This window comes from Acomys minous, assembly GCF_964271855.1.
Source record: "Acomys minous genome assembly, chromosome: 10".
NCBI classification, from domain to species: domain Eukaryota; kingdom Metazoa; phylum Chordata; class Mammalia; order Rodentia; family Muridae; genus Acomys; species Acomys minous.
In genome coordinates this window covers 73,112,713-73,183,963 of record NC_140491.1, presented here as the reverse complement: position 1 = coordinate 73,183,963, position 71,251 = coordinate 73,112,713, and the positions used below count along the sequence as shown (strand labels likewise).

General features: G+C 45.8%; 2 protein-coding genes across 2 annotated transcripts in view; both read left to right on the top strand.

Annotated features, from left to right (window-relative positions):
* Positions 1 to 13,258: 13,258 nt before the first annotated feature.
* LOC311608010 (N-acetyllactosaminide alpha-1,3-galactosyltransferase-like 1) lies at positions 13,259 to 24,109 on the top strand. Its single transcript, XM_084800314.1, has 6 exons — positions 13,259 to 13,390; positions 15,647 to 15,726; positions 17,444 to 17,479; positions 19,612 to 19,659; positions 22,485 to 22,622; positions 23,047 to 24,109. Exons 1-6 carry the CDS (start codon positions 13,283 to 13,285, stop codon positions 23,702 to 23,704), a joined length of 1,068 nt encoding a protein of 355 aa, XP_084656440.1. The 5' UTR covers positions 13,259 to 13,282; the 3' UTR covers positions 23,705 to 24,109.
* Positions 24,110 to 50,047: 25,938 nt separating this feature from the next.
* Positions 50,048 to 71,251, top strand: part of STOM (stomatin) — a 21,603-nt gene continuing 399 nt past the window's right edge. Inside the window, exons 1-7 of the mRNA XM_084798155.1 lie at positions 50,048 to 50,206; positions 59,108 to 59,211; positions 60,228 to 60,300; positions 61,749 to 61,831; positions 63,820 to 64,023; positions 65,275 to 65,409; positions 69,554 to 71,251. The exon at positions 69,554 to 71,251 is cut by the window's right edge and continues 399 nt beyond it. Of these exons, the coding sequence (XP_084654281.1) occupies positions 50,116 to 50,206; positions 59,108 to 59,211; positions 60,228 to 60,300; positions 61,749 to 61,831; positions 63,820 to 64,023; positions 65,275 to 65,409; positions 69,554 to 69,748 (885 nt within the window). The 5' untranslated portion in view covers positions 50,048 to 50,115 and the 3' untranslated portion in view covers positions 69,749 to 71,251. The remainder of the gene's footprint in view (positions 50,207 to 59,107; positions 59,212 to 60,227; positions 60,301 to 61,748; positions 61,832 to 63,819; positions 64,024 to 65,274; positions 65,410 to 69,553) is intronic.

Sequence of the window (71,251 nt, the reverse complement as noted above, 5' to 3'; positions counted from 1 at the left end):
CATTTGTCCCTCGTGCCAGAGAGTCGCCCTTGACTTAGCATTTCAGCCTATAAAGTGGGAAGATGGGCGCTGTAGTCTCTTCTGTAGCTTCTTCAAGCTGACATTAGGATGTTGTTATCTAGGAAGACCCAGAAAGGCTGAAAAGCTAGTCAAAGGCTAGGCAATGGGGCGCTTATCAGAAGCATCTGCTTAGCCAATCTAGTTGAAGAGACAGGGAGCGGTCGTATCTGCAAGGCTGGTTAATATCAGCTTCTAGCAGGTCCAGATCCCAGCAGCTTGTAATCTACAGGTGATCTCTGGATGGAGTCTGTTAGCCAGGTAAAAATCTGCTGAGACAAATATAAACTTGGAACAGAATTAAAAATTTCTAGGAACTGGGGAAGGTGTAGAATCCCAAGACCAGGGAAAATGTCCGTTTTCAGAAAAAGGTACATATACTTATCTGGAGTTCATTTGATCTGTGGCAGGTGGTTTCAGTTCTTATGACTTTTTGATTTTCTTGAAGTTTATATGAATTTTAGCTTACAAAAGGAAGCACATTAATATTACAATTGTACAAGGACATATGCCCAATCATGTTCATAGCGGCCTTATTCATAATAGCCAGAACCTGGAAACAGCCTAAGTGTCCCTCAGTAGAAGAATGGATAAAGAAACTGTGGTACATTTACACTATGGAATACTACTCAGCTATTAAAAACAAGGAATTCCCGAAATTTGTGGACAAATGGATTGAACTAGAAATGATCATAATGAGTGAGTTAACCCAGAAGCAGAAAGAGTCAAACAGTATACACGCACTTATATCTGCATATTAGCCCAAGGGGCATGTCCCATGAAAGTCTTCACTTACCAGGAAAGTGGGATAGAGGTGAGAACATCCTATTGGGACTCTAGGTGAGAGAAGTAGGGGATAATGGGGAAATGGAAGGATCCAGAGGGTCCTAGAAACCTACAAGAAGAACACTATGATGGCTGGATCTAGGCCCAGGGTTTCTCCTCAAACTATGGCACCAGCCAAGGACAATAAGTGCAGTCAACATCAAATCCCTACCCAGATCTAGCCAATGGACAGGACATTCTCCACAGTTAAGTGGAGAGTGGGGACTGACTTTCACACAAACTCTGGTGCCCCATGTTTGACCTGGGTGGGGAGGCCCGGTGGCACTCAGAGGAAGGAGAGCAGGCTACCAAGAAGAGACGTGATACCCTATGAGCATATACAGGGAGAGGAGGTCCCCCTCAGTCACAGTCATAGGGGAGGGGAATAGGGTGAAAACAGGAGGGAGGGAGGAATGGGATGTTACACAGGATGGGATAACACTTGAGATGTAATATGAATTAATTAATAAAAAAATATAATGCAAAAAAATTACAAGTGCGAAAGACAGCAACAGTAGACTCATACATTTGAGACCCAGTAAAAGCATGAATAATTTTTTTCTCAGTTCCAATAGCCTTGATATACAGATTGGACAGACTTGTTTTTAGCACAATGACAAGCACCCTTAAGTCTATATTCAGAAGACAACCAAAGGGAAATTAGAATCTTGAGCTTGTGACTGATTAATAAGCTGTCAGTGCTTCATCGGCTTATCAGAACTCTTGATCTCATTTTTATATGCCGTAAGTTATCTTTGTAGCTCTACAACGTGTATTTATGAACCTTAAAACTTTTCTCAATGTCCTTTAATCTTTATCACTTGCACTTATCATTTAAACATTTTCTTAGACCCCCCAAAATTTTTTTATCAAGTTTTAAATATTTTCTTAGACCTTCTAGTATGTATAAAATACGTTTTGGTTCTTTTAATATTTTAGATCCTCCTAACTTAGATTTTTATATTCTCAGTCCTTATATAAACTTTACATTATTTTTTTCCAGTTACTCATTAAGAGACACACACAATTGATTACTAGGAGCAGTCATCCAAATGAAGGATTAGTAAAAAGTTACATTAGAATCCATTTACCTTTTAACATGAAGCATGTGAGCCTGGCAAGCTTGTCTGTCTTCTTTTTGTTGTTGTTGTTGTTGTTGTTGTTGTCTTTTTAAATAAGAAAAGACACCTAATATCTGGTAGTTTTAACTAGTTAACAGTGGCTCTAATTGTTCTCTAGTTGTCAAGCTACCATTAACTTAGCCATCGATGTGATCAGAGACTTGAGAAGGAAAAATTGTAACTTAAATGAATCTATATATCAATTAAAATGACACTGATGACTAGCCAGTCAACCACTAGACAGTTGCCTCACCCAGGCTGATGTGGTTTCCTGGTATCATGGGCAAAGGCAGTCTGGCCATCAGGCACAGAAGACGAGAGGCTGTTTCCATGGAAGAAGAACATGAGAGACTGACCTCACCTTGTTTTCAGCAACATGAGACAATAACTCTCCAGAGGTCCAGCTAGTTGTCCACAGTACATGCTGGGCCTAGCAGCAGGCGAAGCATTGGGGCAGTTTTGCCCAGTGGTTAGAATACTGTAATCCAGCGTTGTAGTCATCTGCCATGCCAAAAATCCTCTCAGAGACCTTAGGAAGGAACTGCTAGGGGAAATCTCTGTCCTAAATACTTTAAATACATTTAATGCCATATTCATCAGGTTTCTGACAATCTTGAGGGCCAGAGCTGAATCTTTGTCTGTCTTTAGCTGTCTGTTGTAAAATACATCCCATAAATATAAGACTGGATGTTATGACTTATAATCTGCAGATAAGTTTCTGCCTATAAGATAATCTATTTTTAGCATATCTGGATTGTTTACATTGACTGATTAATTTAGAAAACAACTACCACCTAATAAAACCATAAATTGTGATTATCCTAAACAGTTTGTGATAGTAGCTCTTAATTTTGCATACCTGTTGAGGTTAAAGTACCAGCACAGCTTAAGAATGTTAACTGTTAGGCCTATAATTATTATTACAGCTGTGCTTTTTAACCCCATAGCAAAAAATCAAGACACAGACACCCGTTATATTTTAAAATAGTCTTAGCTAACCTGGGACAGGGCAGCTATTAATCCTCTAAACTACTTTCCACAATGGGGCAGGTATGGGATCCCTGTCCCAACCCCATGCCATCTGTTTTTAATGATTTCTATCATCAAGCTACCTCCCATCCATAATCTCAAACACTTGCTGCTGTTCTTCATCTAGGCCAGCTCTCCATGCATGCCGGCCATGGGCTTCTCCTCCATCTCTTTGCCCAGAGCTGTGATTCCCAGTATCTGTCCCAATGCCCTGCTGGGTGGAGTTTCTCAGAGGACATCTATGTTGGCATGTTTACTTATAAGCGAATATATACCATTGTTTGCCAGAATACACATTTTCCTGTACTCCCAAATGCACCTGTTCTTTCTACTGGAGCGGCTTTAACCTTAATTTAAGGAAACCATACCAGCTGAGCAATTCTGTCCCCTGCATTAATTTGCATCTCCTGCTTTACACACATTATGATTCTGATTTCTTCCTTACAATCCCCACCTATAATACCGGGATGTACAATGAGACCTTGAGAAGGCATATACCATTTTTAAGAATTACATACACCATCTTAAAAGAGTTGATACATAGTATACTATAATCAAAATATAACCTTCCTTAACTGAAAATTGACCATCAATTTGTATCTCCCAGTCATATGTAATAATTTAGTTATTTACCTCTGTTTAATTTTGAAACAAACATAGGAGGCCAAATAAATCCCATCCTGGTAATCACTCACGACCATAAGCACACCAAGGCCAAACAGCCGCCGGCACCAAAACCCTGCAGTTCCAGTGTCATCTTGGTGCTTGCTCAGTGGTGGGACAACTTACAAGACAAGGAGAGAGTAGGCAGACCTTAGCAATCCTGTTTCCACGTCTTTCCTAGCACTACACGTTCAAGCCAGAGAGCACAAGCAGGTGGGGAGCAGGGCGTGCTGCTGCTGGCTGAGGGCTCAGGCATTTCCAGCCAGCAAGAATCCAGTAGCCCCCATGTTTGTGGGAGGGGGGTCCCCTGGAGGCCTTCCGTGCTTGGGACAGGCCTCTTTATCATGCTTGAGACCTGGCCCATTTCTAGAACTGAGACAGTTACAAGCAAACAGAAACACAAACTGAGTACACACAGAAATGTACTGGTACGGCAAAAGAAAAGAACCAAAATTTAGAAAGGTAAAATTTTATCTTTCATAAGTCTAGTACTGTTGGAGATGTTTCATTTCATTTGCTGTTTAGAATGGAGCCAGACTTAAATTACAAGCTTAATTATTTGTTGTAAATATTAAAGATTTTTAACCATATTCCATAACCAATAATTTATAACCTATATATAGAACATAATATTTTATACCTTTAAAGTCAATAAGAAACAAATATGTAGTAAAGTAGACAAAATTCTTAATTTTTTTCCTAGCTGTAGTTTCAAGGGAGGAGCATCTTGCTGCCTGCCTGGTTAGCACATTACAGTTCTTAATAATTTTATTACATAAAAAGATTTTACAGCTAAATATTAAATGCTAAAGGCAGAACCTGTGGAAGATAATAGGGAAACTAGGACTATCTGAGTTTGGCATCTTGCCCGGGATGTTTCTGCACACAAGCCCCTGTTGAAAATGCACAGCCCCCAATAGTGAAAGTTATTCAGAGCCCATTGCTAAGGAATCCAAGGAGTGATTAGGACTGAAAAGGACCTTACCAGTGGCTTCATCTGGTCGTTGCTTACCACCCAGTCCCCATAAAGACCCATTAGCTCCCACTGCCCAACCCCCTATTTCTCCCTGTTGTGGGTAGTGACCCTGCACTCACCATGGTAAGGCTTCTGAGCTTGCTGGAGTTCATTAGGAGTTCAGGCAGCCCTGGGCTTCCTGCCAGTTTGGTCTAAGCAAGAGACTCCCAGCCTGGCTCCAAGGACAGAGCTAGTCTATCAGTTTTTATTGCCTTTTTTTCTTGAGAATCTTTGAAACGAGTTAGACCTAACAGCAGATGAAGTTTGGCCCTTTTTCCTCCCACCAGAATATAAAATATAAAACAACATTTAAACACCAAAGACAAGAGTAACAGAAACTGCGCACCAAAGACCCAATCCGAAGCAAAACCAAAAATGGGACACAGACTGCATGCTGGCTGCGGGAGCGACCCGCCTAATTCCATGTCCAAAAATATCATCAGTCATGGTCCACGGGCAACGAAAAGAAAAACAATCAACAGACAGATAGTCCGCCACTGCCACTGGTCAGGGAGAAAACCAGACGGGTACCAAAATTCAGAACAGCAACTGTTTTGAGAGTCAGCGGGCTCTGTCAGGTTCTGCCAGAAACCAAACTCAAAGCAGCCTAGTCCATAACTAGCCTCTACCTGAAACAGAGAACCATACCTGATCTGGAATTCCTGCAAAAGATTCTTAGTCATAAGAGTCACACAAAGACAAAAAGGAAACAAACCACAAACCGAGTCCACACGCAAACAAAAAGAGACAAGAACTTGCCACTGCCAGTGGCGGAAAAACCCGGAGTGGTGACTGCCCGATCAACAGACAGACCCTGTCCGCAACCCCGGGAGTCAGTTGACCACTTACCTGGGAGAAATGGAATTCCTCCACGTTCCCTCCTGCTACCTGCCTCTGAAGCATCCTCCAGGTCCCTGACAGTCACAGCGTCCTGAGGATGACTATACACTTGGAACTCTAACCCAAGCAGCCCCATTGCTCGAGACTCTAACCCAAGCAGTTCTGTTGTTTGCGAAGAAACCAAAAGTAAGACAGGAGATGTTGGCCAACACAGACACTTAAAGACAGTGAAACACAAACACAGACAACCGCGGGACCTGACTGGTGAGCTTGAGCTTCCCCTCTGACCTTAGTCTTCCCCTCTCATAGGGCCTTCATTTCCCGGCCAATGCACCAAATGTAAGACTCGAGTCTGGTGAGTCTATTCTTGGAAGCCCCGGATGAGAGACAGAGACCGGATCAATACAAAAACAAGAGGCTTTATTGTTCCAATGGGTTGGGGTCGTCCTGTACCCTAAGGAGAAGCGACCTCGAATAGCAAAGTTGCACAGTTTTTATACTTTTACAGACAGACAGACTTAAGGAGCAGTGTGTAAGCAGCAGCGAGTCCTCAAGCTGCTATTGATAGGTCAGGCTGACTTTTAAATCTATTGGTGGCGGTGGCTGGGGTCAGTTATCAGCCTGTGGTTTTCCTTGGAATTGTTTTTAACATTCTAACTGGTGGGGAGGGGAAGTTGAAACAGCCTGCAGCAGTGGAAATTTACAGAGACCCTAATGGAGGTTCTTGAGGAGGGGAGCTGTTCCCTTCAGTGACTCACACTCTTATCATCCCAGAACTTGGGAGTTGGAATTGTTCAAGGCTAGCCTGAGCCACTTGGTGAGAGCTGGTCTCCATAGAACTCTCGGCTCCTTCTCCAGCACCATGTCGGCCTGCATGCTGCCATGTTTCCTGCCTCTGAAACCTTACCCCAATTAAATGCTTTATTTTATAAGAGTGGCCATGGTCATGGTGTCTCTTCACAGCAACAACACACTAAGCCAGAGGTTGACACCAGGGAGCAGGTTGCTGCTGTGACAGCTTGACCATGCTGTTGTTGGTGAAATGTGGACTTTAGGATTTTTTAGGTTAGGAAAGCAGTTGAACGTTTTAAGAAAAGCTTAATAAGCCATACCAGCAGGAGCATGGAAGACCATGCTGAGGGTAATTTGAACTGTTGAGGTCTAGCCAAGAAGTTTCAGAGGGGAAGACTAGAGGCTGATCTTGACAAAGAATGTGGCTGCTTTTTGCCCTTGTCTAAAAAGTCTGCCGGCTGGGCTTGGTAGTGCACACCTTTAATCCCAGTACTCGGGAGGCTGGCAGATAGTTATGAGTTTGAGGTCAGCCTGGACTACAGAGTGAGTCTAGGACAGCCAAGGCTACACAGAGAAACTCTCTTGAAAAACAAACAAAAAACAAAAAAGTCTGCCTGAGGCTAAATTAAAGAGCTTTAAATTAATGGTCTTGGCAGAGGAGACTTCAAGACAGCCTACCTTTGCCTGTGTCACCTGGTTACTAGCGGTCACTCTTATGCAGCTCTACAATGAAAAGAAGCAAATGGGACAAGGAGAAACACAGATTGAACAGTTTGAGGAGAAAAGGAGAAACAGGAAGAGCAATGGCGCTAAAGAGCTAAGTCCGGTGCTCAAGGAGATAAACTTTAAAGAAAAGCCTGATGCCAAATGGAATAAAGGGTGTGGTGGCCTTGGGGCAAGAGACTAACCAGCTAGGCTTCCGACTTGGCAAAGGAATTAAAGAAAAGGGGGAAAAAGGGTAAGCAGCAAATAAAACCATAGAAAACAGAAAGATGATGCCACAGCAGGCAGAAGAACTTAGAAGTTTCAGCCACATGGTTCCGGCTTTAGTCATGAATGGGAGAAAGGGAATATGGAATCTCCCTCCCCAGCAAAGAAGAGCTGCTGAGGTCAGGAATATGTCAAGGGGCTCAGAGAGAAACCATTGTGTGGAGCTGTGATGGAAAAGCCTAGATTTCACTGGAGACCCTAAGATGTTGGAGATGCCAGAGCTGTGGGATACCTGCCAAGGAGAGCTGCAAACCAGCTGTAGAACCAGCCTAAAAAAAAACCAAAAAAACAAAACAAAACAAAACAAAAAACCAGAAGTTTGTTGCAGTCAACAAAGCCAACAGGAGTTAGAGATCTGAAGAGCGCTTTGGCATCAGACTTGGAGATGCAGAATTTAAAATTTGCCCAGCTTTGGTCTAGTGTTTTTTCATTATGCTTCCTTTCCTCCCTTTTGGGATGGTAGTGTATATCCTATGCCATTGCGTGTTGGAAGGATGTGACCTGCTTCTTAATTTTGATTATATAGATTACATTTAAGAGATTTCTATGAAATTCCAGCACTCAGGAGGCAGAGGCAGAGGCAGGCAGTTCTCTGTGAGGCCAGTCTAGTCTACAAAGAGAGTTCCAGGACAGCCAAAGCTACACAGAGACACCCTGTCTTAGAAAGAGAGAGAGAGAGAGAGAGAGAGAGAGAGAGAGAGAGAGAGAGAGAGAGCGCCATGAGTTTCAGTAGTGTTGAGACTGATATAGACTATGGGGACTTTGAAATTGTACTAAAAGCATTATGGTATGACTCTAAGCCTATGGGGGAGGGCAGGGAGTGGAATGTAGGTGTTTGAATAAGATTGGCCTCCATGAGCTCATATATTTGAATGCTTACTCACCAGGGAGTGGCACTATTTGAAAGGATTAGGAGGTGTGGCCTTGTTGGAGGAAGTGAGTCACTGTTGGAGGAAGTGTGTCACTAAGGATGGGCTTTGAGGTTTCAACAATCCCATTCCAAGCCCAGAGCCTCTCTACCTGCTGCCTTCAGGTCCAGATGTGAAACTCTGAGCTTCTTCTTCAGCACCATGTCTGCCTGTGTGCGGCCATGCTTCCCACCATGTCTGCCTGTGTGCGGCCATGCTTCCCACCATGTCTGCCTGTGTGCGGCCATGCTTCCCACCATGTCTGCCTGTGTGCGGCCATGCTTCCCACCATGTCTGCCTGTGTGCGGCCATGCTTCCCACCATGTCTCCCTGTGTGCGGCCATGCTTCCCACCATGTCTGCCTGTGTGTGGCCATGCTTCCCACCATGTCTCCCTGTGTGCGGCCATGCTTCCCACCATGTCTGCCTGTGTGCTGCCATGCTTCCCACCATGTCTGCCTGTGTGCTGCCATGCTTCCCACCATGTCTGCCTGTGTGCGGCCATGCTTCCCACCATGTCTGCCTGTGTGCGGCCATGCTTCCCACCATGTCTGCCTGTGTGCGGCCATGTTTCCCACCATGTCTGCCTGTGTGCTGCCATGCTTCCCACCATGTCTGCCTGTGTGCGGCCATGCTTCCCACCATGTCTGCCTGTGTGCGGCCATGCTTCCCACCATGTCTGCCTGTGTGCGGCCATGCTTCCCACCATGTCTGCCTGTGTGCTGCCATGCTTCCCACCATGTCTGCCTGTGTGCTGCCATGCTTCCCACCATGTCTGCCTGTGTGCGGCCATGCTTCCCACCATGTCTGCCTGTGTGCGGCCATGCTTCCCACCATGTCTGCCTGTGTGCGGCCATGCTTCCCACCATGTCTGCCTGTGTGCGGCCATGCTTCCCACCATGTCTGCCTGTGTGCGGCCATGCTTCCCACCATGTCTGCCTGTGTGCGGCCATGCTTCCCACCATGTCTGCCTGTGTGCGGCCATGCTTCCCACCATGTCTGCCTGTGTGCGGCCATGCTTCCCACCATGTCTGCCTGTGTGCGGCCATGCTTCCCACCATGTCTCCCTGTGTGCGGCCATGCTTCCCACCATGTCTGACTGTGTGCGGCCATGTTTCCCACCATGTCTGCCTGTGTGCGGCCATGCTTCCCACCATGTCTGCCTGTGTGCGGCCATGTTTCCCACCATGTCTGCCTGTGTGCGGCCATGTTTCCCACCATGTCTGCCTGTGTGCGGCCATGCTTCCCACCATGTCTGCCTGTGTGCGGCCATGTTTCCCACCATGTCTGCCTGTGTGCTGCCATGCTTCCCACCATGTCTGCCTGTGTGCGGCCATGCTTCCCACCATGTCTGCCTGTGTGCGGCCATGCTTCCCACCATGTCTGCCTGTGTGCGGCCATGTTTCCCACCATGTCTGCCTGTGTGCGGCCATGCTTCCCACCATGTCTGCCTGTGTGCGGCCATGCTTCCCACCATGTCTGCCTGTGTGCGGCCATGTTTCCCACCATGTCTGCCTGTATGCTGCCATGTTTCCCACCGTGATCATAATGAACCTCTGAAACTGTAAGCCAGCCACAGCTAAATGCTTTCCTTTGAAAGTGTTCTTGTGGTCGTGGTGTTTCTTCACAGCAATAGAGCAGTGACTAAGACAGATGGAGTGCTTTAGTTTTAAGCAAGCAGAATCCCATTTTGGTAATGGTGGAACATCCACAGATCTATTCTGGCATCCAGAGGTGTGCGGGGTGGGGCAGCCGGTCCTAAAAGCAATGCCCTCTGGACACAGGAATTTTTATTTTGATTTGTTTTTCAGTGTGTTTGTGTGCTGTGTTTTGCTCCTTTTGAAGTGGCTGCCCAGATCCTTTGTACAAATTTTCACTGATTTTTCTCTCAATCCTCAGTTTCCTTCTCAACAGTGTCTTCCATCCTTCCTTCCTTTCTTTTTTTTCTTTCTTCTTTCCATCTTCCTTCCTTCTTTCCTTTCCTTTCTTTCTTGTGTTTTCTTGGTCTTGCAATGGTTTTAGACTTTTTACATTTAGGTTAATGAAATGTTCTGAATTAATTTTTGTATATGATGTGAAAGTACAGATCAGCCCTATTTACAGCTGGATATATAATCATTCCTGAGACACCTTTGAAAAGGATTTTTTTTCTCTAATGACTTTCATTACTTGTCAAAGTTGTTTATATGTGTGAGTCCATATTTAAGCTTCATTTTGCTCAAATAACCTGTTTGTCAATCTTCAAATCCATATGGTTTTGACAGATGAATCTTGTTAAGTATAAAGTTACAAAAATCTAATAGAAAAGAAAGAAATGCCAGAGTCCGTTTACATAGAACACAACAGCTCCAAAACATGAGATGATGCTTACCATCAGTATAATAAACACAAATTAACACAGTCACAATGAGTTGATTGCTATGATTAATATAAAGAACAATTCCATAATATTTGCTTGAGGTTTAACCTCTTGACCAAGAAATTCCATTTCTAGGAGTTTATCTTGCATATGAACTCAGGAAGGAGCCCGGTAGGTTGGTGCGACACCGTCATAGAGAACGTTTATCCCGGCGTGGCGCTTCCTAGAGCAGCAGAGGCACAGGCAGACTGTCTGGCAGTAGACAACCGATGCATAATTATGTTTGTGACTACAATACAGCTCATTTGTAGAAAGTAACGAGATGCTTCTGTATGAAGTGTTATGGACTGAACTTCAAAGTAGGTTGGGCGAAAAAGTAACAATGGATAACAATTGAGATGTAATATGAATAAATTAATAAAATATATAAAAAAATAAATTGATGTTCTAATGCAAAAAAAAAGAAAAAAAGTAAAAATGGTAAGAGTGGGTTTAATATGCTGATTTTTGTAGCCCCGTATTTTTAAGAAAGCCATATGTTCAAAATATATTTGCCGTGAAGCCCATAACAGCGTCTAATGATGGGGCTAAGGAGTAAAGAATGACAAGGGTCAGGTGCTGGCCAAAAGAAGACTCATTGTGCCTCGGATCTCCTTTTTTATATTAGAATTTTTTTTATCATGTGCACATACATATAAATATGCTTGCATCTCTTTCAAGAACAAAAACAAAATTAGTTTTAAAGGTCAGGGGAAAAAGGCATTTGTTATCTCAAATTATGTGTGGCTATCTCAGTGTGTTAGTGTAATTACATTTATCATCTTTTAGTTCCTGAAAATGCATTATTTCTATAGTCCTGAAAAATAAGCACCATGAAAACATTCTAAAAGGGAATAAGGGGAGACTAGTTCTGCCCGAGAAAACGATGTCTAAAAAGCATGGGAAAATGTTTGTAATTTGTCTCGGTCATCCATACACACACATCATCCAAAATATATTTTTATAAATAAATATCATAAAGAAATATAAAGAAACTGGAGCAAGATTAGAAGACCAACTCTGATGCCATCTGGGTCCAGATACAGTGCTTTGCGTCAGTCCACTACAGCCTCTGTCTAGGAGCTGTGGAACCAAATGTCATCACTAAATAGGGCTGTTCCTAAGTCCGCTGACTGGCCCCAGCTTAGACCTGCTCTGGCTGCAGACTTCACTGTTTGCCTTGCTGAGAGATGGGGGAGGGGGGCGAGCTGTGGTGCCGCCTGCAGGCTGTAAGAGCAAAGGTAGAATTCTGTGAGCCTCAGGGAGGCCAGTATCAAGGGCAGGGAGGTGTGATGCAGCCTAGAACTCACCCTGACATGCTGTCTACCTGGAAGCTCACCCTGACTCTGGACCACAGCAGGATATCCAAGGTGAGTCCCTGTAATGGTCCACAAACCAGAAACCCTGAACCAGACCAATGAGAGAGAGAGACAGACTAGAGTCTGGCAGTGACAAGTGTGAGTTAAAACCATATGTTACCACTGAGAGCCATGCGGTGTCTATGGTCTATGCTGCTACCACATGAAGCTTCTGTTGATGTCCATGGCTATGTTTCCACTGAGGGCCATGTTGATGTGAGTGGCCTGTTGCAGCCACATGAGGTCATGTTGATGTCCCAGGTCCGTGGTTCATGCTGCCAACAAGGGCTGTGTCTGGGTCCATGGTCCTACTGCAGCCAGGGACCGTGGTGATGATTTTGGCTCATGTCACTGACAAAGTAAGGCCATGTAGATGTCTGTGGTCTGTGCTGCTGAGGGAGGGGGTTGGAGGAGCACACACTATGTTGATGTCTGTGGCTTGGGACCATATTGGTGTCTTTGACCAGAATTGCTCCAGAGGCCATGCTGACGTCCTTGGCCTGTGCTGTCACTAAGAGCTATGATGGTGTCTGTGGCCTGAGCTCTACCAGAGGGCTGCGTTGATGTCTGTGGTCTGTATTGCCATGGGAGACCATGCTGAGGTAGGTGGCACGCACTGACACCAGAGATCATGTGGATGTCCGATATGTTTGCAGTGACATTGATGACTTCAGACTCACAGTTGAAAAAGAAGGTGGGGAAGGATTTAGTTTTCTTTAAGGGGCTGGTGACTGGGAGTTTGACCATTTTCCAGTGAGGTATAGGCAATACAAATTGGATTTGTGGGGTTTTTTGTTTTGTTTGGTTTTTGATGGGGAGGTCACAGGAATTGGGGGAAGGTGGACCTGGGAGGACTGGAGAGTGAGTGTGATGGGGTGCACAATGTGAAATTCCCAAATAACCAATAAAAATATGAAAAAAGGCAAGGAAAATAGCAAAGGAAACTCAAATCACATTTTAAAAATATTTTTATTTATTTATATATATATGAGAGCTCTAGCTGCATATACACCTGCAGGCCAGAAGAGGGCATCAGATCACATTATTAGATGGTTGTAAGCCACCATGTGGTTGCTGGGAATTGAACTCAGGACCTCTGGAAGAGCAGACAGTGCTCTTACCACTGAGCCATCTCTCCGACTCTCAAAATATAATAAAAAAAATTTTTTTTTGAAGTTTTCAGATGAGACAAAGTTCTATTTTATGGTAGCCACAAGAACAAGGTGTTACCTCAGGTGCCACTGTGGCAGCAGATTCTAATGCTTCCATCATCAAAAGAGTACAGTGATGTCATCAGGAGAGAAAACTCTGGCAACAGAAGGGTACCATGTAATTCCTGGCCTGTTTCTTTTTTTTTTTTTCCTATCATTTATGTTTACATCATCAAAACTAAAGGTAACATGACTCTTAGGAATATATAAGATTTTGGGTCATCATGGTAAAAGTCAGAGCTGGCTATCAATCCCAAATTTTGGCCTAAAAACACTATTATAGAGAGCGATGGGTGATTACATCAAAGTATTCTTGGCTTTTTAAGAATAATGTCATCAAGGGCACATGGACAGGAAATAACCTGGCTAAAGGAGCCACAGTCTCACTTCACCCAAACCTTCTCCCAAATGACCTTGAATGTAAACGGTGAACATTTTACATTGTTCTTGGGACATAGAGGTTGTGTCCACCTACACCTCGATATGGTACTTGCAGAACTTTACAATAGAAATGTAAGTCACATTTGTTGCCTTAAGTATCTGAGGGGATAGCTTAGAAAGAGGTAGAAATGAAACTTTAGTCAAATATTTTCTTTAACTCATGTTTCCAAATTTTCACTTCAACTTTGGTTAATACCGAAATCAAATATCTTAAAATTTCTCCTCCCACCCTCCAGGGCCTCTCTATAAAGTCCTGGCTGGTCACTACGTAGACCAGGCTGGCCCCAGACTCAGAGATCCTCCTGCACTGCTATATCCTGCACATTCTTTTTGTTTGTTTGGTTTTTCGAGACAGGGTTTCTCTGTGTAGACTAGGCTGTCCTTGACTCACTTTGTAGACCAGGCTGGCTTCGAACTCACAGAGATCTACCTGCCTCTGCCTCCCAAGTGCTGGGACTAAAGGCTTTTTTTCTTTTTCCTTTTCTTTTCTTTTTTCTTTTTTTTTCTTTCTTTCTTGATTTCTTTCTTTCTTTCTTTTTTTTCACACTCTGTTTTCAAACTTCACTTTTTGGAACATGAGTGGTTTCCGTACTACTCATGTGGCTGGTGGCCACTGTGTTAATAGATACACACCTGAAACTTCTTAATCATTAAATGTGGTTCCACACCTGGTAGCACCGGCCTGGATCTCCACAGGTTGGTGCAACCGCTGCTTGCTTCCAGACGGAAATGGGTGGGCCTCAGGATCAGAGGTCCTGTCTGTCTGTCTGTCTGTCTGTCTCTCTCTCTGGCAGTTAGAGCATTTTGGGGGTAGCCTTTTGACATGGGCACAGAGCTGGGTTCCTAGTTTCTCCAGGGGGCAGGTGGGAAGTGAATTCGCATGCCTGATGTCACTGTTAGCTCTTTGGTTCATCTACTGCACCTGGTTGGGCAGGGGAAGGGGGTGGATGCCTGAAATCCACTGGCAGACAGGGTGAAACAGGCTCAACGGATGCTTCCCCAGGGTGGAGCACCAAGCTACCTGCAGACCCCATTGATTGCTGCCTGATCACGGGGCATCCAACAGTGCTTACCCCAGAATAAATGGAGTCTCAGTTAGTTGTTGTGGGATGAGAAGTCAAGCCAACTTAACTTGTGAATTAAGGATTTATAAGCCCTGGGCAGTGGGAGTAACTGTGTCTGATGCCCTAGGGCTCAGGGTGTCAAGATACCTCATCTATATGCAGGGATACCATGCCTCAGTAACCCGGAGCCTTTATCACAGGATGAAAACAGTACTTATTTATCCTATGTGTGAGGGGATGGTGCCAAGGCATAGTTAAAGACATTTATTGGAGGCTAAGATCTCAGCATGGGGTGGGGTAATCCCAGGGAAATTCCCTGTGCTTGTTATCAGGAAAGGTCAGGCCTGTATTTTCGTTTAGGGCTATGTGACGCCCCTTACGAAAATCTGGAATGGCCACATCAGGTGGCCCCACTGACAAAGGGAGTCTGTTCTTCATAGTCCAAGCACAGAGCTGGCTACCTAAAGAGGGCCAGACTTCTACCTTAACCGGCATAGTCCTACACTTAAATAAGTGTCCAAAGCAATTAAACCTCTGTCTTCTTCCTTACCCAAAGGCAAGGCAAGTCTTACTTTCCAATGATGCCCCCCAAACCCCAGTTTTTGTGTAGGTGTTTAATATCGCCCATGTACACTCAATAGTGGGGGTTTATTGTCTTTCTATACCTGTGAGACAGTATATTTTGAGGTCATTAGGTAATCCTGAGGTCTTTAAGTAAATTTTGGCTTTATTATCTTTGTGACACATGTTGTTTGACAGTAGAGCGATCTGGAATCAGACACTGAATTCAGTTGGTGGCCAAATTCTGCAAATCCATTGTTGGAAGACACTGAAGAAAGTTTTATTTTCAACCTTTTAACTGAAATCTCCTTCCCTCTCTGCCTCCCTCCCTCTCCCTCCCCTCTTGTGCCCCCCCCTCATTCTTTATTTTTTAGGAGGGAATGAAATATACATGGAAAACGCTGTTGCTAATTTTGCTTGCTTTGTTGTTGGCATTAACTAAGCAGTACTCCAGGTAAATATGAAACACCGACGTATCACAGTTGTTAATAATTGGCCTAGCTGACCTAAAATGCACAAAGGCATTAAAGCCCTCTCCAACTTAATTTTAAAAGAAATCAGTTTTTCTTTGACAGACGTATACATTAATTTTTTTCTTTTCTTTTCTTTTTTTTTAAACTTTCAAGAAGTATTGACCAATTTCTTGGTTCCAGCTGGTGTAGAACAGCACAGTGACCTAAAGTCGCTTGTCTCGTGGAGCCTTGTGTTCTGGTGGGGAGGAAGGACATGTTTCCTGTGTCATCTGGGTGCTGTGTGCCCTCTAATAACGCTACTACGAAAAGATAAGGCAATGAGAGGGCCACTGGGAGCTCCTCTCTGATTTTTACTCTTCAACTTTTTACATTTGTTTCCTGTGTAGGTGTGAGTGCCTGCATACATGTCTATGCGCCATGTGCGTTCAGTGGCAGGGGAGGACAGGAGTCACAGAAGGTTGTGAGCCACCACGTGGTGGATGCTGGGAACCCAAACCCAGACCCTGGGCGAGAGCAGCACTGTTGTTGACTGCTGAGCCAGCTCCCCAGCTTCCTATTTTATCCTTAAAAAAAAAAAAAAGATTTATTTATTTATTATGTATACAATGTTCTGCCTGCATGTAAGGCTTGCATGCTAGAAGAGGGCACCAGATCTCATTACATATGGTTGAGAGTCACCACATGGTTGCTGAGAATTGAATTCAGGACCTTTGGAAGAGCACACGGTACTCTTAACCCCTGAGCCAGGCCCTATTTTACTCTTAAGGCACTCGTTTATTAAAACTTTTTCTGAGCTAGGCACGGTGGCACGCACCTTCAATCCCAGCACTCAGGACGCAGAGGCAGGAGGAGTCAGAGGCCAGCCTGGTCTACAGAGTGAGTTCCAGGACAGCCAGGACTACACAGAGGAACTCTGTCTCAAAAAACCAAAGCAAACATTTATATTAGCCTGAAATTCAGTTCAATCTGAATTTCTCTGCTGATTCTGCCCCCAGTGTATTACACACACATACACACACACACACACACACACACACACACACACAAATGTGTGCAGGATGGGCTGCTAGTTTAGGTTTTTTCTGTTTTTGTTTTTAGGAAAAACAACTTTGTAACACCAAAGTTCCAATCATTGTGGATGAGACTAAAAATACCAACCTGCCAGAGAAACAAAGCTGTGTGTGGGGTGGGGTGAGGGTACAGACAGGGACCATTAACATGCTAATGTTCCCCAAATACAGAAAAATTTAAATTCTCCCTTCCTCAGCGCTCTACCCTAATTGTCTTCTTTGTACCAATGGCACCAACCGCTGTTTAAAAAGCAGTTGTGAGTGGTAATGTCTTTAAAGTTAACCCCATCGCTTTGGTACCCGAGGCTATACTTATTTGCCCTCCAGAGTTATTTTATTTTAATGAAGGAGATTCACAGCTGGGCATTATAAATCTTAACACAGCCAACAAGCTACTAGCAGGCCTGCCTTTGGTACGTAGTTCATTGCTACAACCTTAAGCCAGGCATAGAGTGAGCGTTTAATGTGTCCAAATACATGAAAGGAGAGGCCTCAACTGTAGTGGAGCTTGTTGGTTTGTTTGGCTTTTTTTTTTTTTTTTTTTTTTTTTTTTTTGCTATTTTTATTATGTATAGGCTTTTTTTTTTTCAAATTTAAAGCTAAATTGACTTTTTTTTCCCCCTTAAAGAATAAAGGATCACCTACAGAAGATGTACGTCTGCTGGTAAGAGTCTGTCTCGTGAATATTCTAAGAACTGTGGAGGGAAGAGCGGGTGGAGCAAAGTGGGTTCCTGACAGAGATGCTGTGCAAAGAAGGGTGCTTTGAAGGAGGGGGTGGGGCCTGGACAGGGGTGGGGGCGGGGATGGGAACAGGAGGGATTAAGTTGGGGTAGGAGAAAGGGGAATTGTACTGGGCGGGACAACTGCAATGGGGTGGAGGCAGGCATCTCTGGGACGAGCTAGAAACCTAGGTCAATGAAGCACCCAGGAATCCGCGAGGGTGACCCTAGTTAAGACTCCTGGCAGTGGGGGACAGGCACCCTGAACCAGCCATCTCCTGTAACCAGGCAAGACTTCCAATGCAGGGATTGGGACACCAGCCCAGCTACAAAACCTTGGACCTACAGTTAGTCCTGCCTACAAAATGTGCAGGGGTAAAGCCGGAGCAGAAATTGAGGGGGTTATCAACTGGTCCAGCTTGAGGCCCATGCCAATGAGAGGGAGCCCACCCCTGACACCATTAATGATATTTGTAGGCTTTGAACTCTTTCAAACCTACTTTATTTGGGGTTATTTGATGCTTACACCTCCCTTCGAACCCACCTACCCTAGATAGGATAGAAAAGAGGTTAATGGGAGCAGGAGAAGTAGACCTTCTTAGACGTAGTTCCTGGGAGAGATTCAGCTCCTCCTCATCAGGATTCCAGCAAACCAGCAGTTCAGCAAAGGTGACTGCAACCGCAGCAACCGCAGCAGCCGGAACCCGGACCCTCGATGCAGCATTCTCGGGAGCGTGTCTTTCTATGAGTGTCTCGAAGCAGAGTGATGAACAGCCAGACAATGGGAAGCAATTCCAAAACTATACCTCTTGCTTGGGGTATATATATCCTCTCAGAGTCCATAGTAGGACGTTTATCAGTTGGCAAAGGCCATGCCTCTGCAAGACTTGTGGGAGAACAAACGCCAGGTGTTCTCCCACAAGTCTGTTTCCAGGAAACAATCACCGCACACCCTCGCACAAGTCTGTTTCACATCCTGCGCTTGGGATCAAAACAAAAACACAATTGCACCCACTACAGATATTTTGCTAAACTTGAAGACAGGGGTCTAGCATAACTGTCATCTGAGAGGCTTCACCCAGCAACCGATAGAAACAGATGCAGCGAGGCCCCCTCCCCCAACATTAGGTGGAGCTTGGGGAATGCTTTGGTAGAGGGAGAGGAAAGATTGTAGAACCAGAAGGGGCAAGAAAACTACAAGAAAACCTACAGAATCAGCTAATCTGGCCCATAGGGGCTCACAGAGACTGAACTGCCAATCGGAGAGCAGGCATGGGACGTCCCTCCGCCCTCAGCGCATATGTGACGGTTGTGCAGCTTGGTCAGCATGTGGGGCTCCTAACCACAGGAGCAGGGGCTGTCGGACTCTGATGCCTGCCTTTGGGACCCTTTCCTCTGGCTGTGCTGCCTCCTTTAGCCTCAATAGAAGAACGTGCACCTAGTCTTACCGCAACGTGATATGCTAAGGCCAGTTGATGTACGTGGGAGGCCTCCCCTTTTCTGAAGAGAAAGGGAGGAGGAGTGGATGGGGGGCGAGGGGGCGGTCAGAGGAGGGGAAGGGGAAGGACTGGGAGAGGTCGAAGAAAGGGGAAACTGCAGTCGGGGTCTAATAAATAATTATTTAAAAGGCATAATGCCCAAGTTTAGAATAATAACAATAGCTAATTATCCAGCACACACTTTTTTTTTTTTTTTTTTTTTTAAGCATCCCTCTCCTCGTATCCTTTTGAGGCTCCAGTTAGAAGCCTTTGTTACGGCCCACTGCATCTCTTCAAACTTCTTTTTTGTGTGTTTTTTGTTGTTGTTGTTTTTTGGTTTTTTTTTTTTTTTTTGTCTCTGTTGATCAAATTGAGTGGTTGTGTTACTTTATATTCCGGTTTGCTGAGTCCTCTCTTCAGCTCCCCCACCCTGCTGTTGGGCTCACCACTGAAGTATTTCTGTGCCATCTCCATTTGATACGATTGATAACATTTCCCATGTCTGTCTCTTTGCACCAAACCACGTCCTTTACCTCACAGACGGGGCGAATACTCACTGAGTGAACGCCCCCTGAGGTGAGTCTTCTCTTTGCACCTAGGAACGATCATTCGGAAGAACCTCAGCTCTCAGCCTGGTTTAATCCCAAGTAAGAACAAAATAGTAATGTAACTCAATTTGAAGAAACTGTTACTCTGTCATCAAAGTGTAGGTGCTCAAGATACACAGAATAGGCTTAGGTCTAAGACCTACTCAGAAGCCTTTTCATATGTGTATGGTCTACTTTTCAAAAATCATGCAGCTAAGAGGTCTGATAAGAGAGCTGACATATTCAATCTGATTTAATGTTCCTGGTATTATTAAAGCGAAGATGTCTTCAGGTGCAACCTAAAAATGCCAGTATTGGCTCCTCTGAATTTTAATTTACTATCTCTGTGATTAGCATATTAATTATACAAATGAATAGGTTTTACTGTGACATTTCCACATATGCATATATTATGTTTTGCTAGTGTCAATTCTTCTATTACGCTCATTTGGCATTAACACCCAGGGGAGATCATTATCTGCTTGTAATGGCTGTGTAATGTCTGACTTTATGTTTACATAGTACGTTTATAAAAGGTTAGTAATGCATTTATGCATTTCCTTGAGATTGTGTGATATTTGCAATCTCTCTCTCTCTCTCTCTCTCTCTCTCTCTCTCTCTCTCTCTCTGTGTGTGTGTGTGTGTGTGTATGTGTGTGAGTGATGTAAGAGTATGGATTTCTAACAAGGAGTCATTGGTTTGAAAGCTACAGGTTGTAAGCTTTGGGGTGGCTCTGTGTGGTAAAGTGGATGTAGCATACACGTGAAGACCGGATTTTCATCCCCAGCATCCGCATAAATGCTGGTACTCAGCTTATACTCCCTATGCTTAAGACGTGGAGACAGAGGATCCCTGGAGCAAACTGGCAGCTCACAGCCATCTGTAACTCCAGTTCTAGGGGGTCCCATGCTGTCTTCTGGCATCACTGGGTACCAGGCATGCGTGTGGCACACATGCGTATCTGCGGACAAATCACTCACGCTTAGAAAATGAAAGTAAATATGTTTTTAAAGATTAATAACTAAAGGATAAAAATTTAAAATTTTGACTTAGGCTATTCAATTACACTGGGTACCAGGCATGCGTGTGGCACACATGAGTATCTGCGGACAAAACACTCACGCTTAGAAAATGAAAATAAATATGTTTTTAAAGATTAACGACTAAAGGATAAAAATTTAAACTTTTGACTTAGGCTATTCAATTACACTTATTATACTATTTATTTTCCAATCTATAGTGGGTAAGTATTAGTAATGTTTTATTTATCTTACATATTTACCTGATGTTAGTTTTATAATATCGAATATTTCATTCTTGGCTGTGACTGCGCCTAGGTCTAGAGGAGCAAGGGGAGGTGGGATGGTTTTATAGGAGATCAGGGACTGGCAGAGCTGTGGATGCTGTAATCAGAGAGGGACACTGTTGTGCAACAAAATGGAAGAGGAAACACAACAAACAAACAGGTAGCCTGACCTCTCTCCCTTCGTGCCCTCTGAGTTCTCACTGGTACTTCTCATTTGTAGAACCTACTAGAAGCCATAGATCAAAGGACTTTGGGTGACAGTCTTTCCCCAGAGCAGAGAGGGGATGTGGGTGGATAAGAAGACAGACGGAAAGTGAGCAGCACAACAGCCTCTTACGGACTGCACTGTCTCCCAAGGCCTTCACTGACATGAGATCCTTCATGTCCCCAAACATGATAAACATGAGGTTCCATCAACTGTATCATCACAAGAGGATGACAGGACAGTCACATGATAACATTAGCCGCCCCCCCCCCCCCAATACTCATCCTACAAAGTCGAAGAGAAAGAGGGGGAAATAACTTACCCCATGCATAACTGTTACAGTCCTGTCACATCAGCTGTTAGGGAGATGGATAACAAGCGGAAGCAGGTAAGGACCAGACCCACGGTCTCCTCAGCCCCTGGTTGTGGTGTCTGCTGTGATCTCCTTCATTCCTGAAGACCCAAGTCCCTCAGCAGCACTGCTTGATTGAGGCACCACAATTTCCCGTTACTACTGGAGATGAGAGTGGTAAGGAGCATCCCAGAGAGCTCTTTGTGTTCTTTGGAAGGCAGTTCTCTGGGCTGCCATCAAGTCATCAGAAACAAGTCTACTAATTTTCTTTGTTCAAGTAGTCTTGTTTCCCCCTGTGTTGCATCCATGTGCCTCAAGTGCCTCAAGCATAAAGGAAAAGCTGAGAAGGGAATAACGAATAGTGTGTGTGTGTGTGTGTGTGCGCGCGCGCAGGTGCATGTGCAGGCCAGAGGTTGATACCAATTGTCCTTTTCAGTGTGCTTCTACTTTTATGAGACAGATTTTAACTGAACATGGAGGTCCCTGTGGGCTAGGCTGGGTGGCCAGTGAGTCGGAGGGATCCTGTCTCTAGGTGTGCACCATACCTCAGCTTTTGGCCATGGGGTCTTGGGAAGCAGACTCAGGTCCTCATGTTTTTGGCCATGGGGTCTTGGGAAGCAGACTCAGATCCTCATGTTTTTTGGCCATGGGGTCTTGGGAAGCAGACTCAGGTCCTCATGTTTTTGGACATGAGATCTTGGGAAGCAGACTCAGGTCCTCAGTTTTTGGACATGGAGTGTTGGGATGCAGACTCAGGTCCTCAGTTTTTGGACATGGGGTCTTGGGAAGCAGACTCGGGTCCTCATGTTTTCATGGCAAGCAGCTTTATTATCCTCCCAGCTCCACAAAAACAAATGCCCTAGGTATTCGGGGGTTGGGGAAGAAAGGAAAAATAGAGGTTAAAAACATAGTGAGCACTCTACAGCCATTAGCTATCATCACTTGTGTGACTTCACCATGTCACTTGTATTGCTGTCACAATAAGCTAATCTGCTGGGGTTTTGTTCTGTTTTGCTCAACAGGAAACGTCCTGATGTTAGAGCTACAACTAGTTGGCTCGCTCCAGTCATATGGGAAGGAACTTATGATAGAAAAGCTCTAGAACAATATTATAAGAGACTGAACATTACCATAGGCTTGGCTGTCTTTGCTACTGAAAAGTATGTATTACTGGTATTTGCCCTTTGTGTTTTGGAGACATAAGGATGAACAAACAGCATGGACTGTCTCAGTCCAGAGCACTGCCTGCTAAGGGACCTGTCATCACTTCCCACTGCCCCATGTACCTGTGGATAGTGGGGTGGTTTTCCCCCTCCAGCATTAGCCGAATGTTAAAACGTGTGCAAACCTCCTCATTACTGGCCACTTAAATCTCTTTCCTTTTCTTTGTACCAAACTTTATGTCTCTTCTCAGGGCCCCCAAGCTCACCCCACTTTCTTTCACCAACCAATACAGCTTGAAGGCACAAACACAAGACCACTATCTTCTTACCGCCAATGTCTTGCGTGTTAATTGGGATGCTAAATGGCACCTATCTCTTAGGGGATTTCAGTGAAGTAGGTGTCTTTTCGTGTTTTTCATAGCTTTACAAGTCAGTCCCTGAAACACTTCATAAAATCTGCCGATAAGCACTTCATGGTTGGCTACAGTGTTATCTTCTACATCTTGGCTGAGGAGAAGTACCATCTACCGTACTTAGAGTTGGGTCCTCTTCGGACACTTAAAGCATGGAAGTTATCTAATAAAGACAAGTGTCAAGACTGCAGCCTCAGAAACATGAACAGCATGAAAAGCAAAATCATGCAATACATACGATACGAAGTCAGTTTCCTCTTCGTGATGGCTGCGAGCCAGGTCTTCAAGAATGACGTTGGAGTAGAGACCGTGGGCAGATCTGTAGCTCAGCTTCACTCGTGGTGGTATTTCAGAAACCCCAGAGAGTTCCCTTACGAGAGAAGAGTTAAATCAGCGGCCTTCATCCCCTTTGAAGAGGGAGATTTCTACTACAACAGTGCCATTGTTGGTGGCACACCCAATGATGTTTTAGCCCTTATTAAACAATATATAAAGGGAATTACAGAGGACAGGGCCAATAAACTTGACAGCACATATGAGAACCACCTAAATAAACATTTTTTTATCAATAAACCCACCAGGGTGTTATCACCAGAGTACAACTGGAACCCGAAATATAAAACTCCTCCAGAAATAAAGCGCATTAAGGTAGCGTGGCAGCCATAAGTTACCTGATGGTTGAGCTATGAATTCACAAGTTCATAACAGGGATTCCTAAATATAAAACTTGTGAAACATATGTATAGTATTTCAGAATAAATTATCCTTGAAGTTATAACTCTCCTTAGTCTGAATATAAGTAAATAGATAAGCTATTTACTTACATGATGTAATATTTTATGAATGCACTATTAATACTGTTAGAATCGTTTTGTGGATATGGATGATTTTTTATGAAGCAATCATACATGTCAAATAGATACACAGAAGCTTAATATTCATCACTTTGCTCATTTTTTTTTCTTGGTTTTTCGAGACAGAGTTTCTCTGTGTAGCCTTGTCTCACTTTGTAGACCAGGCTGGCCTTGAACTCACAGAGCTCTGCCTGCCTCTGCCTTCCTGAGTGCTGGGATTCAAGGCAAGCACCACTTAGCTCATTTTTTTTTTTACTGTGATATATATTTCTTAGCGTCAGTCTCCTTGGTCAGTATTCAGCGTGCCTAGGATGTGATTGAACTTAGGTGACCTGAAAACACTCTAGGTAACTAATAAGGAACTTGCTTTCAGTGCTGGTGGTGCTAAGTTTATTTTTAATTTTCTAACTTTTTCTGTGTGTGTGGATGTTTTGCCTGAATGTGTCCCTATGCACTGTCCACATGCTTAATGCTCTCTGAGGCCAGAGGAGGCCATTGGATTCCCTGGAACTAGGAGTCACCACGTGGGTGCTTGGAACTGAACCTGCGTCCTCTGAAAGAGCAGTAAGCGTCTTTAACTGCCGAGCCATCTCTCTAGCTTTGAGTTCACGTTTTTAAAAAAGATACACGAGTATGAAGGAAAGAAATTATTTTGTCCTCAAGATGCCTATAGTCTAAAAAAGGATGCTTATAGTCTTAAAAAAATAAACTAACCATAAGTATTTATTTTACAAGTTCAAAAGTTAAAAAACAACAAACAAACTCTCGGTCCCCACCCCATCCAATACGCCAGGAGCTAGATGCTGGTAATGTGCTTTATTTTGGCGTTCAGTTATGTGCTGTGTGAGCTCTCTGAGAAGCTGGCTGTGGAAGTGAGTTGGTCCCTCCCTCCACTCCAGACTCAAGCATGTTTAAGCTGTGTCCTCTGAACCCACGTCTCTGAGGATGGCTCCCCATCCCCTGTGATAGTGTGGAAAAGACCAGCAAACAACCCAAACGTAAAACGTGCTGTTGAGGACAACTGTTACGTATCCTATGGTATGAAAACGCCTGCAGTGGCAAAGAGAAACCGGAAGTTCAGCCACCGGAAGCTCATCCACGGAGAAGAAGCACACTTGGGAGCTCCTACTTCGGCTTCCCCGGCCGATTTCTGCTGGGTATCTGTAAGCCCCCACTTTAAGTCTCTCTCTGCTGCTATTTGTACGTTTACTTGCAAGTCTCACCTAAGGCGGCCTTCAACTCTGCTAGAGCCTTTCTTGGGAACTCCATCTGGCTGCCTTAACAGGGTTTCCGGTGCATTTCTGCTGCGCGTCTTGAGACCCCAATATGATGATGTTTTGCTGTCTGTCCATCCACCCTTGAACGTTATTGTTTTACTCTGTGCTTTTTTCATATAATTTAATGAACTAACTCAGTCAAAACCAAAAGTATGACAAAGATAGATCATTTTCCAAATCATATAGAAGAATAAATATTAGCGAAAAGAATGGAAACACACACACACACACACACACACACACACACACACACACACCCGCCTCAGGGCAGATCTTCTTTACTCCATCGGCTGACTCAAGCAGTAGTCACTTTCATAAATATTCTCACAGACACACTCAGAACTAATGTTTTACCATCTGATCCCACTTAACTCGCTCAAGTTGAGGCACAGAATTGGCCATCCCAGGTTACTTCCTGCAGGAGACGTGAGGAAAGGCAAAGCTATGGATAGGATGAGCTTATGAGTGGGTGCCTGAAGGGAGGATGGTTATATAAGCAATAAGCGCCAGGTGTGGTGGCGCACGCCCTTAATCCAAGCACTCAGGAGGCAGAGGCAGGCGGATCTCTGTAAATTCGAGGCCAGGCTGGTTTACAAAGTGAGTCCAGGACAGCCAGGGCTGTTACACAGAGAAACCCTGTTTTGGAAAACCCCAAAATAAATAAATAAGCAGTAAGCACAGCACAGGACTTTCCAGCATGAGATTATTCCATAAGATACTGTGTCAGTGGCTATGTGCCATTATTTATGCATTAAACACAGAATTTTATAGCACAGAATTGGCTTGAGCAGCACTCGGCGCCTGCAGGTTTTTGTTTTTCACAGTCTCACAGGAGAGCACAGGTTAAAAGGTAGACTGCGAGAAGTGTATAGGATTACCTCACTGAAGAGATAGAGAAGAAAATACGCCAATATAACTTTGGGGTTTGGGGAAGGATTTCTAGAAAGGAAAAGATTGTGAGTCTAAAACTGAAAAACTGAACAGAAAGATTGGACTCTTGCTGATAAAATTGTTTCCGCTCTGGAAGCCTAAAACCGAAGCTTTCAATGGGACTATTTGAATAACAAGACAGTGCAAGTGTATTTTAACTCCGACCATAGGGTCTTGAAAAGTAGATCATTGGGTAGTAACTCCAAATAAACCACAGGGACACTCAGTTCTCAAGGAGGTGGAGAACACTCGCCACTCGTTAACAGCATTTGCCTAGTGACCTCCTTCCCCACCAAAAATGTTTACCTTGAAAAAGTAACTCTTCAGGGCTGGAGAGATGGCTCTGAGGTTAAGGGCACTGTCTGTTCTTCCAAAGGTCCTGAGTTCAAGTCCCAGCCACCACATGGTGATTCACAACCATCTATAATGAGATCTGGTGTCCTTTTCCTGCATCTGGGCAGTATACTGTATAAATAATAAATCTTTTAAAAAAGAATATAAAATAACTTTACAATGGAGAAAATTAAAACTATCACAGTCAAAATTGTCATCAACAGGCATAAGTTGTGTTAATATCACACATCCTTTATATGGCTGAATAACTCACTGTTATGAGTTGAAATAGATCCCTCCAAAAGATGCATAAAAATCTGAATTGTGGTCATGTGGAGAAAACTAAAAAAAGGGAGCCAAGTTTAACATCAAGACAGAGAAAACAGTCACGTGAAAACGGGGGGGGGGGGGGGGAGAAATTGAAATTAAAAGCACTTTTTGTTTTAAATTTTATTTACTCATTTGTTGTGCATGTGTGTTGATGTGTGTGGACGTGTGTGTGAGTGCACACGCACTTGTGCTACAGAGTGAATCTTTTATTAGCCACTCATCAGTTGAAGGACAGTTGGGTTGATTCCATTTCCCAGCTATTATGAATAAAGAAACAATGAACATGCTGAGCCAGTGTCTCTGCAGGAGGATGCCGGTGCCTTTGCAGATACGCCAAGGAGCGCCACAGCTGGGCCGTATGGAGGAGGCTCTACTTTTAGCTTTTCAAAAGTGTTCCCCACTGATTTGCAGAGTGGCTGCACCACTGTGCAATCCCACCAACAGCAAGAGAGTGCTTCCCTTTTATACTGTCCAGCATTTATGGTTGCTTGTTTTCTGTTGTTGTTGTTGTTTTTGTTGTTGTTTTTTTTTTGTGGTTTTTTTGGCTGACCAATGAGTTTATCTACTGAGTCAATTATAGAAATATGGATGACGTTTAAGGAGTGTATGGGTAACTGAAATGCATCTGCATTGCTGGGGGGAAAAATCACAGTTCTGTAGAGAGAATTTCCTGTGTATTTTTATGGGTGCAAAACCCTTTCAATAAAAAACTATGACCTACAGGAAAGGTTAGAATAGAAGGTGGGACATCTAACAGGAAGACATGATTCTGGGAGAGAGCCTGGCACGGGAGATTTGTACAGGAAGATGTAAGGAGGACAGACTATGGTACCTGAGCGTAGGTAACCAGCCACACGGCGGAGCCTAGGGTAGAATACCTGGGTTGGTTTAAGTTATGGGCTAAGTCACAGAAGAGCCCACCTAGATGTCCTAAGTATTTGTAAACATATTTTTGAATGTCGTGAGTCGTTATTTCTGAGCAGAAGGGCATGGATGGGGGAAAAAAAATCCACAGTACACACTTCAGGATGAGGTAATGACCTCATGCAAGCAGAGTCCTTGGCGTATTCCATTCCCGTCAACCTCCCACTCCCGTGTATTCTAATACTGCCTAAGACACGGTGGAGCGTAGTGACTCCCCACTCCCTCACGGGCCTATTACTATTACCGCACGCCTAGTCTTTTCTGTGGTATTTTGCTTATTCTATTACCACCATCACAGAGGTCGACATAGTCTCTAAGCCACCTTGACAGTGTCTATTCCGTGACGGACGGCAGTCACGTTACGGCAGTCACGTTACGGCAGAGGAAGCAGCTACATCACAAACTCCCTTTCAGAAAGAGGCATTGATAAATAAGCCTACTAAATGAGTCTCGAGGAAAACAATCATCTTAAAGAGCAAGAGGCACGAGGGTGGCGGGCCAGAAACACAGGCAAGAGGTAGTTTTAAAGGAAGCACAATACCATTTAATGAAACTATCCTCCAGGCCAGGCGAAGCCCAGAGAGCCACGGAGACCACAGCGATGGCTCAGCAGTTAAGAGCACAACACCTGGGTTTAACTCTGAGCATCCACACAGCAGCTGCTCACAGCAGCCTAAAACTCCAGTTCTAGGGGATCTAACAGCCTCTTCTCAGCTCTGCGGGCTCCTTTACACACTCAAGCACACGCACACACACATATACACACGTTAATTTAAAATAATACTTTTTAAAGGGATAATAATAAAATAAAAACCAAAAACTAACACATCAAAATTCGACAAAGCAAACAAATAGAAGAAAACGAGTCTAAGAGGAGGTATAAGAAACTGAGGCCCACTCGTTTTTCACACTCAGGAATCCCACAAAAACACTAAAACTGAAAGCCACAATATATATGCAATGGGGCCTGGTACAGGCCTGTGCACGCTGCCTCGGGTGTTGCGAGTTTTTCTGTTCATCTGTCATGTTGATTTAGGGAGCCTTGGCTTTTTCTTTTTTCTTTCTTTTTATTTATTTATTTATTTATTTATTTATTTATTTATTTATTTATTTTTGTGTGTGTGTGTCCTACATGCCCTCTGGCTCTTACACTATTTTTGCCTTCCTGAGCCCTCAGGGTAGGGATTGGATAGAGATATAACATTTAGGGCTGAGTGTGTCTAGGCCTGTCACTCTCTGTACAATGTCTGTCTATGGATTTTTGTATCTGCGCCCATCTGCTGCAGGAAGAAGCATCTCTGATGATGGCTGAGCAAGGCACTCATCTATGAGTACAGCAGAATGCCGTTAGGACTTCTCCTCCTCCTCCTCCTCCTCCTCCTTCTCCTCCTCCTCCTGAGACAGGGTTTCTTTGTGTGGCCTTGGCTGTTCTGGAATCGCTTTGTAGACCAGGCTGGCCTCAAACTCACAGCGCTCCACCTGCCTCTACCTCCCTGAGCCTTGGGATTAAAGGCGTGTGCTACCACGCCCATTCACCATTAGATACACATTGTACCACTACTTTTTTGGTTTTTCCTTTAGAAAAAACTTACTCTAGGTGCCTGGACTATCTAGTCTCAGGTTCTTGGTCACCCAAGCAGTCTTGGCTATGGGTTCCATCTCATGGAGTGGGAACAGATAATGACTGGTTACTCCCACAAGCTTTGTGTCACCGTTGTAATAACGTGTTTCAGACAGGACACCATTGTCAATACAAAGGCTTATGGCTGAGTTGGTGTTTACATTTCCCCTTTGGTAGTAAGTATTCAGAGCATCTTCCTGTACTGAAGATGTAGGCACCAGCTTGACTTCTCTATGTTCAATGAATTGTATAAGTGTTGTCTTCAGCAACGGGGTCTTGCCGTCAGTTTGTATAGAGAGCAACCTATAGTCTTGGCAGCAGCCTGGATGGATTCCCATGGAACCCCCCCAGGCCAACAGCTCAATTAAATGTAATCAAGTCTTAGAACTGGAAGCTTCATTGGTAATAAGAGATGGCCAATTGAAGCTCTGTCTCTATTATTTGGCAATTTCAGTTAGAATATATTCTATATATTCATGTATATATATATGTGCGCTAGGTTTCCATACTACCCTCAAATGGCCCTTAATTTTAGCTGTCTTTCCCCATATACCATCCCTTGTCCCCCCTCCCCTCCGCCTCCCCATTTGATCCTCTTGTTCTGGTCCCTTCCCCCATCCATAACTATCTATTCCATTTTCCTTTCTTAATAATATTTTCTGTCCTCCACCCCATCCCCATACTCTATACCTAACCTCCTTGCTTCTACAAATTGTAGCTTGGTTATCATCAACTTCACAGCTAATATTTATATTTAAGCAAAGAGATACTATATTTGTCTTTCCGGGTGTGGGATAACTCACTCAGGATGATTTCTTTTTTTTAAGTTCCATCCATTTACCTGTGAATTTCATGATTTCATTGTTTTTAACAGCTAAGTAATATTTCATTGTGTAAACATACCACATTTTTTGTTATTCATTCTTCTGTTGAGGGAAACCTAGGTTGTTTCCAATTCTGGCTATTATGACTAGAGCAATAATGAACATAGACAGGTACCTCTGTGGGAGGATGAAGCATCCTTTGGGTATATGTCCAAGAGTGGTAGAGTTGGATGTTGGGCTAGATAGATTCCATTCTTCCTGAGGAACTGCCACACCGAATTCCATAGTGACTATGAGTTTGCACTCCTACCAACAACGGAGGAGAGTTCTCCCCACTCCATATCCTCACCAGCATGAGCTGTCACACACACACACACACACACACACACACACACACACACACACACACATATATATATATATATAGTCTTTGCCATTCTGATGAGTGCAAGGTAAAATCTCAAAGTACTTTTGATTTGCATTTCCCTGATGGCTAAGAATTTTGAGCATTTCTTTAAGCATTTCTTAGCCATTTTGAGTTTGGACTTTTGAGAATTCTGTTTACATCCGTACTCAGTTTGTCCTAGAACTCACTCTGTAGACCAGGCTGGCCTTGAACTCAGATATCTGCCTGCCTCTGCCTCCCTAGTGCTAGGATGAAGGCATGTGCCACCACCAGCTGGCTCTGTACCATGTTTTTTCAGACAGGGTTTCTATGTGTAGCTTTGACTGTCCTGGACTCCCTTTGTAGGCCAGGCTGGCTTAAAACTCACACGGCTCTGCTGCCTCTGCCTCTGCCTCCTAGACTGCTGGGATTACAGGCATAGTATTTTTTCTTTCTGGTATAAAGGAGGTTTATTGTGGGGAAATGGGGAGGGAGGAGAGAGGGAGGGAGCAGAGAGGGAGAGAGAGGGAGGTGCCTATGAGAGAGAGAAAGAGTGAGTGAGAGAGTAAAAGAAATAGCCTGTTTTTTTTCTCTTGATCTTAGACATTATAACTGGGACAAGATAAATTCTCAAGGTAGTTTCAATTTGCATTTTCCTGATTGCTAAGGATGTTGAAAACTTCTTAAGCTGTTCCTTAGTCACGTTTCATTTCTCCTTTTGAGAACTCACGATTCATTTCCCACTTTTCAGTTGGGTCGTTTGTTTTCCAGATTCTTTGTTGTTTGGGTTCTTTGTATATTCTGGATATTAGTTTTCTATTAGATGTATGGCTGGCGAAGGCTGTCTCCCACTCTCTTGGGTTCTTCTTCATTCAACTGTTTCCTTTGCTGTGCGGAGGCCTTTTAGTTTGGTGAGGCCCCTTTTCTCACTCATTGGTTGTAGTTTCTAAGCCAATGGAGTCCTATTCAGAAAGTCCTTTCCTGTACTTAAATCTTGTAGGGTACCGCCATTGCTTTCCTTATAGAAATTTCAGTATTTCAGGTTTTACCTTGGGGTCCTTGCTCTTCTTGGGGTTGATTTTTGCTTAGGATGAAAGGTGTGGATCTAATTTCATTCTTTTGCATATGGACCTCAGTTTTCGCAGCAACATTGGTTGGTGATGCTATCTTTCCTTCAGTGTGTATTTTTGGCATCTTGGTCAAATATGAGATGACTGTAATCATGAGCACTCATGTTGGGTCTTCTATGTTGTTCCACTGGTCTACATGTCCAGCTTTGTGCCAGTACCATGCTGGCTTTATTTCCATAGCTCTGTAGTATAGCCCAAAATCTTGAATGGTATTATCCCCAGAAATTTTCTTTTTGTTCAGGATGCTTTTGCTTGCTAGGGTCTTCTGTGCTTCCATATGTCTGGTTGGTTGGTTGGCTTTTTGAGACAGGGTTTCTCTGTATTAGCCTTGGCTGTCCTCAAACTCTCTTTGTAGACCAGGCTGGCCTCGAACTCACAGAGATCCACCTGCCTCTGCCTCCCGAGGGAGTGCTGGGATTAAAGACGTGTGCCACCACTGCTCAGCTTTCATGCTTCCATATAACATCACTTTTGTAACTAAAGAAACCTTCCTTAATTATTACCTAAGAGATAGGGCAATATGAATTCTCATGTTTTTTAATTAGTATAGATGGAGTGCTCCAATTCTTCCATCAAGCTCTGATGCTTTAATTGATCCTTTCTACTGGATCTTGAGTTTTCTAATTGGGTTTTTTTTAATTCCACTTTTATTTCAGCTTGAATTTCTTCAGTATTTTCGATTACTGAATTCAAATCCTAAGTTGTCTTCATCATTTCGTTCAGTTATATATTTGTGTTTTCTTGAACTCCCTTTTGGAGTTTATCCCAATCCGTTTGTTCATTTCTTCTTTGAATTCCTTGGTTTCTATGACTGTGTTTATGATTTTTTAAAATAGTCTAATGCTGTTTTATCTAGGTCATTGTATCAGAGAACATTTATACATATTAGAGGGTATAGGGGACTCTGTATTGTCTTGGTGTTTTGTGTTGTTTGTGGTTTTCCGACATAGCCTGGAAGTCACATGGGCTTCCTTCATTAGCTGTATATGAAATGAGATGCCTGCCTCTATTGAGTGGAAGTTTGATTCTGTTTTTGCTGTTGCCCAAGCATGTTTGATTTTAGATTGGATATGAAGAACTCAGTGTTGATGTTTGACTAGAGGGACAGGGGTCATTCCAATTTAGTGGTCCAAGAAAGTGGACGATTGTGAGACGTGGCTAGGTGTGCCTGGGCTGGTGCACAAGCTGCCCTATATGACCTAAGCCCGGGAGTGTGGGAACTGGGAGGAACAGGGGTGCGGAGCTGCTGCACAACCTGAGACCCTGGGAACGTGGGGAGGGTGGGGGAGGGCTAGGGTGTGGGCAACTCACCAGGCTGGGCTGGTGCATTTGCTACAAGACCAAGCAAACCTTGGAGTGTAGGAACAATGGGGCTGCCCCCACCCCCACCCCCGCGTGCGCGCTCTGAGAGGGCAAGCCTTCTGTCTTTTTTAATCCGAACTAGGATGCAAGAAGTACATGAGTATGAACACTAGATGGCGCAACATAGAAAGAAATTAACTCTGATTATCACTTCTAACCCGGAGCTGCTTCTGGGAGAGCCTGTTGATGTCACCTTGGTGACAGTTAACTGGAATTTTTTTTTTTCCGATTAACGCCCTCCGTGTGGTGATTCTGCGCCCCTGCATACCCCATTCCCCTGCGTCCCAGTAAAACTGATCAAATTCCTCCTTCTCTAGCCTCCCTAGTCACCCAGATCCTTGCAGTTCTTCGAACGTGTCACCAACTGATGTCACCAACGAAGTTTTCCAAGGAGCAGAAGCCATGATGAAGGAGACTCTGTTTATGCTACACGCACATTCTGCTAAGGGAGTGATGGGTGCGCAGAACAGTTCTGTTACATCTCACTTCTGATCTACTCTCCCTGGAATGCTAGGCCAGATCTGCTGTGGGATGGGTCTGAATGGCAGCTACCATGAGACACTACGAAATACCATTTCCAGCCGGTCGTGGTGGCGCACGCCTTTAATCCCAGCACTCAGGGAGGCAGAGGCAGGCGGACCTCTCTGAGTTCAAGGCCAGCCTGGTCTACAAAGCAGGTCCAGGATGGCCAAGGCTACACAGAGAAACCTTGTCTCAGTTACAGTGTCAAACTCAGTGTCTAGAGCAAACCAAAACAGCTGCTGTTCTACGTTAGAAGTTGATCTCCCTGAACTCCATTTAAACTCAAGCCAGGGGGACTGGAGAGATGGCTCAGGAGTTAACAGCACTGGCTGCTCCTCCAGAGGACCCAGGCTCAGCTTCCTAAAACGTAGCAGCCAGCTCACAGCCTTCCGTTACTCCAGTCTCAGGAGATCCAACGCCCTCTTTTGGCTGCCATGTGCACTGCATGCACATGGTACACAGATACTAATGTAGACAAAACACCCAATCAGATAAAATTTTTTTTAAAAAATTTTTTTAAGCAGGGTGTGGTGGTGTATGCCTTTAGCCCCAGCATTCAGGGAGGAAGAGGCAATCAGATCTCTGTGAGTTCAAGGCCAGCCTGGTCTACAAAGAAAATCCAAGTCAGCCAAGGCTACACAGGGAAACCCTTCCTTGAAAATCAAAACAAAACAAAAAGAACAAAATTAAATACAAGCCAGAATTTTGCCATATAGATAAAAATATTTTCCAACAGTTTTAAAAATTAATGGATATTCATTGTAAAAAAAAAAAAAAGTTTCTGTGTGTTTTTCTCACATTCAATGTCCCAAATAGTCCCCACCTGCTGGTCTTTCTGTTCTTCCTAGAACAAAGGCAGTCGACTTTTCCAGACATGTGTGTTTCAGTACAGGCTTACGAGTCCTCATTCTCCGCCATTCCTATTTTCTCCAGTTACAGAGTCTGAAGAATGTTTGTCCAAACTTGTCATGAATTGTTTATTCCTTCCTTCCTTCCCTCACCTGCTTAACTGATACATACTGCTTGGTCATGAGTATGTTCCATAAGTCACAGCATCACTGACATGCATATATACTCATATAAGTACTTAAATCCAGATCGTGTATGCGAAAGAAAACACTTGTCTTTGTGTTTCTGGCTTATTTCGCTTTATCATAGCAGATGATGTCCAGTCCCATCTTTGTTCTTGAAAATAACAATCTTAGTTTCTTTATGTACATACATGTAGCATGCTTTGTCTGTGCATCTATAGGTGAGCAACAGGCTGATGTCAAAACGTGGCTGCCGTGGATAGTGTCACAGTAAACAGTGGTTTGCAGGGCTCTCTGTCTATGTGGTCCATTACGTTTTTTCAGACATACACCTAGGAGTTTTATAACTGGGTCATGTGGCAGTTTCACTTTTAGTTTTTGTTTTGTTTGTTTGTTCTTTAAGAGAGGAGTTTTTTGTGTAGCCTTGGTTGTCCTGAAACTTGCTCTGTAGATCAGGCTGATCTCAAACTCACAGAGATCTCCCTCCCTTTGTCTCTCAAGTGCTGGGATTAAAGGCATGCGCCATCACCACCCTCCCCATTTTTAGCTTTTAAATTTGAAATTTGTACCAGGTGAGAGGTACATTCTTCTACATATGGAGAGACAGTCTTCTCAGTTTCCCATTGTTAAAAGGGCTGCTTTCCAGTGTATGATTTTTGCTTTTATAATCAGATGTGGGTTTATTTCTGAGTTGTCTACTCTAGTCCACTAGTCTTCATATTGCTGATTGAGTTTTTTGATTGGTTGATTGATTTTGCCAGCACAAAACTGCTTTTGGTATGGTTCTGTAAGATAATTTGAAACCAGGCAATTGTGTTTCCAGCTTTGCTTTTTTGACATAGGATTACTTTGGCTATTTGGGATCTTTTGTACTTTTGTATGAATTTTAGGATTTTTTTTCTAGTTCTGTGAAAAAAAATGTGTTGGAACTCATGGAGTTTGCATTGAGCCCCTAGAACGCTTTTAGCACTGTGGCTGTTTTCATAGTATTAAAACACAAGCCCATGGCCATGAGCGGTGTTTCCATTTTCTGTCTGCCTCGGAGTCTTTCTTCAGTATGTTAAAGTCTTTATTATAGAGGTCTTTTACCTCCCTCCTAAGTTAATTCATAGTTTCCCCCCTGATTATTTCATGTTCTCTTTCCCCTGAGCCAGCATCTACCAAATGTGGTACCTAGCACATCCTCCCTGAAGAGCCTAACTCTTGTTGCCGGAGTTTCCCCTTGACTTTTGTTATCTCGGTGGCATCATTCCGAGCTGTACCAATTTCTCTTGCTTTCCAGAAGCAACTCTATTCCCTTTTAACTAAACAGGACAATTCAGTGAGATGCTTGGGGGCAAAGGGGAGAGAAACTATGACTGAGGGAAGTCACCCTCCAGCTACGGAATCATGGACCCATGTATGGTAGGCAAGCGCCTATAGAAGAGTCCCAACCTTACAAAAGGTTGTTTCTTTGTTTCTATAGCTCAAACATTTTAGGTGCACTCTGTTGTTACATGTGTCCTTGGTCAGAAGCTGTGTTAAGTAGAATATCATGACAAAAGGAGGCGGCTTTTGTGAATGTACTTGTAGAAGCACAGTTCAGCTGGAAAAGTGAATCTGTACCCAACTGTTTGTCTGTTACAGCTTTAAAAAAAATTCTTCCAGGGCTGGAGAGATGGCTCAGCAGTTAAGAGCACTGGCTGATCTTCCAGAGGTCCTGAGTTCAATTCCCAGCAACCACATGATGGCTCACAACCATTTATTTATCTTGGTTTTGTTTTGTTTCTTTGTTTGTTTTTGTTGTTGTTGTTGTTGTTGTTTGAGACAGGGTTTCTCTACGTTATCTTGGCTGTCCTGGACTCACTTGGTAAACCAGGCTGGCCTCGAACTCACAGCGATCCACCTGCCTCTGCCTCCGAGCCTTCATAACTATGTATAATGAGATCTGGTGCCTTCTTCTGGCATGCAGGCATACATGCAGGCAGAACACTGTATACACAATAAATAAATAAATCTTAAAAAAAAAAAACTTCCATAGTGGGAAGGATACTCTACTCAGTCTTCTAACAGATGATTGGCTAATACCCTGGACAAATGGCGCTACATATCCGGAACTCAAAGCCTAGCTTCTGCTCTTGGTAGTTTAGGCACTCAACAGCGCCAACCGACAGATTAGCTCAGCAGGGGGAGTCCATGTTGTTTACTTTGTGCCTCTATTCCTGACATTGTGGACACTTTGTACACAGGTCCATTAAAACTAGGGTGAGGGGGGTGAGGAAAGGTGAAGGCTGGCAGCCGCAGGGCAAGCCATCTTTCCTGTCTCTGTTCCATGGCCTCTGCCAGGGTCTCTGTGCTTGGCAAGTGTCCATGCCAGTCCCTTTATCATGTGCTCATCTCTGAAAGACCCACTCATGTCCTCAGTTTCAATCATCTTTTTTTACCAGTCTTTCAAAGATGCTCACGTTTCTGACCCGTGACTAAAGATCTGCTTTCCATAAGTAAGTGCGGACCTGTATCGCAGGCCACCTCTGCTTCCTGGCCACAGTTACTGCAAGATACACTGCTCAAAGCCCTGATGTCTGCAGGAGCGTCTCTTGACGCTTCCTTTTCGGTGGCAGCCCTGGGTGAATATGCTTGTACTAGCATAAGATACAGAGCTTTTTGTGAAGGTAGTCCAAGCTTTCGCTTTTCCTTCAGTGTGTTATACAGAACTCTCCGTAAAAACCTTAAGTGGTCAGATGGTATATACTCACTTATATCTGCACACTAGCCCAAGGGGCATGTCCCATGAAAGCCTTCACTTACCAGGAAAGTGGGACAGAGGGGAGGACATCCTATTGGGACTCTAGGTGAGAGATGTATGGGTGAATGGGCAAATAGAAGGATCCAGAGGGTCCTAGAAACCTACAAGAAGAACATTATGATGGGCAGATCTGGGCCCAGGGGTCCTGCTCAAACTATGGCACCAGCCAAGGACAATATGTGCAGTAAACTTCGAACCCCTACCCAGATCTACCCAAAGGACAGGACATTCTCCACAATTGAGTGGAGAGTAGGGTCTGACGTTCACATGAACTCTGGTGCCCCATATTTGACTGCGTCCCTTGGATGGGGAGGCCTGGTGGCACTCAGAGGAAGGATAGCAGGCTACCAAGAAAAGACTTGATACTCTATGAACATATACAGGGGGAGGAGGTCCCCCTCAGTCACAGTCACAGGGGAGGGGAGTAAGGGGAAAATGGGAGGGAGGGAGGAATGGGAGGATACAAGGGATGGGATAACACTTGAGATGTAATATGAATAAATTAATAAAATATATTTTAAAATAAAAATAGAAAATTTAAAACAAAAAAATGTTAAGTGGAAAGTGAGGAAGACCCTTCTTCCCCGACCAACCCATCCCCACGCCCCCCACCCCCACCCCTGCCCCGCCGCCACCCCGAGGCAGCAGAAGTAGTCATTGTGGATGCCAGAACACTGCATGCATTGATGTAAATGCACGTGTCTTCTGGACTCACTTGAGTCTGGACTTACATATACTTTCCACTTGATGATAGACAGCTACTGTGCATGCCCAGCCTTGACACTATACTTAATGTACTGCCTGAACAGCTAACGCTCGGAAAGGACAGCGAAGGTAACCCTTTAGACTCGCATATTCATCTTCCAGTTTCTACCAGGGAAGAAGAGAGTAAGCTACGGACTTCTCAAAAGAAGAAGAAATGGTTCTGCCAGAAGAAGTAGGCTCAGTTGTGATCTCAGACGTTAGATATTTGTTTGGTAATTTTCCTGTTGAGTCTTGCTCAAAGAAGCCATGAGCCCTTCTTAGCCACTGGCACTCTGGGCACCACTGAATAGATCTAGGGACTTGCAACATCCTGAAGAGCCTTCTCCTGTCCTGGCCACTTCCCAGAAGCATCAGTCGTGTGTTTCCTGTTATAAATGAGCAACAGAGGAGTCTTAGATTTGACATTCTGGGGACCCTAAACCTGGAAGAGATTCCACACAACCTTTTGATAATGTGACAGGACACAAGTGGCTGTTACCTATTTGTATGTGGTTAGGCATAAAATAGCACCTCTTGCTAGGCAGGAACATTTTGGGCTTGCGTTACGGTAAGAAAATGTGTGTGCACCCTGTCTGCGCAAACAAAGGAACAGAGCGTAACCACTTCTTCCCCACATCTTGTCTACACCAAAGGCTTTAGTCTAACAAAAACTACGTTTCCAAACTTCTACAGTTCTGATGAGAACATACCGGGTAGAAGTCAGTCCAGAAAACCGAACTACAGAAGCAAAAGCCTATCCGTAGTTCTGACAGAAGCCATCAGCTCACTGCAAGCAGGAAGTACAGATGAGAGAGAAGTTGGACAGCTCGGGTGGGGCGGTGCTGTGGGATGTGTGGATGTGTGGATGTGTGGCTGTGTGGCTGTGTGGCTGTGTGGCTGTGTGGGATGTGTGGATGTGTGGGATGTGTGGATGTGTGGATGTGTGGATGTGTCGGATGTGTGGATGTGTGGATGTGTCGGATGTGTGGATGTGTGGATGTGTGGGATGTGTGGGATGCGTGGATGTGTGGATGTGTGGGATGTGTGGATGTGTGGATGTGTGGGATGTGTGGGATGTGTGAATGTGTAGATGTGTGAATGTGTGGGATGTGAGGATGTGTGGATGTGTGGATGTGTGGATGTGTGGACGTGTGGGATGTGTGGATGTGTGGATGTGTGGATGTGTGGGATGTGTGGATGTGTGGATGTGTGGGATGTGTGGGATGTGTGGATGTGTGGATGTGTGAATGTGTGGGATGTGTGGATGTGTGGGATGTGTGGATGTGTGGATGTGTGGATGTATGGATGTGTGGGATGTGTAGATGTGTGGGATGTGTGGATGTGTGGATGTGTGGATGTGTGAATGTGTGGATGTGTGGATGTGTGAATGTGTGAATGTGTGGGATGTGTGAATGTGTGGATGTGTGGATGTGTGGATGTGTGGGATGTGTGGGATGTGTGGATGTGTGGATGTGTGGATGTGTGGGATGTGTGGATGTGTGGGATGTGTGGATGTGTGGATGTGTGGGATGTGTGGATGTGTGGGATGTGAGGATGTGTGGATGTGTGGATGTGTGGATGTGTGGGATGTGTGGATGTGTGGATGTGCGGATGTGAGGATGTGTGGATGTGTGGATGTGTGGATGTGCGGATGTGAGGATGTGTGGATGTGTGGGATGTGAGGATGTGTGGATGTGTGGATGTGTGGATGTGTGGGATGTGAGGATGTGTGGATGTGTGGATGTGTGGGATGTGTGGATGTGTGGATGTGTGGATGTGAGGATGTGTGGATGTGTGGGATGTGAGGATGTGTGGATGTGTGGGATGTGTGGATGTGTGGGATGTGAGGATGTGTGGATGTGTGGATGTGTGGATGTGTGGGATGTGTGGATGTGTGGATGTGCGGATGTGCGGATGTGAGGATGTGTGGATGTGTGGGATGTGAGGATGTGTGGATGTGTGGATGTGTGGGGTGTGTGAATGTGTGGATGTGTGGATGTGTGGGATGTGTGGGATGTGTGGATGTGTGGATGTGTGAATGTGTGGGATGTGTGGATGTGTGGATGTGTGGATGTGTGAGATGTGTGGGATGTGTGGATGTGTGGGATGTGAGGATGGGTGGATGTGTGGATGTGTGGATTGCGGATGTGAGGATGTGTGGATGTGTGGGATGTATGGATGTGTGGATGTGTGGATGTGTGGGATGTGTGGATGTGTGGGATGTGTGGATGTGTGGATGTGTGGGATGTGTGGATGTGTGAATGTGTGGATGTGTGGGATGTGTGGGATGTGTGGATGTGTGGATGTGTGAATGTGTGGAATGTGTGGATGTGTGGATGTGTGGGATGTGTGGATGTGTGGATGTGTGGATGTATGGATGTGTGGGATGTGTAGATGTGTGGGATGTGTGAATGTGTGAAAGTGTGGGATGTGTGGATGTGTGGATGTGTGGATGTGTGGATGTGTGGATGTGTGAATGTGTGGGATGTGTGAATGTGTGGATGTGTGGATGTGTGGATGTGTGGGATGTGTGGATGTGTGAGATGTGTGGGATGTGTGGATGTGTGAATGTGTGGGATGTGTGGATGTGTGGATGTGTGGGATGTGTGGATGTGTGGATGTGTGGATGTGTGGATGTGTGGATGTGTGGGATGTGTGGATGTGTGGGATGTGTGGATGTGTGGATGTGCGGATGTGAGGATGTGTGGATGTGTGGGATGTGTGAATGTGTGAATGTGTGGGATGTGTGAATGTGTGGATATGTGGATGTGTGGATGTGTGGGATGTGTGGATGTGTGTATGTGCGGATGTGAGGATGTGTGGATGTGTGGATGTGTGGATGTGCGGATGTGAGGATGTGTGGATGTGTGGATGTGTGGATGTGTGGATGTGTGGGATGTGTGGATGTGTGGATGTGTGGGATGTGAGGATATGTGGATGTGCGGATGTGTGGGATGTGTGGATGTGCGGATGTGAGGATGTGTGGATGTGTGGATGTGTGGATGTGTGGATGTGTGGGATGTGTGGATGTGTGGATGTGCGGATGTGAGGATGTGTGGATGTGTGGATGTGCGGATGTGAGGATGTGTGGATGTGTGGGATGTGTGAATGTGTGGGATGTGTGAATGTGTGGATGTGTGGATGTGTGGGATGTGTGGATGTGTGGATGTGTGGGATGTGTGGATGTGTGGATGTGTGGATGTGCGGATGTGAGGATGTGTGGATGTGTGGGATGTGTGGATGTGTGGGATATGATAGGTACATGGACAGCATTGTGTGGGCTGAAGGAGCGAGGCGATGGGTATCTGTAGTCTGGACTGCATCCCTCATCACAGCTCTTAAAGACTGTAACAATGACATAAAACTAAGGCTAGTGACGTTTGTGGATCATATCCATGACAGAATTATGACAACTCTACCCACAGAACAATAACAGTAAGAGTGACCAAAAATGTTTCTCTGAAATTTTTATCTACAAGCTAAAGATGACAGATTAAATATAACGATTCAGTTTCACTATGTCTGAAATCCCACTAAAGCATGGCAAATGGATTTTATTTATATTATATTTATTTTGGTTTTTCAAGATAGGGGTTCTTTGTGTAGCCTTGGCTGTTCTGGAGCTTGTTCTGTAGACAGGGATGGCCTTGAACTCACAGTGGTTTGCCTGCCTCTGCCTCCTGAGCACTGAGATTAAAAGCATACACCACTACCACCCGGCTATAAATGGATTTTTCAAAAATCTCACAAACCTAGCAGTACATAGGGAGGAAATAGTAACAAAATTTAGAAGCCATCTTTTTTTCAAGGAAAATAACTCAAACTACTGTGGGAAAAGCCGAGATCTGGAATGACATATACCACCTAATCTTACAGAGAGCTCTCCAACCTGATGAGTGTTCCTCCAAGTGTCTAAGGTCAAGAAAAAAACAGACCAAAACGTTGTCATAGATGAGAGACTAAGGGGACAAGACAGCCAGATGCAGTGCGAAAGTCTAAAACAGAAAGAGCCCAGTGGGAAGCTGGCGACATTCAAGGGAAGTCTGGTTTAGTTATTGACAGTACTGGTGATCGTTTCCTAGTGTCAGTAACTATGCCATGACTGGCTGCAATGTTTATGCGAGAGAAAGCTTGGTGAAAAGTATACGGGAACTTCCTGTTTCAGTTAAGACACTTTTGTAAACTTAAAATTATTTCAATGTAAGATTTAAGAATACAACCAGTATTGAAAGGAGAGAGAGAGAGAGCCAAAGGTGCCCCCTCTCACTCAGGGCACTGGGCAGTTATCCTGGAACTGATGATCTTTGTCCAGAGTACACACTGACAGAAACAGGTGTGAAGGGCTGTGGTCCTGGGAAACAGGAAGATGCACTGCCTGTGTGCGTGGACCTTCGTGATGCTGACCTTAGAGGTAGACGTCGAGGCCGCACACACCGTAAGATCTGAGGATCAAACAGGGAAAGAACCAATTTAGGAGCCAGATGTGGTGGCACACACTTTTAATCCCAGCACTTGAGAGAGAGAGGCAGGCGGATCACTATAAGTTCGAGGCCAGCCTGGTCTACAAAGTGAGGCCAGGACAGCCAAGGCTACACAGAGAAACCCTGTTTTGGGAAAAAAAAAAAAAAAGAACCAACTTAGGAAAGAATACAGGAGCATCTCTGTCAGTCCCCTTCCAGCAGGCAGGCCTAATATAAGTTGCATTTTGCTCTTAACTTCAAATTTAATTGGTTATTGATAATATTTGAGTAAGCAACTGACGCTTTCTTGCATATTAACCGATTCCTGGTATTTTGCTACACTCACTCACTAGTTAAAGGAGGCTTAAGTTAATTCTTTGAGGTTTTCCTATATAAAGTTGTGATGCCTGTGATTTTGTTCTCTTCCTTCTCAAACCTCGTGCTTCCCCTCTGCGTTAGTTTCTTTTCTTTTTGGTCATGGCGACTTAATGGAAACCACCTGAGGGAGGAGATATTTATATTGGCTTACAGGCGGTACAGCTGGTCATCTCAGGGAAAACATGGCACCTGCATCAGGGTAGTCTGTGGAGGCAGGACCGTGAACAGCAGATAGGGAGCAGGACCTAAGAGGAGAAGTGAGGCCTTCCAGTCCCCAAAGCATGAAGTGCGAGGCTCCTCTCGGTGGCACCCACTTCTTTGGACCTGCCTTGTCCACATGGCGTTGGCTTATTTTTGAGACAGGGCCTCGTGTGGCTGAGACAGGCCTGGACCACAGGCACTGTGTGCCTGAGGATGGCTTTGAACGCCTGATCCTCTTCCCTCTGCTCCCAAACGCTGGGACTGAGGCACGCACCGCCAAGCCTGGCTTGTGTCCAAACTTCCAATATGCCTTTCTCCTGGCCTTGCCAAACGTTCCCCACCCCCACCCCCCACACCCCTCCACCTTTTCTCCCCGACTCCTCACTCCAGTCATGATTAAAGGCAGAGGGAAGCAACCACACTGCAGCCTGGATATTAGGCCAGCTTGAAATTTTCTCCACCAAACAAATTGCTTTACTTGTCCTTTTCTTCAGAACTCATGGTAACAGACTTTTAGGTCAAGGGCAAAAGCAGGACCTCGTTCTTCCAGAACGTGACTTAAATGGCCTCTAATCTAGTTCCTCCGTGTGCCCTTGGATCCAGCCTATAATCTCACGGGCTCGGCCTTCGCTGTACTCACCCCTATCTGCATTCTGGACTTCCACGCGCCATCCCAAACGACCCACTAAGCTCTGCTTACAAGGTCCTACATCCCTCTTGCAAAACAAATACAAGGCCTAAGGACCACAGGTCAAGTCAGTCACAGCAGTGGCCTTTATTTGTTTATTTGTTTACCTTTATTTGTTTATTTTTCTCGATGCTTACAAACTAATAAATAAACAAAAGCCCTTGAGGGAGGAGCGGATTGCTTTATTTAGCCCGTGGTTTACAGCGACACAGTTGTCTGAGCAAGGAAAGCACCTGTAGTCTTTATGTTATTATGAGTTAAGCTGCATTCCCATATCCAGATGCTAAAGCCTTGCCGGGCAGTATCTCAGCACGAGGCCGCACTTGGAAACAAGACCTATAAAGTAATTAAGTTGAAATTAGGTCACTAGGGTAGATAGACTCAGACCCAATAGGATTGTATTGTAAGAAAAAGGGAAAGCTAGACACAAGCAAACAGTGTGTGTGTGTGTGTGTGTGTGTGTGTGTGTGTGTGTGTGAGTGTGTGTGTGGGTGGGTGTGTGGGTGTGAAAGTACAGAGAAATGAGAGTTACTTACATGTCAAGGAGAGAGACTTGGGACAGATCATTCTCTCACAGTCTCTAGGGGGCAAAAAACCAACCTTGCTAAAGACAACGATCTCAGACTTTGAGCCTCTAGAACAGTGAATCTCAACCTATGGGATGAGCGACCCTTTTCCATGAGGTCGCATATCAGAAATCCCGCGTATCACATACTTACATTACAATTCATAACAGTAGCAAAATTACAGTTACGAAGTAGCAGCAAAAATAATTCTATGGCTGGGGGGTCACCACCACGTGATGAACTGTATTAAAGGGTCACAGCATTGGGACGGTTGAAAACCACTGACCTGGAACAAGAAAGACAAATTTCTAATGTTTAACCTGCCCAGCCTGTGGGACGCTGTTTTAGAAAACTCCTAACAACTAACATGCACAGAGGGAATACTAGATCGATAAGGTCAGTAATGGCTTTATTTTGTTCATTGATACACTCTAAACACAGTATGCTATCCCGCACACAGTAGATCATCAATAAACACTGGCTGGGTGAACTTAGAAAGTAGATTAATAAGAGTGAGCCTTAGATAAATTGATTAAGTACCAACAATGCTGTCTACTGTAATGCCTCCCACCTGTAAGTTCCCAAAAGCTGGACTCCCCAAGGCTTACCACATACTGTGATGTAATGGATCTGCTGCCACACCCCGAATGGACAAAATTCCCTGGTGATGTGTCACATCCTAGAGCAATATCCTGAAGAAGAGACAAGACAGAAAAGTCCTGCTGTGATGCAGTAAACGGGAATTAACCCACCCAGAGAATCGTATCAGATTTAGCATCCTGGAAGGACACGCACACAGCTTGTAATTCCTATTTCTGCAAGGTGTCCATTAGCTGACTTCATTGAAGGCAGCAGAGCAGCCTGGATCAGCAGTTTAAAGTACTAGATAATTAAGAACTTTCCTGTTCTCATTGAAGCATGTTTTATGAGCACAGGAAAAAGACTAACTAAATTTCCTTAGGACTCATTCAATTATGGGTTCATGGCACATCTTTCAATCCCATCTCCATGCCCTAATGTCATCATCATTATCAATCAATATTTAATTTGGTAGCCTGAATATACTAATCAAATAACAGCAACATAAAAGAAAAAGCATTAAAGAATGAATATATGTTCTGATTTTTAGCTACAAATATCTTTTTGTTTTGTCTTGCTTTTTTGTTTGTTTGTTTGTTTGTTTTTCCAGACAGAGTTTCTCTGTGTAGCCCTAGCTGACTAGACTTGCTTTGTAGACCAGGCTGGCCTCGAACCCACAGCGACCTGCCTGCCTCTACCTCCCAAGTGCCAGGATTAAAGGTGTGTGCCGCCACCGCCTGGCTCCAATAGCCTTTTAAAAAATATCCATCAAGGGCCTAGAAAGATGGCTGAGTTGTTAAGTGAGCTTGACATTCTTTCAGAGGACCAGAGTTGGGTTCCCAGCACCCATATTTGGCATCTCATAACTGCTGGTTACTCCAGCTCGAGAATTCTGACAGCATCTTCTGACCTCCATGAGCACGACACTCACACACACAACCCCACACACACATATATGAATGTAAAACAGATTTAAAAGGAGGGCATGAATGCTCCTAAGTATGGAGGAAGAGAAGGTTTATTGTAAATATGAGGGAGAGCATAGCCAGAGGCAGGGACATCTGGGAGAGTCCAGAGTGGACATGACCCTGAGCCAGGGCCTGTGAGGAGAAGGGGGAGGGGAGAGGGGAGAACCAGGAGAGTAAAGGGTAGACAACACCAGGCAGCCCAAATGGTTGGATTATATAGGGAAGGGCAGCCCAGCCCCTGGTCTGGAGAGGCTTAGAGTAGGGGGTGGGATATGTGAACAGGAAGGACTGAGGCATGCTGGGAGAACCTGGTGGACAGGTCTGCTTTCAGATGTTAAATAGATGTCTCGGTTGGCCATTGTCTCTGGTTTGAGATCAACAGTACACACATAGTTAAGAATAAAATCTTTTTTTTTTTTTTTTAATTATCAAAGTTATGAAAGGGACTGGAGAGGTAGCTCAGCGGTTAAGAGTCTTTATGCTCTTGCAAAGGACTGGGTTCAGTTCCCAAAGGACTGGGTTCAGACTGGTTTATGTCTCCAATTCCAGGACGTCCAACACCTTGTCCTGAACTCTGCAGGCACCAAGCACACAAGTGGTACATAGACATGCATGCAAAGCAAAACACCGACACACATCTTTTTAAGTCCCTATAATAATAGAGGTGATATAAGTGTAAGCAATTTTCTTTTCTAACGATTCATAGCTTCACCTGAGTTTTCACTCTTAAAGCCTAAAGTTCTTTCAGAAAATGCTTTTTAAGCCGGGCGTGGGTGGCACACGCTTTTAATCCCAGCACTTGGGAGGCAGAGGCAGGCGATTGCTGTGAGTTCGAGGCCAGCTGGTTTACAAAGTGAGTCTAGGACAGCCAAGGCTACACAGAGAAACCCTGTCTCGAAAAACCAAAAAAAGAAAAAAAGAAAAAAGAAAGAAAATGCTGTTTAAAAACAAATTGTCACCGGCGTGGTGGCACATGCCTTTAATCCCAGCACTCCGGGAGGCAGAAGCAAGCAGATCCCTGTGAGTTCGAGGCCAGCCTGGTCTACAAAGTGAGTCCAGGACAGCCAATGCTACACAGAGAAACCCTGTCTCAAAAAACCAAAAACCAAAACCAAACAAAACAAATTGTCCTCAGTTGCATATGAGCATGTATGTGTGCCAGTGTACGAACATTTCTGTGCGTGGAGGTCAGATTTCTCAGAACTGGAGGATGCTAGGCTTGTGTGGGCATTAGTGACACCAGCTAGTGGATGGGATTTTTGTTTGTTTATGTTTCTTCTCTGTCTACTAAGGAACTAAAACACAGGAAAATGGCTTGATGCAAAACAAAAGCATTGTACAGACTTCTCAGACTTTAGGGGTCTATAGAGCTGAGAGCCACTGATGCTAAGGGGCTGTGATTTTCTGTGGGTTCACATATCCTCTTTTTGATGATGCCCCTATTCTACCAGACTTACGGTGCTTGTGTGCCCCTTCGAGTGTAGTGATTTGGTCCCATGCTTCTGTCCGTAAACATCTCCCTTCTGTCTTTCTTTCCCTCTGCCTCCGGGGTCCATAGCATCACTGGGATCTACATTTCTTCCTTATGACTGGGGAGAAAGCCGTCTCTCTGGTCCTCTTTTAAGAAAGTCTTCCAATCTCAATCTCTCTCTCTCTCTCTCTCTCTCTCTCTCTCTCTCTCTCTGTGTGTGTGTGTGTGTGTGTATGTGAGTGTTTTGCCTGCATGTATGTCAGTGTATTGCAGGTGTGCCTGGCTTTCTCAGAGACAGGACAAGAGCAACTGGATGTGAGGAGCTGATGTTACAGGTGGTTGTAAACTGCCTGGGAACTCAACTCAGGTGCTCTGAGAGAACAAGAAGTGCTCCTAACCACTGAACCCACAAAAACTTATTTTTAAAGTATATTTAAACCATGCATTTACAGAAAATGTGTGTGAAAGCCAAAATTTAGCAGTATTATGGGCAGGTGAAAGCCAAAATATTTTACTCAGCGTTAGAAACGCTCATCTATTCCCAAAAGTTTGTACTTCATCTGGGGCCCAGAGCTAATGCTAGAACTGATGCAACCTGAATTGAGCGCCAGCAAATGTTTACCAAACCTTCTGTCCCAGAGGGCGGTGCCTCCGAAATGACGCCGGTTGGAATTGCCTTGAGAGCTTAGTTCCATCGCAGGAACAGTACAGACAAATACACTCTGAAACACCATTTTCCCTTCTAGAAAACAAAACAAAACAAAACAGTGAAGCCTAAATACTTTACCACAATATGCAAGGAGGATTAATTTCCTATTTGCTCTGCTTCCCAGAGAACCACAGTACATTCAGGAAGTTCACGCCTCTGGGGCTTATTTATGGCAGAATGGAAAAAAAAAATGAACTGTGGACTTTGTAAAGGACGATTCCAAGAGAACAGACCATTAGACTACTACAGTCTCTCCTTCTCTACTAAACAGCTTATCTATAAAGGATAATAATGTGGTTACATGAGCTGTCATCCCACTCCCAGGGCTATAAACAGTTCTTTGAAAATCTTTGGCCTATTCTATAGGAAGTCAATTTGGGAGAGCTGAATTACAAGGTTTAAAAATCTAAAACCTTCCCTGTCAAGCAAAGGTCGCCTTGATCCCCCTCCACAGTCATGTGCTCCTGTTTTCTTCCGGACAACATCAATGCTCCAGAGCTATAAAGTCAAGGAACGGTTATCAGTTCATGACAGGGAACCATCACAAGGCATCTGAAATTACAGTAAAAGATGCCACACACACACACACCACAAACCACACCGCACGCCCCACACTACACACACACAAACACACACACACACACCACACCACACACTACACACACACAAACACACACACACCACACACTACACACACACACACACACACACACACACACACACACACACACACACACGTGGAGTGGGGGAGGCAGAATTTCCAAGAGGAAGTTCCTGGCAGTGATGAAGTAGCTCTGATAGCTCTGTATCCTTCTAACAGTGTTTATAAGAATCTATGTACATGATAAAATGACATGTTTATGTACTTAATCTGTCAGAGTTTATTTCCTGTTTTGAGACTACATGTGAAAAAAGGCTTAACTACAGGACTAACGTGAGTAGGGTCCTTCGGATCTCTGTAATGTCTTTTTAGCTTTCTGTGACCCAGGGTTTATTCCAAATAAAATGCTTTGAGAACTTACTGTTAACATTTCCCTGAACCGTTTGCATTAGTACCGACTAGGGAGAATAAAACAGCAGTGGTTTTTCAAACATGAGGTTTCAGTCGCAAAACTCCAAAGGAGGCAACTTGAGACTGGGAGTGTTCTGGCAAAAGCTGTAAAAATGTAATGTTAGAATCAAGGCCTGACCTTCCCCCTCTCATGAACAAGACTGGCCCGTTCTCAATGTTGGCGCCTTGTCATCTTTCCGGGGACATCCAAGGGCCACATCCTTATTTATAGAAGCCTTCCGGGTTCGTTTAACCAAAGTGGATTCTTTATGCTGTTGGTCTCACAACACCCTTAACTTGTTGTGGCATAATACAAACTTTAAGAGGGCTGGCTGGCATTGGGTCCACCCCTGCCCACGGCATCACCAACTGGGAGGGCTTTCCTGTTAGAGACCAGAGGCTCCATAACTTAATTTGTTTGTAAAAAGTAAATGCACCTCCCAGGAATCCGTCCTCTTTGAGGCAAGGGCGTTGGCGTGCACGCCTTCCTTTCACACCTCCTACCCTGTGCTCCAAGGCTGTCCTCACCGCCTTCATCGAGCCCCTCAACAAGCACCACCCCGTTATAGGAGGACGTTCCTTCCTCCCAGCTAACGCCCCGGGACCTCAGGAAGTGGAGCTCTAGAACCGCTCCTCAGCACCGCCCTCTTCTTGCACCTTCTCCTCGGGTCATCCCGCCCTTTGCCCTTCGGAAGCGGGGGCAAGACTTTGGCAGAGCCCTAAGCATTCCAGCCTCACCACCACCTTTCTCTCCAAGCCCCCGCCGAGCTTACAACCCCCCTCAAGCCACGCCCCCTCAGGCTACGCCCTGTAGCCTGTAGAAGGGCGGGGTAAGGGGCGTGTCCTTCCCCATTTCCGTGCGACTATTGGCGGTTCGCCGGCTGGGGGCGGGACTGCACGCGGAGCTCGTGCCCGGTCGTTGCTAACCGCTTTCTGTGAGGCTCTGCCTTTAACATGGTGAAGAGCGATTCCGACTCCAGCAGTATGTCCGAGAAACGACAGGCCGGCCACAGCCAGACTCAGCGGCTCCCCGAATCCTTCAGGGGTGAGTCCCTCGTCCCGGGGTACAGACGCCCTGGGTACCGAGTCCCCCGCCTGCAGCGAGAACCCGGCTGACGACCGGGTTCGGAAAGGCGTGTCTCCGCGGCACTGTGTGTAATTCTCAGAGCCGCCGTCTTCTCCTTTACCCCTGACTCCTCGGGCTGGTAGATGATGATTTCAGGGTGCTGGGGTGCAACTTGCATGACAGCTAAGAGGGCGCACCCGCGGCAGGGGCGTGCATCCATTGCTCGGTACCCTGGCAGACTTATCCTTCGGTTCCGAGATGCCGGGTGCAGCGCTTCCTTATCTCCCGCCGTGCACGCGTTCCACGGCAGTCCCTGGCAGTCAGGAGTGGTAGAGGCAGCTGTCCTTCGGGTTCAGCCTTGTCCACTTTTCGTTTTCTTTCCTGCCCCGGCGCCCGGGAAGGGAAGCGGTCCCTCCAAGCAGCCTTCGTCTACCCCCACGTGATCCCACGCCTCTGAACCACGGAGGAGTTCCCACCGGTTTCCCGCCGTCCCCAGCTTTGGGGAACTAAGTAGTTTCGTAGTAAAGGGCTAGTGGGCTTCAGCTTTTGACACAGTAGGCGGTATATGCAGAAGAAAGGTGGTGTCCCCGGCTTTCCTTCCAGCCCCACCGTCTGCTTCACTCTACCCTCTTTTGTCTTAGAGATCTTTCCCTCCTCGTAAATAGCCCGGTGCTCACCACTCTACTGGGACCTTCCTAGTCTTGAAGGCGAGCATTAACTGTTAAGAGGCCCCACCCCACCCCACCCTATTCTCCGTGAAGAAATTAGAGCCGTACAGCGAACTGTCTCCTTGAGCCTTTAAATTGTGTTAACTCCTTGGGGTCGGGAGGAGCCCAGTAAGAGACAATAAACCTCGCAGGAGCGCTGCTAGCCTCTCGGGAGCTTTACTAATCCGAAGGAATTATTTCTAAAGATGGAATTTCAGAGCAGATGAGGCAGCGGAAGAGATTAGGGAGGCTGAGTGGGTTTTCCCATCATCCATTCGGATTATTTAGAAAGCCAGCCCATCCTCCCAGCGAAGGCCTACCCCCTTGCCCGGGAGCATCCACCTTTAATTCTTTCTCAGGAATTTCAGACGGCTCCAGAGTGGTAGAGAACCTACTGGGTTCCAGCCTCAGTATCATGCATAAAAACTGTGTGTGTGTGTGTGTGTGTGTGTGTGTGTGTGTGTGTGTGTGTGTGTATCTTTGTCTATAATTTATCCTCCCCGTCCAAATTGGAAGTATAAAATTAAAGAGAGTAATAGCAAAACAGACAAAAAAAGCCACACTTAATAGGGTAAGCACTATGCTAAGTATTTTACAAATGTTATTTTATTGAATCCTCACAACTGATACTCAAAGAGATGGACTTGGTCACACAGGATTAGTGGAGTCATATTTTAAATTCCTATTTAATTGATTCTAAAACTTGAACAGGAAAGAACTGTTTAGTATTAACTCTTCATAATGTTGTGTGCCTAGATAAAAGTGTGAGTGTGAGCCGGGCGTGGTGGCGCACACCTGTAATCCCAGCACTCAGGAGGCAAGGGCAGCAGATCTCTGTGAGTTCGAGACCAGCCTGGTCTACAAAGTGAGTCCAGGACAGCCAGGGCTACACAGAAACCCTGTCCTGAAAAACGAAACAAAATTACTGTGGGTGTGTTGGTAGTCTACTTGTGCCTGGACAACTGCAGTGGGAAATGGATTTGGCTCGGTGCCCTGGGAATAAACACAGTCTGTACTGAAAGATGATTCCGTTGTCTTGGGTACAGAGAAGTTTGGCTTTTAGTTCTAAATCCTTTTTCTAGGTCCTACAATAAGCTGTTTTAGACAGAAATCTTTTAGAACTAGTGAAAATGAATGTGCTTTTTCTCAAGTATATATACGAATGACGTTTCACTTGGTTGCATGGCTTTGCCACTTTTTATTTTAAAAGCTTTGCATTTTGTGTGTGTGTGTGTGTGTGTGTGTGTGTGTGTGTGTGTGTGTACATGCACACACATCTGACATGGCTGTCTTGTAGTGATCAGAAAGTAGATCCTTCTTTCCAACATGTGTGATCCAGGGATCAAATTTGGTCATCCTCTCTGACAGCAAGCGCCTTTGTGGGCCGATGCAGCTCACCTGGCTACCTTTTAGGGTTTTTTTGTTTGTTTGTTTCTTTGTTTTTTAGTGGTAAGCCTCAGAGACTTGACAGTAGGAGGAAATCTATCATTATCAAGCATTCTTAAATCTGTGTCATATGACAAACATGGTTAAAAGCTTTACAAACATCTAGTTGAAATCCTGCCACAAGGAAATCTCTTTACTCCCCATCTTTCAGTAGGAAAACTGAGTCTGAGTGATAAAATAGCAGACAGCCCCAAAATTCAGAACCAAGTTTTCAGCCCAGGCTCTGACTTTCTGAACCATTTTCCCCATCCTGCAGTGATCAATAAAGCAGGTACCAACTTCAGGATTTCACTGAGGGTAAGAAGCAATAGTCAAGGATGCCCAGAGGAACCTCTCAGACAAAGCCACTGCAGGGGACTGCCTCTTATGGAAGCAGTGGAATTACAAAGCCCAGCTCTTGGCTCTTTGTGTCTTCCTAGAGACCGAGTCCTCAATAGATAAATATGACCAAACTAATGGAGGAAGTTAACCTAAAGCCAGAGCATTCTGTCTGTAATGGAACAGTCCAGGTGGATTGCAAAGACATGTGTTGTTGTACAGAGGAGCCATGTCAACAGGATAAATCCCTCTGGGAAAATCTCTTGAAAATAAGCAGAACCATGGGACTGATATGTTTATTTCAGCCGTTAGAGTTGAAAACAGAGGGACGTGAGAGGGTGAGGAAGGAAAAAGTGTGTGCGGTCCTTTGCTGCACTCTTGTTCCTTCTTTTTCCATCTCTACTTTCCGGGGCCACTAAAGAAACTCGAGCCTCTTGGTTTTGTTTGATATTGTAGTAGATGGAGCCTTGAAGATAGAACCAAGAAAATGCCTTCAAGGACGAGACAACAAAAACGACGCCAAACGTGTTGCCCACTGAAGAGAGCGGTGCGGGGAAGATAGCATGGTGTAAGGAAATGGCAGTGGCCTCAGAGTGAAAAGACTGCAGTGTCGTCTCAGGACCATTACCCACTACCTGGGTCACTTAGGCCAGTGCTGGGAAGATAGCGTAGTGTAAGGAAATGGCAGTGGCCTCAGGATGGAAAGACTGCAGTGTGGTCTCCATTACCGACTACCTGGGTCACTTACGCAAGTTCTACCTGGGTCACTTACGCAAGTTCCGCAACTGCAGAGAGTCAGTTCCTCATCTTACAGTTAGTCATAATCTCCCTGCCCGACCTCCCAGGTGTTACACTTTGTATTAAGTATCAAATGCAAAGATGCATGTAGGAGGCACCGGGGGGCCTTGTGCTCACAGATAACTCTAGGGGGACCACGGATCTTAAACACACCAGGTTGTCTCTTCAGAGAGAGAGATGCACAACCTGCTTCCCACCCAGCGGCTGACAGCCGACCCTCCCCCAGACCCTCACCTTCAATGTAGTCATGTCGAAAGCTCTATTGTACACATGGGATTGAGTTAATTATCAGGAATTGTTTTCACCGAATTGTGCCACAGTTGGATGTGCCTGAACTGATATACTCAGGCTCAGGCTCTGAAAGCCTGAGGCAGCACTGACTGCTGAGTCACGTCAACCAAACTGCCTTCGTGTGTCTTATGGATGAACATCCTGCTGGCCATGGTGGTCTCAGAGACCCCCACAGATACAGGTGAATTTTCTTTTGAAACTTTAAAGATTATTATGATAATATATCCTGAAGGAAAAACCCGGTGAAGGCTAGACTTGCAGAACATATAATGATTTCCCACTCGCTCCCCATCTAAGAGAAAGTTGGATAGATGCGCATGACAGATGCCTGATGAAGTTCAGAACTAATGTGCTGTCCCACATGTGACCTGTTCCTCCCCCTGAGACGGAATCCCCAAACAGATTGTTAGTCCTGACACTGTCTCCATGGTACCTAGGTCCCACAGGGCAGTTCAACTAATAAAACACCTGTTCCTTCTGTGATGGTCATGGTGTCTTCACAGCACAGAACACTAAGACACCCTATAAGCTATTTAATAATGACCTTAAGTTGTCCTGGAAACACTGGCTACTGCTTGAATACTCTTTAAGTGCCAAACATTTTACATCTTTTCTCAGTTGGTCTTCATAACACTGTGAAATAAGGACTGTTCTTCCTTCCAGGGTTGGGATCTGGCACCAAACTGTCAAGCTCTATTTCTGTCTCAGTCCATCTGAGGGAGAATCAGGAATCTAATGATACTGTGTCTTATGTTTTTCGGTTTCATTTTAAATGAACGTAATCTTACCCTCCAAAGCCATTATCTGTTTATTTCCTTACGTATGCACTTATTTTTGAGACAAGGTTTCTCTCTGTTGGCCTGGCTGCTCTCTAATTCACTCTGTAAATCAGTCAGGTTAGCCCCACTCTCATAGAGATAAGCCTGCCTCTGCCTCCTGCACTCCATCCCTGGCTAGAGATTTACAAGACTCTCTGAACTATGGAATTTTTAAAAAGGTTTTTCAAGCAGGGTTGGATATTTTTAAGATGTATAAGTAAAAGAGTCTTGGGAAGAAAGAAACACTAGCACAAGGCGTGCCCTGTCCTGTTTATATGTGTCTTGGGCCAAGTCTAAATTTAATGACATCAGTACTCGCTGTTTAATGACGTCAGTACTCCTTGGCAGATTGCTTTCTTTTCTGAAGGGTCTTGTGCTTCTCCAACAGGGTCAAGCTTAGCCCTTCCTGAGAAGAGTGGGAGAGGCTGTGGGTTGTATGTTGCTGTTGTTGTTGTTGTTACTGTGTTTTATGAACGGACACTTGAGGAGAGCAGCTGACAGTTCCGTAAGGACACAGAGCGGTTCTGCAGTGTGCTCCAGATCCCTTCTGCTGGCCTGTAGCCTGTAGTTTCAGTCTGTATCACGTAGCAGGTTCCTTTTCTCTTCTGCTCCACTCACTCAGCACTTGGTCAGTGTCACCAGTGTGGGCTACACACTCATGTCACACTCATTTCCTCAGGAGTCACCGGAGCAGCCCCTCTGTTTAGGTGAATAGCCCCCTTTTATATTTTAATTTTTATTTTATGTGTATGAGTGTTTTGTCTATGTATACATATGTGCACTACATGTGTCCCTAGTGTTTACTGTAGTAAAAAAAAAAAAAGCATCACACCCCCTGGAACTGGGTTTGCATGGCTGTGAGCAGCAATGTGGGTGCTGGGAACCAAACCCAGGTCCTCTGCTGAGCCCCAAGTGCTCTTAACTGCTGAGCCATCTCTCCAGCCCCTAAAAATAATTTTTACATTAAAAAATCCCTTTATTCCAGCTTTTTCTTTTTCTTTTTTTTCTTTCTTTCTTTTTTTTTTTTTTTTTTTTTTTTTTTTTTTTTTTTTTTGGTTTTTCAAGACAGGGTCTCTCTGTGTAGCCTTGGCTGTCCTGGACTCGCTTTGTAGATCAGGCTAGCCTCGAACTCACAGGGATCCGCCTGCCGAGTGCTGGGATTAAAGGAGTGCGCCACCACGCCCGGCTAGCTTTTTCATTTTTATATAGTCTTTTTAAAACGTTTGTTGTTGTTGTTGCTTTGCTACATGTGCAAATCAGATTCCACTGTACACAGGTAACTTTTACTGGAACACTGCACGATCCTTGCATCTACTTGTGTGTTGCCCATGGCTGGTTTGTACCTCCATGGTAGACTTGAAGGTTTGCTCCGACTCTGTGGTCTGCAAAGCCTGGTTTCTCTTTGTCCCTCTCATGAAAAAACTTGCTAAATTCTAACAGCCTGCTGTGGAATAATGGCGAAGAAGAAGAGGAAAAGGAGAAAAAGAAGAAGAGGAAGAGGAGAAGGAGAAACACTTGTATCTTGAATATAAATGCTTTAAGAAGAAAATTATAAAAATACCAAGACTTTCTTTTCACCACCATTTACTCCTTAGGGGGAAAAAGTGCTGTTAGACCTGGGTAGCGTGTGTTTTTAAGATAAAACTCCCAGCCATCCTATCGGTCTCTACCCAGACAATACTGCGCATGACAGTTTACAACATAAAGTGTTTCAGCCACATTCTGTGTAAGGGAAGGAAAGGGCTTGCTCCTAACTAGTGCAACTCGGATGGTTTCACCACCTCTTCTGCCAGTCCCTTTCCCCTTGTGCATGGTGCATGTGACTCAGCCTAATTTTAGATGTAAGGCATGTTTCTGGCCTTTCTCAGCAGAGGAAATCCAATACATTTTGAACCTTAGAGTAATTAGATCTCAGTAGCGAGTGGGATTCATCACTCCCCGGGACTTTTCTGTCAGGCTAGCTCCAGTCCATCTTCAGCCAGCTGACACTGGATGGACAGCAACACACGCGGCCCTGAACATTGGCCTAGGAGCTTACAAGGAAGGTACTCCTACCTTCCCTGCAGCCAGACAACAAAAGTTACTGTACAGCGTGTACTCTTATGTTTTATGATTTGGGTATCTGAGAATTACCTTTTTTTTTTTTTTTTTAAATTTTCAAGACAGTTTCTCTGTGTAGCCTTGGCTGTCCTGGACTCGCTTTGTATACCAGGCTGGCCTTGAACTCACAGCGATCCACCTGCCTCTGCCTCCCGAGTGCTGGGATTAAAGGTGTGCACCACCACACCCGGCTTGAGTTGCCTTTTCTTATTTGTTCAGCAATAATAGATGGCTGAGATTCCTTTCTGAGCCTGGTGGAACCTCGTCTCCTGAGAAATGTGGTTTCTGTGGTTGCTGAACTGTGACCAGATGGGAGAGAATTTAGATGACTGAGAAGTAGATCATTTGCCAGGCGTGGTGGCGCATGCCCATGATGCCCACACTCAGGGAGGCAGGGGCTGACGATCGCTGTGAGTTCGAGGCCAGCCTGGTCTCTAAAGCACGACCTGCAGTGACGGCCAAGCCCTGGGCTTGATGAGAATGCTCAGTGGGGCCCTCTCAGTCCCTATCTGCTCCAAGAAAGGAAAAACAAACTAAAATGAGGAGGACACTGGACACAGGAAATGGAAAACTCAGCCCAGGAGGCCATGGTGGATTCCCAGGCTTAAGAGTAAGAGGCACCTGCAGAATAATAGCTGTGCAAACCAGAGCCGAAATTGATGAGATATCTGGCTGTTGTGAAAGGAGATTTAGACTGTGGATTAAAGCTTACGGTTGGATCAGCTGGAACTAAATCAGACTAAGCAAAGTGAAAAAAACAGGAAGAAAAATAGTACTGGAAAGGGGTGTAGCTTTGGCTGCCATATTGATGGTTATTAATATAACCAAAATTACAGTGCAGTTTTACATTCGTGTTGAAGGAAGAGATAAGGAAGAACAAATGTTCTTCCATAGTGGAAAGTCATGTGGTTGCTCAGACCGAAAATGCCAGGGAAGGCCAAGCCAGCGGGTTACTTAGATCCTGCAGGTAGCCGCGAGCCAGCACAACCAGGAGATGAGCGTGTTTTTGTTTTTGAGGACGCAGAAATGGTGAGAAGTGGGCAGAGCAGAAACTGCACCTTTCTGTGTTAGCTTGTAGAACTGTCTGACTTTTTAAAAATGTGTTTCTGTGCATGTGCATGCCACAGTATGCGTGCGCCATAGCAGGCATGCCACAGAGTCAGTGTGACAGCACACTGCGGAGGTCAGAGGGCAACCTGCAGGAATCAGTTCTCTTCTGCTACCTTGCTGGTTCCAGGGACCAAACTCAAGAGTCTCCGTTTTGTCAGCAAACACTTTTACCTGCTGAGCCGTCTTACTGGCCCCTTGTTTGACCTTTTTTTTTTTTTTTTAAATTCAAATCCAGGAAAAGCACAAGTTCATGGCTATATATATAGATGTTAGCTGGGGGGGGGGGGGAGTATGCTACTAACTTTATTTATGTGAATTTTAAAATATAGTGTGAACCAGGGAAAAGATTGGACAAATGTACCGAAATGTTTACTGGCTCTGAGTGTAGAGTATCTCCCCACCTTTTTGTACTTTTGTAGCCTTTTTGCAGCAGGCGTGTACGCATTATATTTGTAATCTGACAAAAGCACTATTTATACACGTGAGAGTCATCGCAGCATTGTTTTTAATGGCAAGAAACCAGAAATCTCCTGCCATTAATCAGAAAATGGGTGGGGGCCATATGCCCAGGGCAACAGTGTGCAGAAGTAATTTGCGGAAAGACACTGTCATGGGATTATGTGCCTGGGTCATGGTTTTCATCGTGAGTCATGCTGTGCCCGAAACAAGAATCCACATCTACTTTCGTTCTCTGCCGGCTTGTTCCTTACTGTGAGGATGCTGACGGTGGCTGGGCTCCACCCGCCCCCTCCGTCCCCTCCGTCCCCTCCGTCCCCTCCGGCCCAGGCATGCCGCTCTCCCTCCTGTTTCTGTTTACTGCCCAGAATTATAACTGTCTTTACTCCTCACGACACTCAGATCTTGTTAGAAGCTGAATGTTCTTCGTTTTTGTTCTTTCACATCGTGAAGCAGTATTTGATAAGCATTAGCTGAGCAAAACAATAGGTGATGCGAGAAAAGAGTAGGTACACAGCTGGCCGTGGTGGTGCACGCCTTTAATCCCAGCACTCCAACACTTGGGAGGCAGAGGCAGGCAGATCACTGTGAGTTCAAGGCCAGCCTGGTCTACAAAGCGAGTCCAGGACAGTCAGAGCTACACAGAGAAACCCTGTCTCGAAGAACAAACAAACAAACAAAAAGTAGGTACACATGTTTCGGGGCCTCAGGGCTGTGTGAGATTAGACAAGGGAACTCAGGAAGATCAGCCAGCAAAATGCCAAGCAGAGCTGTTCAGTGAGAAGCAGGGATGAAGTGACTGTGCCCGTAACAGGCCTATGGTTTTGTTTTGACAGATAATCCCAAGGCAGAACTGGGACCTTGTGGCTGGTTTTTGGTGGCTGCCTCCATCCTGTTTGTAGTTATAACCTTCCCGATCTCAATATGGATTTGCATAAAGGTAAAGAACATTTCTTTCACTTGTGAAACAGCATCGGGGATGCCATGTTGGCCTGTGGTTCTTTTCTTTCATCTCTCTTTCGGTTAGATTCTGCAGGTGAGTTATAGCGCAATCCTAACCTCCTTGCAGCTGCTGTCCGCTCCGTCCTTCCCCACAGGCCAAGTGAGGGTCACCATGCCGCAGTTTCTGTGTTGGCATTGTGAGAAGAGGTCCTACAGCTCGGGTGGCAGGCCTGGGTGGCAGGCTCCCTGATAACACCTCCTTTGCTGTGTCTCCTCCCTTGTAAAAGCGGACAAAATGGCAGTCCCTCCTTAGGACGACTGGGGAGGACACAAATAGCCTGCTTTGACAGACTTCCTGCGGAGCCTGGCACGGAGCCAACGCTCCCCGGCCCAGTTGTCTTTCCGTCAAAGTTACTAATACTTAGGCAAGTAACTGTCATTTGCATGTTCCTAACATAATGAATATGTGGCTGCATTTTCTGATAAATTGTATCATAATTAACGGAATCAGAAGAAGAGCTATAAGCTTTTCTGAGCAAACAAACCGTGAGTAAGCAGCAGGGATGCTAGCAGCCAAGGGATGGGCCTGGAGACGGATGTCTCTGCGCTGTGATCTCCAGGGCTGCACCACCAGTCTAGTTCCGTGTTTTGAGGCAGGGGCTCCTGGACCGTGCAGGCTGGCCTTGTAGTTGAGGTTGGCTTAGACTCACCATCCTCCCGCTTCTGCCTGGAGAGTCCTGGGATTAGAGGCATATGTTAGCACTCCCCGGATGGTCTGTTGCTTTTCTAAGAAGTAAAAAAAAAAAAAAAAAAAACCCAAAACGTGGGTACATAATAAATAAGCATCGTGCTTGGAAAGAGTAAACACCAGATACGCTGTTTATAGAAACTGTCAGGCAATGGAGAAAATAGCAGGAGGCGTTGAGCCTGGCCAGAGCAGAAACATGATTCGAAAGCTGTGCACGGCAATGCAGCATTTGTCCTGATGGGTTTCCATCCGTGTTTTTATTCCAGATCGTAAAAGAGTATGAAAGAGTCATCATCTTTAGACTGGGTCGCATTTTGCAAGGAGGCGCCAGAGGACCTGGTCAGTACTGGGTTTCAGTCTGGAAACCGAAGTGTTGTGTTTTGTATTTTTAAACCTATTTGTGTACGTGTGTGCCTGTGTGTGGGTGTGTGCGCATGAGTACTGGTGCCCACAGAGGCCAGAGGTGTGGGATCCCCCTGTAGTTGGAGTTACAGAATCTGGGAAACCACCTAATGTAAGCGCTGGGACTTGAACTCGGGTCCTCTGAAGAACATCAAGTGCTCTTACTGCTGAGCCTTTCCTCCAGTCTTACTGATGCGAGCTCCCCAGTGAGGTCTCTGCTTGGAGCAGAAGCTGTGTAACAGTAGCAGAGGCTCTGGCCAGTCTGGGTGCTGTCCAGCCTTCCCGTTGCTATCTATGTAGAGTGATTAGGTTATCACTGGCCTTGGCCAACAACAGCCTTGGCCGTGGGAGGCTGAGCAGGAGCACCCTCGCCAAGGAAAGGACTCCAGTCCCTCCAACGCTGGCCTTACAGGAATGTGCCCCACATCCAGCAAGGCTCTGGGGATTCCAGGGAGAGCGGAACAAAGGCCCCTAACCAAAGGGCTTGCTATCCAACAGCCCAACACTAATAAAGAAACAGATACCAAGGCCTGCCTTTAGTGTTAGGAGCCAGTGGCCACAGACCAAAGCTCTCTCATTGCTTTGTTAAGTACTTATTTTTATTGTTTTACATTTTTATGTCTATGTGTGGGTGGGCGTGGGGGTGTGTGTGAGTGGATATGTGCACATGAGTTGCAGGTGCCTTTAAAATCCAGAAGGGAGTCGGAGTCCTTGGAGCTGGAGTTAGAGGCAGGTAGTTGTGAGCTGTTAGGCTGGCACTGGGAGCGGAGCGTGGGTCACTGAGAAGAGCAGTAAGTGCTCTTCACCACAGAGCTGTCTCAGGCCCTCTGCTTTGCTCGTCTTTTGGTTTTTGTTGCTGTTGTTTCTTTTTGAGACAGCATCTCACAGGCTGACTTGAAACTCGCCGTGTACCCTAAGCTGCCCTCAAACTCTTAGCAATCCCCCTGCCTCAGTCTTCCAAGTACTATAAACACCTGACTGCACTACTGTGGCTGTCCTGAGTTCTGAGGCATGGAGAAGGCTTAGCCACTGAGGTGGCCCTGATAGAAACCACAGGATACGCAGAGCAGTATAGGAAAGAATGCAGCAGAGTGGAGAGAGACAGAGGGAGAGAGAGAGACAGAGAGACAGAGAGAGAGAGAGGGAGAGAGAGACAGAGGGAGAGAGAGAGACAGAGGGAGAGAGAGAGAGAGAGGGAGGGAGGGAGGGAGGGACTATGTGTGTCTCTGGCCTTGTGGTTCAGGAAAATGGGTCAGAGAGAGAAACTTTGAGTTCTCAGAGGTGAGAAGTGAGCGAGCCCTGAGGAAGAGCAGTCTGAGCTGATGCCATAGACCTGATGAGGCTCAGCCGAGCCTAACCGCTGTCTCTGACCCCGTGTGCTCCAGGTTTGTTTTTCATCCTGCCATGCACTGACAGCTTCATCAAGGTGGACATGAGGACCATCTCCTTCGACATTCCTCCCCAGGAGGTGAGCAGTTCTCACTAGGGCTGCCTGAGCTTGCAGGCCTGCCTGCCGTCTCTTTTCCCAGCTCTGTGACCTGGAGTAAGTCTTTAAATTCTCTGTGTCTCGGTGTCCTCAACTGTAAAATGGAGGTTGTGGTGGTAAGGGGGCGGCAGGGCGGGGTGGGGGGGCGACCGCTGGAGGGAGGGAGTGAGATGCGAGGTACCTGGAGCTGAAGTGCTGTGTGGGCGCTTGTCACTGTTGTTGGAAGCATGCTGTGATGCCAAGGACATTGGGCTGCCATCATTGTAATGGGCATGCTGGCCACAACTCTCGTCCATGGCTCCTGGCAGGAAACAATCTAGCTCACCGTTCTTTCTAAGGTCTTCATTTTTATTCGAGATAAATTGGTTGTAAGCAAAAGAATTAGAAACTGCTCATCTGGCACTTTAGGGATCTCTGTGATCATTTCAAGCCCCTTGAGATCCCTTCACAAACAGCTCATAGTCGGTGTTACAGCCAGTTCCTAGATGGACACAGCCGCACTGAGGAAGACTCTCAGCTCCCAGCTCATGGGCTTCCCTGTCCTGCTGCTTTCCCTATCTCAGGGGTAACGGCACCGGACCCCAGCTCTGCCATGGCCATTTGGTACCCGTATGTGAGGAGACATAGTAGCCATTGCAGACAGGAAACCCACAAGCTGCTGAGGGTCTAGCTGGGGAGCGCAGCTTTCTCTTACCGTAAATCACAAAACCCAGGAGCCAGCTTGGGCACTCCCTTCCCAACCACTTGGTAGGGACAGACTTCAGTCCACACAGACTCAGTGAGCCAGAGAGAACCCCACCCACGCCTGACATGAAGATGCCCGAGAGCATCTTGGGTTCTCCACATTTCCCTGTCACTCAGGAAGACTGGCTCTCCAGAGCCCCTTCGAGGCGTTTCCTTGTGTAAACACTGCAGGCATCTGGCATGTGACTGAGCTTTTGCCTTTCTCTGCTCCCTTTCCCGGCAAGCTGCCAACCCCAAGTGATTGGAACTTGGCAGGTGACTCTTTCCCATCCCCTGTGATCCTACAGCAGGGGGAGGTAAACACTCTGCCCACAGTAGCCAGGGCTCTGAGAAGCCGCAGAGTCTGACTGTGGCAGCTGTGGCAGGAATCTGTGAGTAGTGTTCATTTTCCTACCACCTTATGAGACGCTGCCTTGCTAGACAGTAATATTAGACCTCTGCTGTTCTCTTCCAAGTCAGAGGTTTTTCAGATTACAAAATGAGAGAGACCGCTGCTGTGGTGCCTGCAGAGCTAAAGGGCCTCGTAGCTGCTTAGCTGTTACTATTACCTCTCACTGACACAGCTGGGGATGCCTGTAGAAGACTTCCTGCATGACACCTCCTCCCTCGACCGATTATCAGAACCCCGGACGGGAGGCAATGCTGCCAGCCTCAGCTGACAGACCAGGGGTGGCAGGTCACATGGCACACAGCCCCGAGACAGCCCACCCAGCTCAGGCTCCGGTCTCCAGTCCTGCGTGGCTCATCACTCATTTCCTAGGCTCCTGTTTCAGTTCACCTGTCACCTAGTGGCCCTCTGCCGTGTGTCAGTCACACTGCCAGTGCTAGGAAAACAGACGTGCCCCTCAGAAACTTACAGTCTAAGGGAGAGGCAGAGGCATCCACCCATTCCGCTCAGTGCACCACTCCACAGACGGCAATGGCTGCACACAGAATGGCGCCCCGGGTGGAGAGTCAGGAAGTCCACTGAGAAGGCATTGGAATGGCGGGAAGAAACGAGCCAGAACAATGCCAGCTTTTGGGTGGCACCTCTAAATTTGTTGAGTGTTTGAATGAATCTATGGACTTGGATAAATAGGACTGCTTTATTAAATCTCTAAAGGTATAAATAACCTGGTGACTTCCTAAAGAAAATCACCCATTGCTTAAGAGGGTCCATAGGACGGTGTTTGTAGTGACAGTGAGGAAGCTACAGTGGGTGTGTGATTGCCTTTCTCCTCCTGTAGGTCCTCACGAAGGATTCCGTGACCATCAGCGTGGATGGTGTGGTCTATTACCGTGTTCAGAACGCAACCCTGGCTGTGGCAAATATCACCAATGCTGATTCGGCAACCCGTCTCTTAGCTCAAACTACACTCAGGAATGCGCTGGGCACCAAGAACCTGTCTCAGATCCTGTCTGACAGAGAAGAGATCGCACACCACATGCAGGTGAGGATGAGATCACTCACATGCAGGTGAGGACGGGATCACACTTACATGCAGGTGAGGATGGGATCACACTCACATTCAGGTGAGGATGAGATCACACTCACATGCAGGTGAGGATGGGATCACACTCACATGCAGGTGAGGATGGGATCACACTCACATGCAGGTGAGGATGGGATCACACTCACATGCAGGTGAGGAGTGAGATCGCACACATGCAGGTGAGGATGGGATCACACTCACATGCAGGTGAGGATGGGATCACACATGCAGGTGAGGGATGCACCCCTGCTGGTCAGCTAACCAGAGGCAGAGAAGCGAAGTTGAGTTCATGACCAGACAGGTGAAGGGCTGCCCTTTTTTCTTTTTCAGGTTTTTCAGACTTTATAGACATGTTTTCAAAGCAGCACCCATGGGTTCATGGAACTCAGGCATATGCTATTTTTAAATTCCTTTGGGTGTTTTATTTTCCTCAGAATCCATATTATCCTCCGTGTAGATCACGATGGGTTGGGGGCTGTTCTGCAAGACAGTATAAGAACTGCTAAAACTCTGGCCTAAGGACAAGTCCCATGAGTCCCCATGTAATTGCCACGCTTTCCAGTCTTGCCTGTGACATAGACGCTAATATCTTGTTCAAAAAAGTTATATACTGTAAATACAAATCCTACTCTCCATAGAGGCTTCATTGTGGTTAAAACCTGTGACTTGTTTGTCTGAAATAAGCAGTCACTCTACAGCTCTGAGTGGCCAGTAATGCGCTCTGCTGCCCAGGTGGGCCTTGCGTTTCTGCCCCGCGTTACTACCACCTCCCTGCTAACGGTGTCTGACCTGTATGATGCCAGCACAGCCTCGAGAGATAGAGAGTGTCAATCTACGACTGTAAAGGAGGAAAGAGAAACAGGCTCACATGCATCACGTTAACACAGAGGTGGCTGACCCCTCTTTTTGTAATAATGGTTCTCTGGAATACAGCCTTGGCTGTTCACTTGTGTATTACCCATGCTGCTCTTGACCTATGGTAGCAGGACAGACTATTTGGAATAAACAGTTCCTTTATGGCCCCTTAGAAATTTGCCAACCTACATTAGCTCATTATTTCCTCATGTTCTGGCCCCCGTCTCAGCGTTTTTATGACGCTGTTTCTCTGCCGCTTACCAAACCTTATCTACAACACATCCAGTGAATGCTGCCACTCCCAGCATCTGGACAGGAGCAAAGGTGCCTCACTTCCTTCTCTTCTCTTCCCAGAGTACGCTGGATGACGCCACTGATGACTGGGGAATAAAGGTCGAACGTGTGGAGATTAAGGACGTGAAGCTGCCTGTGCAGCTCCAGAGAGCCATGGCTGCCGAGGCAGAAGCCTCCCGCGAGGCCAGAGCCAAGGTAACACTCCCTGTCTGTTTAGCCTCTGTTGTTGTTTTTGTTTTAGTTTGATTTTCTTTTTCAATACCACAGTAATAAGACTCTGTCACTGAAAAAGAGCGAAATAGCCAGGGACACTTAGAGATGAAACCATGCCCGTCACCTCAAGCCCTGTTTCCTTAGAGGTCACCACTCTAAACAGATGTGTGTATGTGTGCCTTCCTCCTCCATACTGAGGCTGCAGATGCGTGCTGACACGCCTTGCTTCTGCATGAGTGCTGGGAATCCAAAGGCTGGTCCTCGTGACTGTACAGAAAGCACTTTTATCGGTGAGCCCCTCCCTAGTCCTTTACTTGCATTTACTTGACTAGGACATGGGATTAGTGGCCCCGGTGGAAACACACCGCCCACTACCACACCGTCCTGTACCTTGGCCTTTTCATGTAGGTCTGTTAGAGCTGCGTGCTTTATTTCCTTGATTAAAGGAAATTAAAGGCAGGTTGACTTTGAGAGCACAAGACAATCGCGTCAGCTTGCTGTCATCCATTCCTCACTCACTCTTTATTGTCTTTTTCATCCCCTCCTTCCTCCCCAGGAGCTTCTTCCTTAGGACTGCTTCCTCTTTCTTCTGTTCCCACGGTTTCCTTCTCTTTCTACATTTTCTACATTTTTTTTCTTTTCATCTTCACCTTGCCTTTGTCTTTAGCCTGCATGAGTGGCCCTTCTGGTAGTGCTGAGTAAATACTTGTTAAGCTAGCTTCAAAAAAAAATGTATCTTTCAAGATGACAGTGTGTCAAAATACAAAATACAAAGGTATTTTGTATCCAACCTGGGGACCGGAAATTCAGGCAGGTCTGACTGGAACTGGACAAGGCGCTGTCTCACTGTGCCTGGCCATGGTGGAGGGCTTCCCAAGGGAGCAGTAAAGGACAGAGCTGCATGTGTAGAAGAGAGATAGATTCTATCTGCTGCAAGGCCGAGGCCCCATCCAAGCATGGCCGCACAGCCTCTGAGCAGCTAGAGCAGTTTTCACAGGAGGGCTTGCTGTGCCTTTGACAGATCTCCTGAACACAGGAGTCGTAGTTGGTGATTGGCTGACCCCAGAAACCTGTCCATCTCATAGAGGCCGGACCACTTAAGGCATACACTGCCGTTGCAATGTCTTAGCCAGCAGGTACTGCCTCCAGAGTGTTGTATCAGCCAGAGTGTCCACGTATTCTGCATGTGCTCATGGATGCCCATGATAACATTGCATAGCTCTCAAGTGCTTGCTTATAAAACCATCACTTTCAGGAACTAAAACCTATGTACAGCATTATGAAATGTTCCCTATTACCATCCAGTTATTTGAAAACTAGGAATTGCTTTTACCTTATTACCTGTCATTAGCAAAAAGCCCATTTTAGACCATATAGAATAATAGTTTCTCCTACACAGAATATCAGAATTAGAGCATCAAGAGCCCGCCCTTCTATTCCCATGTCAGTGATTAACTACAGAGCTGTTTTCCGCTGAGCTTAGACTTGGCATCGGGATCCCTTTACAATGCTCCAGATAACAACTCTTAACTGCTTGGCTTCAGCCCTGAAAATGAAACTTGTTGCCATCCTCCTCAGTGAAAACTGAAGCCCAACAGCTGAGTGGTTGCTCAAGGTCCCACAGCTGAGAGGCGGTGAGAACTCTCTACTCCCCTCACTCCCACCAGTCTCAAAAGTCCCTGTCTTCACTGTCTAACAAGGAGCAAAGGTAAAGGGAGGGCCAGATAGAATGCGGTCCCTTGGACGTGGCTGTCAGGTTAGCCTGCCAGCTGTGACATGATCCTGGGCAAGGGCTGACGGTCCTCAGGGTTTAAGGGTCACACAGTGGACCTGCTTCTGAAAAACCTCACTAGTAAAATGAGTAACTCTGAAACAGCTGTGAGCTCACATGCAAGCTCTCATGGGAAATAGAAGGTGGCCACCTCTTCAGTAAGCAAGTTACAGAGAGAGAGAGACAGAGACAGAGAGTGACGAGAGGACCCATAGACACAGACTTCAGAATAAAAGCCCTCAAGTTAATTAGCCATAGGGACACTCAACTTCAAGTCCCAGGCTGATGTCACCCTAGATACTGATCAGGATGGCTGGAAAACACAAGGTGAGAGGACTTGGGAGTGTGGAGGCACACTGGAGTTCTTCTGTGGGGGTGTCCATTGGTGCTGCCTATGGAAGACAGTGGAGCAAGATGTTTGCAGAGTCTGTGGCCAGTGGCTCCACCCCCCAGCACGTATCTCACAGTGCACACTCATGTTCACCAGCAGTGTGCCAACGCAGCCCTTCATCAGAACCTGGACACTTCCTAAGTACCTGTCCCGAGTCGAGTGTATAAAGGCATAATGATTCACAGGAAGTAGTAGTATGCAGAAAAGGGCAGGAGAGATGCCCAGCCCTTAAAGGCTAGGCTCACACCCCAAAATATAATAGTACGTAGGACAAATGAACACAGAACTGCTCCCAAACATCCTCTGAGCAGAGGGAGCCACGGTGGTATATCCGCGCAGGAAGACACAGCTGAGGGAAGAGTCTCCCCCACAGAACTGAACTCTGACCAAATCCCATCAAGTGTGTAGACCAACTCGTGGGTGGAGTCTCCAGCATAGTAAGACATGTGATAACCTTAGTGGTGGTCTGTGAAAATGAAGTGTTGATTTCTATTGAATTGATGCTCATTTGGTCAGAGACCCACCTGGCTATCCACAGGAGTGCACTTGGGCTACATCCCGACAAAGCCGGTGGCACTGTGTTCACATCTTCGGTAGTTTACACAGAGTAGCTTTTTGATGAACTATATGTTTGCCCAACACAGTGGGTCTGGCTTCCTGGCCAATAAATGGCTTATTGATTGGAGGTGGGAAATAAAATATCTGTGGTCCATGTCCAGACAAAAATATGCACCTAATTGGATGTATGCGATGACGTGGAAGAAAGTCTGAGCCTGCCACACATAGTGGAATGTGTTCATGTACTCCCCAGTGTTTGCCTCAGGACACTGTTACGTTTGTCCTATCTCATAGACCAAGGAGGGGCATGACAGTTTGTCCCACCTTAAACTGAAGGATTAATCCATAAACTGGATTATTTCTCTCAGCATAGCACCTGGGTCCCTCTATCCTATTTAATGATACTGCACATGCAGTCAGGATTTGGAAACTCGGACTCACATCCTGTCTCTGCCCCTTCCATGCCGTAGAGGAAGGTGGAGCGCTGTGAGGCTGAAGCCAGGTTGGTCTACACAGTGAGTACTGGGCAGCCAGAGCTGCAGAGAGACCCTATCCAATCTGGGCTCGTGCCTACTGTTGTGCCGTAGCAGGCTCCACGTGCTCATTCAGAACCCGGCTCCCTGCTCTGTCTGCTGGCTGCCCTGTTTAACGTGTATTGGCCGCTTTTCTGTTGCTGTGCAGAAGCACCACAACCATGGGCATCTTACTGGGGATTCCTTTATTATCGTACAGTGTTGTATTTTGGGCGGCTGGAACGAAAGCTTTCTGTGGGTATGAAAGGGAGTCTGCAAGTGTTTCAGAATTTCTGCTAAATAAACCATCGATACTAGATACGCTCCTCTGAGTGCAGAACACGGAGGAGTCATTCACACGGTTGTGCACGGTTAGCACGGGTGACTAGAAAGAGACAGCATGCAGCACCAACTTTATTAGCCTTTGTGCTGATAGAACTAGGAAACTGTATTTAAATAAGTAGATGGAGGGGGGATTTTGGTTTCTGTCATGCACTTTCTAGCGTGCACACATGTTAGCTGAAACTCACACTGCCATCTTTTAGCAAACAAGATCTGCCAGTTTTCGCTTCAGTAAAGTCTTTCCTTCCTTTGATTTCAAAGACCTGGTAATCCACTTGACTTGCAAAGGTGTATGCACACTTGAGGTCAGCCGCTCACCCCTTTGCAGAGCTGCCGGCTGTTCCGTGGGAGACTAGGCGGCCCTGAGAGAGAATGCCTTGAGCCCGACATGTCCTTGAGTAACTCAGCATCAGGAGAAAGACTGATTGGAAACTGAGTGCTTGGGGACTGATGGCTCCTGGGAGTCGCACATGCTGTCGAAGGCACAGGAACCCTCACTTGAAGACTGCTGCATGGCTCCGTGCCTGTCTGACCTCCTCTTCCCCTCTGTAGGTGATTGCCGCTGAGGGGGAAATGAATGCGTCCCGAGCCCTGAAGGAAGCTTCCATAGTGATCACCGAGTCTCCGGCTGCCCTTCAGCTCCGTTACCTGCAGACGCTGACCACGATCGCTGCAGAGAAGAACTCCACCATCGTCTTCCCCCTGCCCATAGACATGCTGCAGGGCCTCCTGAGCCCTAAAAAATGAGCAGCAGCGCAGGGCCGAGGGCCGAACCCTCCCCGGGGAAGTGGGGACCTAATTAGCCTGAGATTAGCAGAACGCCTGACTGTCCCTTCCCCTCCTTCTCTGTAGTGGAGTGTGGGGTTCTTAGAGTGGGTAGCAGTCCTGAAGCCAGTGGGGGACTCCATTTGGGGCTAGGAGCGCAGCTCAGGGGTAGAGCACATGCTCGGGGCTCCGAGTTTAATCCTCTGCACCAAAACAAAAACCAGAAACAGATGAGTTACCTGTGACATCTGACTGTTTAGGTTTCTGTCTTTACTCTGGAGTAAGTTGCAACCCTCTTCTGACTTCCTTTTAGTCATTCTGAGCCATGTGTGAGCAGTCAAGTCAGGGCAAGGGACCAGCCTAGACATGCCACCCGACCCCACTGGCAAACGCTCTGCGACAGTGAAGACTTGTGCCACCCGCTTCTCTTTGCCACCTGTGCCTTCTCTTCAGGGAATTTTGTCTTTTAATGTTTCGTTCAAGTCAGGGATTCTCTGTGTAGCCCTAGTTGTCCTGGACTCACTTTGTAGACCAGGCTGGCCTCGAACTCACAGAGATCCACCTGCCTCTGACTCCTGAGTGCTGGGATTATAGGTGTGCGCCACCACAGCCCAGCCCTTTGGGGAACCTTAAGGAAGGACATGTCTTTTGTCCATCTACCCACTCTAAGCCCAACCTGTGCTTTGGACTAATCCACTCTTCCTGCTTGATCCTGTCAGAACCCAACTAGAGGCTCCTGTCATTCAACAAGAGGCTCCACTGCCCTCCTGAGGCCGGACTGCACCGCTGCTATAGTCCTTTCTAAAATAGCGGGCGCAGTTTTTAAAGGCCTCTGTGAGCCTCACCTTCAGACTTGCCAATCCCTGTGTGTCACCTTTAAAAGCAGCTAAATTCTGGTCGCAGAAGTGCTTTTTTCTCACTTTTGCCTATTTTCATGTATCAGGTCTTTAAAATCATTTTGATTTTTAAAAATTACTTTTTCAGTTTCATAGATAATTGTTATATGCCCCTTTGAATAGCTTAAGTTCTGAATTGCTTTTTAAATTTTTTAAGATAAAAAATTTTAAGATTATACTTTCCTCTTTGCATACCATTGGCTGTTGGATACTGTGACTATTGTGATGACTAAGGAGTTCTTGTGAGCCCTACCCACCCAGCCCCCCTTCCCGTGCAGGAGAATGCTTATGTTTGACTAGTTTTGCTTTGTTTTTCTCATACAAAACATTGATACTAATAGATGAAGTGGTCCAGCCCTCTGAACCACAGTCTGCTATTGTGGCACCTTCCCTGGGCCTGGAAAGGCTGGTGGTGACTTTTGCAACGTCTTTAAGGCTCTTGGTTTCCCCGGAGAAGCCTGAAGGAACGGCTCCCTGTTGTAGCAACGCTGTTGACATCTGCCCTTAGCTGTTCACTGTCAGGCCCACATGGAGCGCCCACCTCCACAACACACACACACACACACACACACACACACACACACACACA

Bases quoted from the DNA above. Each gene is read 5' to 3' on its own strand.
- LOC311608010 (XM_084800314.1), top strand. From the start codon at position 13,283: ATGTCATCAGGAGAGAAAACTCTGGCAACAGAAGGGTACCATGTAATT. The intron at 13,391-15,646 runs GTAACATGACTC...TTTATTTTTTAG, and splicing joins TTACATCATCAAAACTAAAG to GAGGGAATGAAATATACATG. The intron at 22,623-23,046 runs GTATGTATTACT...TGTTTTTCATAG, and splicing joins GCTGTCTTTGCTACTGAAAA to CTTTACAAGTCAGTCCCTGA.